This window comes from Mustela nivalis, assembly GCF_964662115.1.
Source record: "Mustela nivalis genome assembly, contig: HAP1_SCAFFOLD_1467, whole genome shotgun sequence".
NCBI classification, from domain to species: domain Eukaryota; kingdom Metazoa; phylum Chordata; class Mammalia; order Carnivora; family Mustelidae; genus Mustela; species Mustela nivalis.
The window spans coordinates 12,002-83,599 of NW_028135197.1; the positions used below are offsets into that span (position 1 = coordinate 12,002).

General features: G+C 54.7%; 1 protein-coding gene across 1 annotated transcript; it reads right to left on the minus strand.

Annotated features, from left to right (window-relative positions):
• Positions 1 to 7,876: 7,876 nt before the first annotated feature.
• LOC309857863 (uncharacterized protein) lies at positions 7,877 to 43,783 on the minus strand (the record flags this gene model as incomplete). Its single annotated transcript, XM_082750599.1, has 6 exons — positions 7,877 to 8,133; positions 8,437 to 8,534; positions 17,945 to 18,033; positions 35,118 to 35,305; positions 38,637 to 38,810; positions 43,720 to 43,783. The coding sequence occupies 6 exons, from the start codon at positions 43,781 to 43,783 to the stop codon at positions 8,024 to 8,026; spliced, it is 723 nt and encodes a 240-aa protein (XP_082606725.1). The 3' UTR covers positions 7,877 to 8,023.
• Between the last annotated feature and the right edge of the window lie 27,815 nt (positions 43,784 to 71,598).

The following is a 71,598-nucleotide window of genomic DNA, read 5'->3' on the forward strand; positions in this document are numbered from 1 at the left end:
GTGGTGTACTTCCACCTTCCAACATTGGGAAAACTTCCCAATCCCTGACCTACCATTTTTAAGGAAGGTGGGGGCCTGAAGCCTCGTCTGTGATCCCAGGGGCCATGGGCCTTCGGACAGTACACGGTAATCGGGTCCCTTGGGCCTCCAGTCCCACAGCTCCTGGGACTCCTGCCGCTGCCCACAGATTTCCCCTCCCCTCTCCCCACGTTCCTCTCAGAACCTTTAGGTAGTGTTCATTTCATTAATAAAAGCCTGTTCTAGTTTCTCTGCATAGCTCTCTTGAGTCTCCTCTGTGGGTCATGTGGGCAAAAGTTGGGGGCCGAATGGAGGCTGGCATGGGAAGCCAGACGCCACCGTTTCCAGGTTCCCGTGGCCCAGCGGAGCGGGTAGGGCTGGAAGGACAGACCCTTGAAGAGTGAGAGTAGGTTTTCCGTTTTGGGGATGGGCCTGGGAGAACACTGGCCTGGGGAGGGCAAACTGGGGAGACTCACCCTTGCCTATTGGAAGCGCTGCTCCTCTCTCACTGGGGACCCCACGGAATCTTCTTGCTTCACAGCCCTAGGGCGATGTAAAGACACTCCTGGCCTAGAGTATGGGTCTGGCATCCACGACTGTGGCTCAGGGCAAAGGAGGACAGCTTTGCCTTGAGGGTCTGACAGCTCCCTGAGCGGTGAGTGACATCCCACTTCATACAAGCACCAGGCCTCCCTCCGTGCATCTCTTCCCTCTGCCAGGCATTTGGGGGCCCCTTCCGGATGGCACTCAGGAGAAGAATGAGGAAGAAACAAGTCACCTGGGAGAGGGAGGGAGCAAGGACGACGCTGAAAGTACTGTCACCCCCAAAACTCCTCAGTCCCATATTGATTAGATACAAGATCACAGACAACGAACGAGGAGGTTATACATTAGTCTTGGGTCTTGTAGGTCAACCAGAAGGAATGGGAGTCCTACATCGACCATAGTCTTGCCGGTAAACAGAGTAGGCTGTGCCTGGCCCAGCAGCATGGAATTTTTGGCGGAGAAAAACTCACTCATATGTTTTTAGCTAAGTTTTATCAAGGCCTGAGACAAAATTAAGGAGAAATTATGCCATAAACTAGAAATTCCCAATCTATCAGGGTAGCACACCCATCAAGGACAACACAATTATTAGTAGATCAGAACATTCTGCGGGTACCGCCCATTATCTGTGTTGAATAAATGGAAGATAACAAGAGTCAGGTGGAGCTCTCTACTACTTTGTTGAATCCTTAAAAGGGACACTTGAAAACAGGTGCCAGAAGCAGTAGGAAGCCTGATACCTTCGAAATTCACCAGCGGATAAGAAAGGCAAGCATCCTAACTGCACCCCTCCTCTGTTTCAGTGCATTGCTGCAAGAAAAACTTTAGAAATTTCCTTTGCTTTTTTTGGATAGCCCAGATATCCATTACACACTCCTTGTAAAACCCCTCATCCAAGATCCACTCCACTAAGGAGCACACTCCCAAAGCAAGAGTTAGCTACACTCCCAGTCTAAAATTATTTACTCCCCTAATTGAAATATTTACTGAATCTGAACAACAGTGTAACCACTTTATAGTTGTCATATCCTTTTATGAGGTCAAGAAGAACACAGAATTGCCTAACTAGACGAGAGCCTAGAACAGTATCATCAAAACCAAGTATTCAAGGAAAACACCCACCAACTGTTCAAAAGTACAAGGTCACGAGTATAAAATAAAGGGCAGCTGTCCTAAGACCATATGCTAATGAAGCCATGTCCTGTATTTATTGTACATGGAGTTTGGGGCTTGTCAAAACAAAGCCCTCCTGCCCACCAACCCAGGTTCTTCCTTGTGGCTGATGGCATCTTGTTAGAAAACATCTTAAATTTTTAAAATGCCCATCACCTGCTGCCAAACAAGCCTGATAGTTTCAAGTGAACTGAGCTACACCACATAGTTCTGAGCATGGACGGTTTTAAGAAATAAAGTGGAATCCTCAAAAAATTCCACAGGGAGTGAGCAGTCAATCTAGATAACTTTCCATCTGCCCAAGCTCAGACATAATCTTTAAAAAAAATTAGTTTTACATGGCTTTCTGGTTTGTTGACACAAGTAACTTAATAAAATTGTTTTGCTAAAACCCTGATTTTTTTCCCCTTTGAACTCACACAGTATCTACATATTCCATTAGTTGCTTTTAATACTTCACTTGTCCTTTAAAAAAATCTTTTAAAAGGAAGAGAGGGGTGTAAAGATATGCAGGTAAATACAATAAGTGCTTTTCTCTAAATAAGCTGCCAGCATGTTCATTGCTGTATTGCTTTTATTAGTAAAATATTGGAAGCACCTTAAATAGTTTTCATGAGGGAACTAGCTAAATAGTTATTGATATATAAAGGACTGCAATACAACTATTTTTTTTTAAGTAGCTCTATCTGTACTATCATGAAAGATTTCCATTACAGCATTCAGTGAAAAAATTAAGTGACAGAACAACATGTATAAATGTGAAACCATGAATGTAAAAAACAAAAATATATTTGTGTGCTTGAAAGTTTGAAAGGATTTTACCAATATCTGAGAAAGAGATGGATAGAAGGGAATTACTTTTTGCTGTATACCTGTCTATGATATTTGTTTTTACTACAAGTAAGAATCAGATTGTAAAATAAAGAAAAATGTAAACCTAGAAAAAATCTCTAAGTGCACAAAAGATATACATAGGAAAATGGATATTTATATTTTCCAGTATGCTTTTTAAAATCTACTATCTAGAATTTTATATCATGGGACATATTATATATATGTAATTTCAATAAAGTAAATTTTCTAAAAAAAAAAAAAAAAGAGTGCATGCAGAGGGGGCAGAGGGAGAGAAGGAATCTCAAGCAGACTCCATTGAGCGTGGAGCCCAATGCAGAGCTCAATCCAACGACCCCGAGATCATGACCTGAGCCAAAATCAAGAGCTGGACACTGAACAGACTGAGACACCCAGGCACCCCCCAGAGGCAACTTTAGATCCTTATCAGTGACCCTGAGCCAGCATGTATCACCCTCAAAGTCACCCCACCCTGGACTCTGCAAACTGCTTCTCTGTTCACTAGGTGGCTGGGAGCTGAACTCTGTTGCATGAGCTATGGACACGTATACACTCATTCACATGCAGAGACGATCACACTCACAGGCAGACACACATGATCACATACGTACACACACGACCCACATGCTCACTTGGAGATACACGTGTACATGTACACACATGTCCCCATGCACTAACACACAGACACAAACACACGGGTATGTGCATGTTCACGCTCACACACACATGATCAAAGTCACACACACCGGCACCTACTCAGAGGTCTGTCCAGCTCCACAATACAGACAGGAGGGTGGGTCTTGTGGGCATCCTGAAGGCTGCGGAGGCCCCTCCCTCCAGAGCCCAGGCTTTGTTCCCCCATCTGTGCTGCCTTTAATGCTCTCAGGTTTAAACCCCCTTGGCTGGAGGACAGCTGGACAGTCAGTGCTCACTCTCAGGTGAGTCCTTCTGTCCCGGGTGACCCGTTTGGCCGGGTCAATGCCCTCCAGGAGACCCACGCCTGCTGCCTTGGGAAGTTGTTCATTTGGGCTTCACGATGGGAGGAAGCTGAACAATCATAAGAATGCGTTTCTGCAAATTTTGGATTTACCTAAAGACACAAGCATGTGCCTATTAGGCATGGGGGAAATTATCAGCGAATGTTTTAAAAGAACCAATAAAAAGGAAAATATCATTGCTCGTTGTTTTTTATGGATCCTAATGTTTCTTTCTTTTTTGTTTTCTAATGGAAACATCAACAAACTCCCCTCCTAGATGCCGGCCACTAACTGACACAGTCAGCACACGGTAATGCAGGCACGCGGGTACCCGCCTGTCATAATTCATCTTCAAAACTGAAATTGGCCCAACAAAGAGCACAAAATCACTGCAAAGAGCAGATTCAATAAAAAACCGATTTCACTCTCTTTTCCAAAGCAACAAGCCGGGGACGGGAGCTCTTAAGTACATATCAGGTCGCTTCTCCGATTGCCACTCCCACCCCAATTTGATGAATTCTCAGCTATTTACTGAGGACCTACTCCACTGGAATCATTAGTTAGGTACTGGAGGAAAGCAAAGTTTGAGGCAAATTCCCCATGGCCAGGAAGCACAGTCAGGTGGGGAAGGAGATAAGTTACACTGTTATGAAAGCCCCAGAAGAGAGGCAGTGTGGGTGACTCCTGCCAGGGAATCAGGGAGGGCTTTATGGAGGAGGTGGCATTTACACGTGATGGAGAGGCAGGAAGAGGGTGGGCAGGAGCTCAGACTAGCACGGGGGCAGATTTAGCGGAGTGCAGGGGGTAGTGCGGGAGCGTGCAGAAAGGCAGGTGGAAGGTCCCTGATTGTGGAAGAAGCAGGTGTTGAAATTTGTAGGTGAAACCTGAGCCCCCTTCCCCTCCTACGGTATGGTAGGACAGCAACCTGCCCCCTGCCAGGCCCTGGGTGGTCCAGCTCCCTTGGCTGCAGGCCTGCCCCCAGGAGCCCAGAAGGGCAATGCAAAGGACTCAGCCAATGCTGCTAATCAGAGGAGGCGGGGGCGGGGGGGGGCCTGGGGGGGCTGTCACTGGGGTCACTGCTCACATGGGGCACAGGCCCCACAGTCAACCCCACAGCAGATGGCTCCCGGCGCTTCCAAGGCAAAAGGTTTTGGAGCATTTACTGTTCAGTGATTCTCTCCACCTCTGCTGCTGACATTCCCCTCCTTGAATGTTCGAATGTGCCAGGAAGAGACACTGAAGAGAAATGTTCAGGGGCACAGGAGGGAAATGCTAATGAGAGCCACAAAGCAGAATCCCAGGGAAGGGGAAGTCTCCTGAAGGAGTGGCAACCTGGTTGCTCCCTAACAGGGAAGTCAATTTGGTGACTGGGCAAGAGACTGTCAGAAAAGCGGGGCCCGGGGAACAGAGGCCGGGTGGCAGCCAAGGGTGGTGGGAAGGAGACCCACGCTGGTGCAGGTCTGCTCGCCCGCCGGCCATCCAGACCTCCAAGGGGTATTTGCTAACAGACCGACTGACTGTGGGGAAACTAGGGGTCACAGCTTCTCTGCAGGGGAAGGCAGGTGCTGCTGGGACCTTTCCGTCTCGGAGGATCTTGGCAACATGTGGAATGTGTCCCTCAGGAACGCCCCACCTACACCTGTGGCTCTCACCTTTCTGGGGCAGAAACCCGGACTTGGGGGATCTGGGAGATATTTGCCCTTTCCCTCCCCATGCACATTCCACCTGTTGCCCACTCCGTGTGTCCCCTCTGCTTCTCCTGCGTTTCTCTGCTCCCCCTACCCCACCCAACGACCCCATGGTTTCCTCTGGGACAGACTGAATCTCCAGTTTGGAGGATTCACTGCCTCATTCTAGATCTTATTTCTCAGCCTTCCCCCAGCCCCATGCCCCTCCCAAGACCCCCAGCCCCATCCCCCCACCCCACAGCCCCTCCCCCCAGCCCTTGCCCAGGCACCACAGCCCCTCCCCCCCACCCCACAGCCCTTTTCCCAGGCACCACAGCCCCTCCCCCATCCCCAGAGCCCTTCCCAGGCACCAAAGCCCCACCCCTGGCCCCATGCCCTTCCCAGGCCCTCAGCCCCTCCCCCCACCCCACAGCCCTTCCCCCCAGCCCTTGCCCAGGCACCACAGCCCCTCCACCCCACCCTAAAGCCCTTTCCCAGGCACCACAGCCCCTCCCCCATCCCCAGAGCCCCAAGGCCAGGCCCTGCTCCCTCCCTGCCCTTGGGAGGGAGGTGCACCATGGTGGTCCACATGGGTGGACCATGTGACCTGTCTGGGCTAATGAGCTATTCTTGATGCAATGCCTCCGGAGGCTTGCCACGTCCTTGTGCCCTGGAGTTGGGCAAGCTTTCATTCCTGGGATCCCCCAAGAAGGTTATGCACCAGGCAGAGGCGTCACTTCAGATATGGCCTCTGCAGAAAGCTGAGGAAAAGACCCAAGTCTATTCAGGAGCCTAAAGAATGCCCCGCTCGCCCGCCCCAGAATGAGGGTAGCCCAGATCAGCTGTAGCGAGGTGAACCCGCAGAGCCCTGGTCATGAGAAGAAATAGCCTTTGTCTCAAGTCACGGAGGGTCGGATGCTTTGTTACATGGCGTGGCTGCTCTGTTTGCGGGCTGGTGCAACCCTGGTCATCCAAGCTCCCCCCCTTCCTCCTTAAGCCCAACTGTCATAGGGATGCTCGCTGTAGCAGGAAAGACTTCCCCATGAGAGAGATTCTGACTTTCTTCCAGAGGCTTATTCCTTAGTTCACGTGCCAACATACGGAGATCCATGCTCAGCCTTAGCAGGGGCGACAAGAGGCAAGAGCGGGGTGGTTCTGCAGGAGGCTGAGACATACGCCCTTTCTTCGAGAGTGAGAGAGCAGGGCCAGAAGCCAGCAATCACATGGCAGGGTACCGGCCAAGTTTCTGACCCAAGAGCAGACCACGGGGAGACAAAGTCATCATTCTGCAGATGCCCGTGTTTCTTCTTAAAGACAAATTATCTCTATTTTTTAAAAAATCCCCAGTAATTACGAGTATCCCTTCTTCTGCACACACCGCATGAGCCAGTGAGGAACTGGAATGCAACACAGCCTTCCCATATGTCAGTACCAGTTACGCCTTCTTTTAAAGCGTGTTCTGTGCATCCTTCTGGAAGGAGGTGAATGAAATGTTCTTGTAAATGGACAAACGATTCACGGGATCATGACTACTTCTCACCAGCTGCATCAATTCTAGGCAGCGATGGGACTTGGTGAGATATTATTTACAACTTGTTAAAAACACTCCTTGAGACACTTCGGGCCTTGTTTGGTCCTGGTGAGCTCAGCTGCACGTGGCTGGGATGGCAGTCGGCCGAAACTGGTCCTCCCGGCACACCCACGCTGCCTGGGCCCAGAGGAACTGCATGCCGGCATGGGGAGGTTTCTGGAACTCTTTCCTCTGAGAGGGAGGACGGGGAAGCCTGAGACATGCACGGGACTTTACTGGGCCATCAACGAGGCATTCGATCAGGCATCGATCCAAGTGACATTCTGTCTGGTGATGGGGTCACAGCTACACAGGGCAAAGGACAAACACACAGTCCTGCTCTCAGGTTGCCTATGGTCTCACAGAGATACGGTTCCCCGTCTATTAGGTAGTCTTCAGGAAAGAAATGACCTGGCTTGCCTGTCCCTTAATCTCCTCCTCCGTCAAATTATGAAAATGAAAATGGTCATCACATCCCAGGACGGTGGGGACAGCCATGTCAGCCAACACATGTCCACCATACCCCCTTGTTCCCTGAGAGGACCCTGAGCTTGTTGGGGCGGCCATGCTTCCTGATGATGGCTCACCTTCTCAGGCTCCCTGCGGCCACGTGGGCCACGCGCCCCGGTTCCTGTCCGTGAGCACAGATAGAAATTTTGGTGAGCGCATTCCTTTCTGAGTAAAAGGACAAAGTTTCGCGAGAGACGCTGCTCATTTGCCTTCTCTCCAGAAACACCTGAATGGAACCTCTGACCACGTGGGACCAAGGGGACAGTGACGGGCTGGAGGGGCCTTGGGCTCCGGACGTGCTCCTGGGCACCTGTCAGCCGTGTTCTACTTAGTTCCAGACAGCTCTTGCTTCAGCAGCTGTCTCACGGGTGAACGTGCTCTGGACAGTGTGAGCCCACAGACTGCAAGGTGTGCAGGAAGTACTCCTTGGGGCCGCACTGTGTGGTTACTGATGCCGTGAGCACCCAGGACGGTGGCGTGGTGAGCGGGTGCGGACGCCAGATGCTTCACGGGGTCTGCAGTCCCAGCCAGTGCCACGGGCTCTGAGCCTCAGAGGTCTTTCCAGGCGGACCCCTCTGCTCCTCCCAGCTGTCCTGCCCTCCACGGGGCTTCTACATTGGCCGTTCCAGGAGGATCCAAGCCGGAGCCCTGGCTTCCGTCCTGCACGAATCGTCCGCCTCGCTTATTTCCAATGGGGGTCTGCTCCCAGCTCACTCCCAGATGAGAACCTCCCGGAGGGACCCCTCACCATCAGTAGCCCCTTGACGTTCCCGTCCTTCGGGCCCGAGTGCCGACACTGCCACGGACATTTCAGCAAGGCCTGGGGAGACACAAAACATACCTCACTTTCAAAAATTCAATCCTAAGAAAAAAAAAAGAACCATGCAATGTTTGCTTTTTTACTGTGATATATTCTTGTTAACTTCAATATAAAAATGTTTTAACTTCCCTGCTGATGGAAAGAATTAATTGTATTCGAGGAAGATGCTGGGTGTTCAGCCGCAGTTTTGCGCGCCCCCTCAGAGGGCGTTCGGGAGCTCCCTGTCCTGTCGTCCATGGGACGTGGGTGCCCTCCTGTGACCCCTTGTTCCACACACCGTCCCGTCCTCATGGAGCGTCGTACCTCCCTGGCCACTGGCAAACTCCCGGGTGTGCTCCCGTCTGAGAGAGCCCAGCAGGCCGGCTGTGCTAACCGCTTCGGCCTCTGGTCCCACCACACACCTGTCAAGCACAGGGAACATTCTGTTCATCGTGGAAGGCTTCCAGTTACTCGTGTGTGACCAACGATCCCCACACCTAGAGACCCCTCCTCCCGAGGGGGACAGGTGCCCCAGGAGCAAGCGGGCACCAGCTGCCTGGACGCGCCTCGGTACCACAAGCGGGGAGGCGTGAGGACAAAGAGAGCGTCTGAGAACGGATGTGCCGGCCGGTGACGTCCCCACGCACCCTCGCAAGCCGTCTCTGCCCCGCACCCGAGTGTGGAGGTTGAGGCTGGGGCAGGAGGGCAGGGAGGGACCTGCTTGCTGCTGGGAGGGACCCGGCACGGAGGGACCCGTCTCCCGCTCCCCGTCCCTGGTATTTCTTATCCCCAACCCCACACGGGAAACAGAGTGCTTGGTGTTCATTCTGAGCGCAGGTCAGTGGTCTGTACAGGAAACCGGGATGGGCTCTGGTGTTGGCCACATCCCCCCAGAGCCACTTCTGTGTCTCCCACTCTCAGGGGCCCAGCAGAACAAGGGGGGCTCTAGGTGTCTCCCCCAAGCCCCTCCCCTCGGCCCTCTGGAGGGGCAGGCTGCCCTCCGGGATCTGTCCATGGCTGTGGGCTAAGTGTCCGAGGTCTAACAGCCCCTCGTCTGCCATTAAGAGCTCCGTTATGGGAGCCTTCATAGCAGGTGTCATTGAACAGACATTAAGACCCAACTGGCCATGGTTAAGAGGACCATTAGCACATGCCTGATGTTTGCCCTGACAAAGGGTGACCCAGCCAAGCACTCATGTGATAATGGGCTGGGAAACACTCCCTGGGGCGAAGAAACAGGATGGGGGGGGCGGGAAGGGCACGCCCTGCCTGGGGCCCTCAGAGCATCTGAGGACTCTAAGTCAGCCTCGCCCTGGCCTCCCTGGGTCTCTGGCGCTCGACCAAGGAGGTGGGGACCGCTGCCTGCCCCACCAGCCAGAGCATGCTCCGGGGAAGCCTGCCTTGTGACGGCAGGACAAAGGGTCACGCTGCCTCAGTTTCCCCTGAGCTGACGGGTCTTTGGGAGCCGAGACCAGCGTCAAAGCGAGCTGAGCTCATTTATGCTTCTGTGGGTCTGAAGGGGGCAGGCCCGTCAGGGCACCGACACCCCACCTCCAGCAGAACTGTGCATCCGCATAGGTGGCCGGCCCCACCAACCCACTCTCCCACCTGCAGCCTTCCATGACCAGGAGGCGGCGCAGTGTGGGGTGCAGATGGGCGCTTTGGGTTCAGGTCTCCCTGGGTTCGACGCCCAGCTCTGCCCCCTGCGAGTCAGGCTCCTCTTTTCTGTTCCCTTGGGGCGCTGCGCATACCATCCCTCTGGCCGCCCAGTTCCCTCTGCTCTGTGTTCATGCCTGCACCTGCTGGAGAGTGGAGAGCCCAGGGTCTCCTGGACCCTGCCACTCCCCAAGGGAGCAGACACCCCCTAAATCACGTTCCATCCATGAAGGTCCTTCCCCTGGGCCACGCCCGATGGCGAGCACAGCCGGAGACTATCCGCAAAGCCACCAACCTGCCCGCTGACCAGACCTTGAGCCCCCACCTGCGTACCCAGCCCCGGCCATGCGCTCAGCTCACTCCTGCCATGCTTTCTGCTCCCAGCGCCCCAGGTACCACTTCCTCCTACCTGCTCCTCCTCCTCCCCTTTCTGAGCCCTTCCCTGCCCCCACCCTGCCTCCTCCCAGGCGGTCCCTCCCCCTGAACCTATGGCTTCCCATAGCCTCTATGTCCCTCAGCCTGTAGGCCCCTTCTGCGTGGCACGTGCCTTCAGGAACCTGCCTCGGGCAGCCGGGTCCTCCTCCTCCTCTCTCTCTGCCATGTGCTGTGGTGACCAGCAGTGTATGTGAACGTGCTCTTGCCAGACTCATCCCAGCCCTAACTGAACGTCAGGTGCACTCTACCCGCCCGCTGAGCCAGTCCCAGGGCTGCGCCCTGCCGAAGGGGTGGGAAGGTCAGCACACCTCGTGCCGGGCCTGTAACCTTGCACACTTAGCCCCCAGCCACGGACAGCCTATACTCCCCCTGCCTGGAGTGCAGGGTACTCCCACGGGCCGCGGCCAGCCAAGCCCGCAGTGTTTCCCGTGGGTCATCCAGCCCCTCTCACGTGCACAAGTGCCTCCTCTAAGATTTCTCGTTCCCCGTGAGTGGTGGCGCTTTTACTCTTAGGACCGCGCTCACTGCGTCAGACATCGCGGTCCGGAAGGGGCTGAACAGTGGCTGCTAGAGAGGCACGTCTGCGTTCGCGACTCTGCAACCTGTGGCGGATACCTTTAACGGGTCTTGCCTAATGTAAATAAACGAAGGATCTCAACATGAGACGGTCCTGGATCATCCCCCAACCCAGACACAAGCGTCCTTTCCAGATACACACACACAGGACAGGACACACGGACACAGAGACAGATGGAGGGACGCAGCCATAACCACGGACCCTGGGGCCACAGCGGCTGTGCAGGGCCAGACAGACCCTGCCTCAGAGCCTGGCCTGAGTGGCTGCTGTGGCCTCGCCTCGCGCATGGACATACGGCCCCCCCGGACACTGATTCCGGATGCCCCACGGACACTTAAGGGGCAGCGGGCAGCTTGTTAGAGTCTCGTGGGTACTGAGGGGCTGAGTCCCAGCCTCCCCGTGAAATGGGGGGGGTAGTTGGTAAAAACAACCGTTTGCCCCTTGGGTTGCTCTGGACTTAAGGGTGTAGAAGAATGGACCCATGGACAGCAGGGAGGGCCCACGTGGGACACAGCATGTGCGTGGAAGGCACCTGCTGTAACAGTCCGTCTGCGGGGTCCCCAGCTCAAGCGCTCTGGTCTCCGGGGTCTCCGGGCTCACACGCTCTGGTCTGAGGGATTCCCCTTCTCATGCACTGTGGTCTGCAGGTTCACCCAGTCTCGTGCTCTTGTCTGTGAGGTCTCCCGCTCATGCACTCTGGTGTGCGGGGTATCCTGGGCTCCCGGTCTCTGGTCTGTAGGGACCCTGGCTCACCCGTACTGATCTGCAGAGTCCTCTGCTCATGAGCCCTGGTCTAGTGGGTCCACTGCTCACATGATCGAGTCTGTAAGGTCTCCGGCTCGTAAGCTCTGGTCCGCGAGGTCTCCCCGACTCTGCACTCTGGTCTGCGGAATTTCCGTGGCTCATGCGCTCTGGTCTGTGGGGTCTCCCCCTCACGCACCCTGGTCTGCAGCACCTCCCTGCCTTGGGCGCTCTGGACTGTGGGGTCCCCTGCTCACGAACCCTGGTCTGTGGGGGTCTCCTGCTAACGCACTCTCATCTGTGGGGTCTCCCCAGCTCTCGTGCTCTAGTCTGGGGGGTCTCCCCAGCTCTACACTCTGGTCTATGGGGTCTCCCCAGCTCATAAGCTCTAGTCGGCAGGGTCTCCCCAGCTCACTCACTCTGGTCTGCGGGGTCTGCCCCTCATGCACTCTGTGTCCACCCCGCCACACAGCATGTGTTTCCCAGCCACCACACTGCTGACACTCCCTGCTGAGAGGCTGTCCTGGGCTCTGTAAGATTTGAGTGGTGTCCTTCCACTGCATTCGCCCCGGCTTGGCTCCCTGTCATGCGGAACGACCCTGGCTCACTCTGGCCCAGGTTGGGAGACACCGCTGCCCTGGTGGAGAATAGCCTACTAGGTGGAGGGGCCAGGACTTCAGAACCTGGTGCTCCTGAGTGCAGTGGGCTTGAGATGCAGGCAGGGGTGCCGGGTGGAGCACTGGAGCCAGCAGATGGTTAGCAAAGGCCCTGGGGTGGGCAGGCCATGCAGGCGGTACACAGACAGGGACCCGGATCGCCCTGGACAGTGGCACCAGCTGCACGGTGACTGCAGGTGCTTCGTGAAGCTGCGATGTGACGGGAGCCATCTGCCCGTCACGGGGTTGGCTGCCCCGTGGCTGTTCCTGCTGTTCCAGCCAGCTGAGTAAACCCTTAATGGGATGCGGGACAAAACATCTCTTCACGGGGCTGCAAAGCCTCCCAATCAACTCTTCAAATAAGAGTCACACGCCCAGGATGGGGGTGGGAGTGTGCAGTGTGATTTGGAGCAGTGTCTCTGCCAGGGCTGAGATTTCTGTCGTGGTGATAGAGGTTCCTAAAGACCCGGGTCCCCCCGGCCTGGGATGACGATACTGGCTGTTTACAGACAAAGCTGAATTGGAAAAAGAGAGACCACGCTTGGGGAATGTCACTTCATTTTCCTTTCCTGTGACTGCGGTCCAATCCACGGCGGTGCCAGCCCCTCCCCGCGGAGCTCCAGGGTGGCCCTTTCCCCCTCACCTGTCCTCTGCCTAGAAACTGAGGGGAAGAAGCACGAAGTCCCTCAGACTCTGGAGGTCTGAGCCCATGCGACTCTGCCCTTTGCTGCTGTGTGACTTCAGGCCATGCGAGCCTGGCCCACCTTTCTGAACAGGACAAGGGTGGCCACGATGATACCACGCCTGCTTACTAGTGGCTTATTCCAGAGCCCACAGGAGTCACGATAGCACTCTGAGGGCGTGTTCTTACTACTCCCATCTTACAAAAGAGAGAGAGGCTTCGAGAGGTCAGACAGTTTGCCAAGGCCAAGCACCTCATCAGGGCCACCCTGTGTGGTTGTTCCGGTTGTGTACTGCAAAAAGGAGCTCCACCTAGGGCGACAGTTACACTGCCGATGAATGCTGACGTCCAAGACAGCATGAAGAGGGCACAGGGCTCCCAGCGTGGCACTGGGCATGTCCGAGAACGATTTCCTTCATGACCCACCCACACGCCCATGCCCGGATCCCCATGCAGGAGCACAGGAGCTCACGCTCCCTCTTGGCCTGACACCTGCTGTGGAGCAGACCCTGAGTCAGCTCTGGCTGCCTGGCTGGAGGATGGAGCAGGTGCATGCTGGTGTCCATGAGACTGGGAGCCCAAGGGAACAGCAGGTGGACGTGGGGCACCAAGCAGGACCCTGCCCAAGGACCAGGACCACAAACACTGCTCTCTAGCAGTCGGGAGGGTAGACATCCCAAGGCAACCTTGCTGGCTGGACCCAGGAATCACAGGGCTAGCCTCCCTGGCCTGACCTGTTTCATGCCTTTTCCAACCTGCCCTTCTGCGCCCCAGGATCTCAGGATGGCCCAAAGACAGAAGGGAGCCTCACATGAGGCCTGTCCTCCAGGGCCCGGGTGGGTCCCACCTGCTTGCTCAGTGAGGAGCATGGGAGGGGCGTCAGCTCTCACCAGGCCTCGAGATTTCTGTAGGTGGATGTGTCCCTAAATGTTCCCTGACTCCTGCCCAACATGTTCCTCTGGTGCTTCAGCAACCCCTCCGAACCGCCCTCCAGCAAGCATGTCGGGCTCCAACTGCAGCACGATGTGCGAGTTCTCCACACACCATGCTGCACCACACGGGACGGGGACTTCATGCCAGCGGCCTCTGTCAGTACTGTGCACGACACACTCTTCCCTTTGTACGACTGCCACTGATGATGAAGTCCTTGAGACTGTGCTAGGGTCACCTCCACCAGGAAGCCCTCTCTGATTACTCAGGAGTCGCCCTGAAGATTCTCACCCTCTCTATGTCACATGGCAGTCCTCAGCTCCGTGGCCTGTGCCCAGGGGCCTGCACTCCCCTCTGTCATGACGTGTACCACTCTTGGTGCTCACCTTCTCCACCAGAATTTGATCTTTTCCACGCTGTGGACTCTATCAGCAGGGACTTGACCAACTGAGAAAAGCTTTCTCAAGGTCTGGTGTGGACCAGAGCCAGGGACTCACAAGTCCTTGTGACTCTGCTAAGTCGGGAGCTCCTCACCAGGCCACCGCCAGCAATGTCCGAGGCTCCCCATCCCCCGCACCTCTGGCCCCCCTTCTGGTCCTGAGCTTATCTGGGACAGGGCAGCTCCTCACAGACGTGCTCTCAAACCCTCCAGCAGGCGCCGAATGCTACCCATTCTTCCCAGGGATACCGTGAGCGTTCCTGTGCCAGGACGGAGCATGCGAGAATCTGATGTGACACGCTCGCCATCCTCAGAGAAGGTTCTGACCAGTGAGGAATGGGCTGCAAGGCAAACCACTGGAACAAGACGTGTTTGCATTGGGTCGAGCAAAGCGCTGTGCAACGCGGTCCTGAGACGGGCTGGCCCTACATGGAGGAGAAGGGGTTGGCTCTGGCCGAGAACAGCGCACGCGAGTTTGGTCCCAAACTGCACAGCACCAGAGCGCCTGACCAGCCCTCCATGCGTCACGCAGGATGCAGGGAAGAGGGATATCCAGAAGAGCCCAGCCCTGGAAGAAAGGCATCTTCACCGCCTGGACAAGGGACCTAGAATTTGCCCTGCATGCGACAGGTGCCAGGACAGTCCCGTACTTCATAGAGACACCACCTTCTTGGGACCTGAGCCAGCGCCCCAGCAGCTGATGCCTTGCTGGCTCTGAGCTCCTCCGGCAGCAGAAAGGACAGACAACCAGGAAGGCCCAGGAGGTGGGAGACCGGGGGCAGCTGTCCTTCTGATGGGGATGTCCTCTTCTTGGCCAGAACCTTCTGCAGCCCTCAAAGCAGGAGCTCATCAAGGAACAGACAGAGTGACCGGGCCATGGACACCTCCTGGATCCTGGGAGCATGCTCAGGTCCGGGCGAGATGGCGCAGAGGTCAGAGAGAACATGGCCTCACTGGGTCGAGGATGCGGCCCTTCCTTCCAAGGAAGCCTCGGTCTCCACATCCAAACCATCTGAACAGCTTCCCAGGCTTGTGGTCGGGATGCAGCCCTCGAGCACGGAGGGAGGGACGAAGGAATCAGATGCTGCCAGGCCTCTCCCCCAGCACCATGCACGCCATCCCCAGGACCGACCGGGGAGCCCCAGGCCAGGGCAAGCTCCTGCCCTGGACATGAGGACCTGGGCCCAGCCCTGGGGAAGCAGGACGGAGAGGAAGACTACGTTCTTGGTGCTGGTCCTGCCGGCCTGCTGGTCATCCCCTCAGGACCAAGGGGCAAGAAAGAGCAAAAGACAGAGTTCTCATCCCCAGGGATTCTCAGTCCACACAGCAAGAAAGACCCAAAGGAGCACCCCAGCTCATGGCCCCAAAGCCACTGGAATGTCACAGTGTCTAGCCCCTCCTTGGTTCTCCTGCACGAGTGGGAGACACAGCTCCTCTGAGAGACCCCCCGCGTCCATGGCGATGCTCCCTTCCCGCATCCATGGCGACGCTCCCTTGCCTGTGATCCTCCACACCCGTCTGAGCTGGGCCTGCAGCCCAAACCATGCAAAGATCAGCTTTTTCTCAAAACAAGGAGTTCCCTGAGGCCGGTGGCTTTGTCAAGCCCCAGGCATGGCCTGCAGCAGGTGCACAGTCCCTAGTCCTGAACTGCAGAAACACGTGCCATTAGGCCACCATAGAAGCTCATGCGGTGGGTGCGCCACCTGCCCTAGATCCTTCCAAGCTGCTCTCTGAGATGCAGGACCTTAGCACCTGGATGAGCAAAGATCACTGACAGTCTTTGCCCAATGGAGGACCCTCCTTTCTCAGGGAAGTAGGTCCTTGGTGGCCAGTCACATCCCCTGGTCAAACCATGGGGCAACCGCTCCCTGAGCACAGCTGATGCACCCCCACCCCCACCAGGCACCCTGGAGTGTAGGACATGTACGGGCTGGGGCGAGCCTCCAGCGCTGGAGGCCAGTGGGTGACCAGCACACAAAGGCTCTGGGGGCGTCCAGGAGTGGGCAGCCCACAAGAACCATTCCCCCGGTCTCATGGAAACTGTCCACGTGGCGGAGAACCTCGTGAGGCCAGCCCGTGATGGTCCGCCAGCGAAGGAATTAGTTTAAGTCTGATGTCTGCTCTTCATTCCAGGAGACGGAAACTGGGACCGCACGGTGGAAAGCTATTTCTGAACACTCAGAGTGGATGGTGGCTTCCAGTCCACTGCCATCCACGTCACCCTGAGGTCACGGTCAGCACCGAGACGCACTGCTCACAGCCCGTCTCCCTCTTGAACTAGAGGCAGGCTCTCATGCCTCTAACGGGTTTCCCGCGGCCACCGGGAAAAGTCACCACACGCTCTCTTGTAGCTCTGGAGTCACGAGGTCTAAATTCGGGGCCGTGCTCCCCAGACAAGTGTGTTCTCTTGTCTCCGAGGAGTCCAGACACAACTGTGCCCTTGCCCCTTGGGCCCTCCTCCACCTCCAGCAGCGCCTGCAATCCTCTACCTGCTTCCCTCGCTCCCGGTCTGTCTCTTCCACACACAAGCCCACACACAGCAACATATACACGTGTGCACACACATGCCTCTGCTTCCCTTGTCTCACCTCATCTGAGGCAGACCCACCTGCCCCCACGTAGGAAGCTCCTCACACGGAGCTGGTGTGTGGCCCAACAATCCAGGATCACCCCACCCCCAGTGAGAACCTTGAACCAGTCACATCGGCGAAGCCCCTCCTGCAAGGGGATGTCACACATTCCCAGCTTGGGGGCAGCAGGACGTGGCATCTTCTGGAGGCCGGGACCCCACCTGGCCCAAGCCCCGGCCAGCTCCTCAGGTGCAGCTTCTAAAGCCCCTCGGGCCTTGGCCTGACCACCCCCCACCCCAGACAGAAGCCTATCTGTGTGGCTCTGAGCAGTGTGCCACCCCCGCCGCCCGGCCCTCAGTTTCCCGTGTGTGCAGGGCCATGGGCTTCCAGTTCTGCCATCCAGCCGCAAGACCGCTTGGCACATAGGCTGAGCAGGGAGGGCCCGGCCGTTCGCTAGCAGCACGGCAGTGAGGACACCTGTGTCCAGAGAGAGAAGCCACTCACCTAGGACCCAGTCATGGAACGTGAAGAAGTCCCTCAGCTTGCGTGTTCTAATTGAATCAGCACAGATTTAACTCGGGTGTGACGTTCAGAACATGACCCATAAAAACATCCACCAGTGCTGCTCTACGGGGCCTCCCGGAGGAAAGATGCCCTCGGGGGGTTCAGGAAAGGGCCACCTGGCTGGGGCTGTTAGCCGGAGGCTGGGAAGGGCTGGCGGGAAGCGTGTGAGGAAGGATCTACGACAGGCCAGAAGATGTCACCCTCCCACCTGGACGTCCCGAAGCAGAGGACGGGGTGTAGCGAGGGTGACCAAGCTGGCCACGGGTCTGAGGCTCAGTGTTCTTGGCTCCAAGATGCCTGTGCCCCTCAGCATGGCTCTGAGATGGGTTGAAGGCAAACCCCTCGTGCTGATCGGCCAGCAACAACCTCCAACGACAAGTGTCCACTAGACCTCCTGACCTCCGTCTGACCAGCCTTCGCCCAACCCCAGAAACACTCTTACTGGTTCCCACTCTGCTAGTGAGGAAAAAGCCCTCCTAATAAAAGCTCCTCACTAATAACAAGAATCCTCTCTTGTGGAAATTTGGCACACATTCTTCAACAACAAAAAGGAAAACAGGATGTATGCTTTGCAGCACTTACCAGCCCTGAGAAGGAGACGTGGTAGACTCTGACTCATTTTTCCAACCACGCTGGGGAACGGAGATGCTGTCAATGTGAGCGTGAAGGAGCTGTGGGGACAGAAGTTAGAGATGAAGTCCGTGAGAGTCTAACAGATGTTATTTTTGGAACTGGATGTGGGGCAGCAGATAGAACCGTCCCTGCTGGGGCTGTGAAGGTCACACCTGTGCTAGGACACCAGGGGCCCCAGTGTCAGAAGCAGAGCTTCCAAGGGCCAGGACCTCCCCATCCCTCACATGGAGGATTTCCTCTAAGAACACCTCCATCCTCACATGAGGGTCCATGTCCACACAGGACGGATGAGAAAGGCTGACACAGAGAGGAGCTTGTGGGAATGGGGACAGAGGTTCAAGCCACCGGCCAAACGTGGCACGTAGCCACCAGGTAAAGCGGCGTGTGGTGCCAGGAAGGTGCCATCAGACGTCCTGGCAGAGAGGATTGGAGAGACCACCTCCCCTGCGGACGCAGGGTGTGGGCAGGAGGCCAGGGTCACCTGTGTACTGGACTTCCAACTCCTGAGGGCTGGCTACAATCTGTCTTGTCCATGCCTCTGTGCCCCATGCAGAGAAACGGGCCCAGCAGAGAGCAGGTCCTCACAACATGGTAGCTGGCTGAAGGAACCATGAATGAGTGAGTTCCTAAGCACACGGCGCTGAACCAGCTCAGAGCTGGGCCCTCGGGACTCCAGCGCACTCTGCTGGGGGATCACCCAAGCCAGGCCGCCTCGAGGACCCCCCCAACCAGCTGCCCTCTACGCAGACTCCTCTGGCTTCTCTGGGACTCCTTTACTCAGCCCTCCCTGATGGCCGGCTGGCCACGAGGTGGGACACAACCCAATGCAGGGGCTCCCGGGGTTCCCCGGACGGCTCCCTCCCAGCCCCGCAGACTTTTGGCCACCAAGCCCTCCTCATTCCACCTTCCATCCTCCTTCTGCCTTACAGCTAGCTCCCTCCGTCTCGGCCGGGCCTGCATCCTGCCCTGCGTCCTGGCCCTCTGGCCAGGGGGCCCGACCCGCCTCTGCTGCACTAACAAGCAAGCCCCATTCCAGAGCCTGTGGTACCATCACTGTCACCCGAGGCAACCACAGTACGGCCACTCTCCCAACACAGGGCCCAGCATTCAGGGAGGGGAAGTCCCGTCTGAGATACTGCGTTTTCACGGTAGAAAGAGAAGCCAAGCCAGGAGTGGAAAAACTCAGTGCCTCCGGGATGGTGCCATAGCTGGTCCCCAAGTGTCTGATGCCCCTCCCTCCATAAGACGGAGTTAAGGGCCCCACTCTAGGTGAGTGGGACTGCGGGCCCGCTGCAGCCAGCAAATGTCTGCCCGGGTTTCCTGGGATCCCTAGGGTGTGGCTGCAGGGTCCCCAGGCAGCGTGCTGGCCTCCACCTGTGCCCACAGGGCTCTATCTCCACCGTCTGGGTGACCTGGACATCCACCACGGGAGGATGGGGTGCAGGGCATTGCCTGAACCCTACACCAGCAACGGGCGCAGAAATGTGTGCAGAGAGGCGGGACAGCAGGCCTGCGGCGAGGTTGGGAAATACGGCTCACCCCCCAGTAGACTGCCGCCTGGGAGTGGAAGACCGGGATCTAGGTGATGCCTGTGTCCCCAGCAGAGGGGGGCTCCCCAACGACCCCTTCAGTCTCCCCTCACAGCACCCCTTCCCCTGCCTCTCACCTCAGGACACACAGTCAACCTGCCAGATCAGGTACATAGACTTATCACAAACCCATGTCAAAGGCAGCACACCTTCCCTGTAAAACCTGCTGTGGCTCCCCGTTCCAGTCGCCCAATGCGGCTCCAGCATCTGGGGGCTAGGAACCAAAGGCTCAGGTCATCTCCCGTGAGTGTGGATTGACGGTGCAGGGACACATGCACAGCGGCCCTCTGCTGGCCGGCAGGGGTCGGGAGCTCTCCTACACGCTGGGCAGACATCCAGCAGGCAGAGCCTGCTGTCTGTCCTCCCCGAGGGCTTCTCTTTGCAGGTGGCCCCTCCCCCCAGCAGCATGGGGGCAGGATTGCAGGGAAGTGGGAGCATGGGATGGACCCTCAGGGGTCAGCCCTGAACAACACAGTGTCACTTCTGGCACATTCTTCACATCCAAAAAGACCGCAGGGCAGTCAAGTGCTACAGGAGGGGATGAGATCTGTCCTCGGTCGGGCAGGAGGAACAGCGTGTGCCTTTGTGGAGGGGGGACTCCCTGGGATCCATGCTGGGATGCTGCATCTCATCACAAGCTGAGAACAGGGTGCTCGGTATCCACACACTACAGAGATGCCTTGGGTCATCTCAGGAGGGTCTACATAGGGTTGACCCCAAAGTCACACACTCCGGAGGTCTGCCCAGGGAGACTTGGGATGGTGAGACGAGGTCCCATAGGCACAGACCATGAGCAGGTGCAGGGAGAACTCCATGGGGAAGGAGGACCCCCAGGTCTGGGTGGAAACTGACACCTGGCTGCACTGGCTGGTGCGGGCAGACAGACGGACCAGAAGGAGGAACAACTGGTGAGTGATGCCTGGTGCCCACAGGAGGGGAGTCTCTAGAAAGAGCCATCAAGGGCCACAAAGAGCTCAAGGGCACTGAGAACAGATGACTCCACAGTGTCCGTGGGTTGGCACTCCCACATCCTCCCAGGGCAACACCTCCCAGGAGAATTTCGGAGCCATGGGGGCTGGAAGCACACTGCGGCGGGTCAAAGAGGGAGCTAAGAGTGAGGAGAGAGACTCGGTTCTGTCCCGGGCTGGCCGAGGAGGACCGCTGTGGAGGAACCTGTCCTCACACCCCGTGACTCTTGCCGTTCTGGGACGCCAGGAGCTTCATAAGCCTGAGAGCGGCACATCCATGGGCCAAGAAATGTGTGGGCCAAACCTCACAGCCCCTAAGGCCCGCCGCCATGACCCTCGCCCAGGGCACACCTGCCCCGGGCGATGGCCCACAAGCCTCCTGCACTAATCATGCTCCCTAAGGAGGACTCCATGGTCTCAACCGGGGCTGTGACATGCTTGTCTGCACCACAATATCATGCATCCCACAAGGAAGAAGGTACAAGAAGCCAGGCAGCCTATGCTGTCCATCGCTCCCCTTGCCATGACAGCCCAGTACTAGGAACTCCACCCTGCCTCTGCAATGGACAGCTCAGGCTCTAGAAACTTCTGGGAGCCTCCAAGGGGCCACTTCAGCCGACGGGGGAAAGCCACCCCTCATGGTATGGAGCCAGCCAGGGTGCTGGCTGGCTCCATGATCTGCATCACCCTTGCATTGGGGAAGAGGCAAGAAGGCACACGGGTGCAGAGAAGGCCTTCTGGAGGTGAGCACGGGACTGGGAAGCTTACTCCTTCAAACCCTCACTCACGCGCAGGCCTAACGATGGCCCTGCTCTCCCAGGAGGTGAGCCCTCCAGGGGCTCTAGCAGGAAGACCTCCCCACAGGAGGTACACAAGGCCGGCTGTGACCTACAGGTGCTCGGGGAGGGAGAGCACAAGTGAGGCAGGCCTACCTTGGGAGAGACTCCCCTGCAGGAGACTTGCTTAAATTTCCTATCTCAGAAATGCAGAAGGACCCCAGACAAAGACGCGCAACCTCCTCCATCTGACTCCAGTGTGCAAGGCAGCCTTCTGATGGCCGCGCGTCGGTGCCTTCTGCTCTAGGAGAAGGAATGAAAGCAGCACTGATGGCAAAGATACCCGGGTTTGATGCACACAGTCCTCATCTCACAGCCAGCCACAATCCGGTAACTCGCAGAGATGCTGCTGTCAGTCTATACACCCAGGGGTGCATACAAGAACCACAGCCGCACTGGGCCTGCCTGGCCCCCGTCACAGGGTCGTGTCGCCCTCCCCAACCCCGGCTACCTCCGGAACCCGCCACGCAGAGCCAGATGCCTGTCCGGTACTTGGCAGGCCATGGGCTCCGCCGCACTTAGCAAGCTGGATCGTGATTCAGCATCAGGCGCCGGCAGCCTCCACCGGAGCAAGGCAGACGCTTAAAAATAGCAGAGCTGTGGCTGCATCCACCAGTGGGGGGCTGCTAGCCCCCAGCCAAGACCAACCTCCCCAGCCCCCCAGAGCAGTGAGCGGGGTTCCCATCAATCCCCCCAAAAATCCAGGGAACCCTGGGCAGGGAGCGGGGTTCCCGTCAAGCCCCCCAAGAATGCCAGGGTCCCCTGAGCAATGAGCTCACAGGTCATGAGCTGTGCAGCTGGGATTTGGAGATGGGCTCCAGGCTCTCCCTGAGTCCCACCTCGGCCCAGGGAGCCATTGGTGAATTCCCGGTCTTTAGTCTTCTCTCTGGGCCACAAACACTGATCACAATTACTGCTTCCCAGAAGAGGACTAGAAATCTGCCTTCACAGCACCAATGTGTCTCCCCACCTGTCCCTTTGTCCTCATTCTCATACACCTGCTGGGCTGTTCTACCTGTCAGAACACAGATGTCTTGGGACCAAATTCACCATCTTCCTAATAGGAACTCTTCTCCCCGACTTTCCATTCCACATACGGACGCTCGTCACGAGAACTCCGACTACCGCTCCTCCCTTGCTTCATGGCATCTTTTTGGCTTCCTGTCCCCTCCGCCCCAGCCACCGGTGTCCAACACAGCCAGACCATTTTCCAGAGCAGCTCTTCCCAGCCTCGGGCCCAGGGCTGAGCTGGGCTGTGCGCCTCCGCGTGGTTCCACCCGGTGCATGGGCCGGGGTCAGCGGCACCCCTAGTGTCTGCCCTCTGGACGCCAATCCCAGTCACGGCAACCGCTGTGTCTCAGACAGCGTCCAACACCTGAGGACAGATATGCTACAAAGCATGGCTCAAACATGCTGCTCCTCCCAGGGTCCCGCAAGGGCTCGCCGAGGGCTTCCCGAGGAGTTCTTGGGAAGGAAACGGTGTTCAGGGTATTATGCTTCTGGTTCGTCATTTCCTTCCTCTGGGGTTTTGGGCTTAACCTCCCTCAGGCTGGCAAGTCCCTCAAAGGCTCTGGGGCTGAGTGCCCCAGCAGGGAGGCCGTGGGGCCACGGGCCAGGATGGGACCCCAGCCCCACCACCCTAGCCCGCCTGTATCCCAATACTGCAGTTTGAGGTCTGAAAATGGAGATGAACACAGTACCTGAGTACGAATTAATATGTGGAAAGCACGTAAACCATGCATAAAGCAGCCAACCACTACACGCTGGCCTATGGCCACCATGTCACCATCGTCATGCTCACCATCCTGGCAATGCTTCGTGTCTCTTACCTACATGTCTCCAAAACACACTCGCAGTTCAGGCCAGAGTGAGGCCCCCCCAAGCAGCACCAAGCCTCACACTTTGCCCAGGGACAGTGCTGCCTTTGTCCCCTGCCCTCCACCCGTGTTTCTACTCCTGGACCCCACGGTGCTGCCTGCACTCAACACAGAACTTCCCCATCACTGCGGCAGGAGACAGAATTACCTCCCGTCAAACTGCGTCCCAACCCCCGGGGGATGGAATCCCAGCTCGAGGTCCCAGGGAAAGCCGGTGACGGTGCCTGGTGCACAGTGAGTCCTTGGTGATTCTCATGGGAATGCTCTTCCCAATACTGTGATAACTCTTCGCAGAGGGGTATCCCAAGGCAGAGCTGGACACTTGTGCTAAGGTATTCTCCTAAAAGTACAGGGTGAGGACAGGTTTCAAACTCTCAGTTCTTATGTGCAAGGTCAGAAGCATGGCAAGACCACGGCTCTGCTGGTGTAGTGTGTGCAGAGTTCATTCATTTTCTCCCAGAAATCAGCAATTGCTTCATCACAGTTCAGCCTTGGTATTGGCTTTAATGACTTATCCATGGTCAGGAGAGTGAAACCCCATGGACTGTGCTCGGGACCATGACTTTCCCAACATGACGGGTTCCCCACGACACCTGCTCCCTGGTCTCAGCGTGAACAGGTCTGGCTCGGGAACCGTGTTCACTGGGAGCTGTCATTTCTTCACTCAGGCCTCGGGACCCATCACCCCGTGTGTTGGGAAACCCTGGTAGCGCGACCAACCACATTCCCCACACCCTCAGAAAGGGACCTGCCATGCCAGCTGTGGAAAGCTGACTGCCAATGCCCCACAACCCTTCCTCCGGGGGCTGGAACCTCAGGCCCCAGGGGACAGACCTAGCACAGGGACAGATGAGGACACATGGGGCAGACAGATCCTCCACGGGGTCAAGAACAGCTGCATAGTAAAGTATGCAAGAAAGTACCAGCTTATCCGAGTACCCCCCAACCATGAATGTGTCCAAGGGAAATTTAAGAGAGGACAGAGTTGCTCGTGAATGCACAAAGTCTAAAACCCAAGATGTGAGGGAAAGCACCTGCCCAAGGCAGGCTGAAGAGGATTTGTGGAGAATGAGATGCACAGGAGGTACGGATGGCTCGCAGCCGCGGAGCTCGCATGCTGGCCCAGACACCGCTGTAAGTGCTTTTCCACATGTGACCTCATCTAAGCCAGAGAACCCCTGGGAGGTGGCCACCGTTACAGCCCCCACCTATCTGCAGGAAGGCAAGTGACATCACAGGGAAGACCTCAGGGAGAGGAAATCAGGGTCACCATCCTGGCTCCACTGCCAGCCTGCTGGGAGACCCCCAGTCCACCTGCTCAGCGATGATTAATCCGCCCTCCGAGGTCCCTGCAGCATGGGTGCGTGTCCAGGGCCCACGCTGGGTAGGCCACGGGTCTGAACGACCAAGACGTTTACTATGTTGCTAATAGCCATCATGGGAAACAAAAACAAAAACACGGTTTCTCCTATGCCACGAAGCTATCCGTTTATAACAATAGCAGATAATCACACTTAGAAAGCCCATAATACTTCAATGTGTCCTAACGACGTGCTGAATTACAGAGATAACTAAGACAGAAGCATCATTTTTGCCATTTATTGGAGTATTTCTCACTCTACGCCCATTTTCACGGGGGGAGAAATAAAGATGACTATTTCCCACATGTGACTTTCCAGACAACGCAGGCCTTGGGTCCTGCCTGTTGTTCATCTCTGACTCCCACCCTGGCTGGCCCAGAGCCTCGCACATCAGAACGACTCAGAATATTCTTGCTCAGCAAATGATCGCTGCCTCTTCGAGGCTTACTTATTGTTTTACTATTTAGAGTGAAACGGCTGGACAGCAGTCTTTCTAAATTGCGGCTTGTGCCACAGCCAGGGGAGCGAGAGGTTTAACCGCGGGGCGACTCCAAAGGCACCTGCCCATCCCGGTGAGCCCGGCCCCTCCACCCAAAGGTCCCCAGCACATTCTGGTCCCAAGCCCAGGCATTTAAGTCCAAAACTTCAAAAACAAGGAAACCCTAAGTATGAGAAACAGTTTCCCAAGCCCCTGGCCACCGTGTCCTCCCTTGCCTGAGCAAGGGCCCTGAGCAGTTGGCCCTGAGCCTGGGATGTTCTGGACTCTTTTCGGGTAACGAATGCATGTGAGGCTCCTCACACCAGTCTGCACACACCCCTGCGCCGGAGTGGGGCCACCCACATCTGGAAGCTAGAATGTGGGTGGAGACAGAGGGCTCCCAGGAGGCAGTGAGTAGACGGGTGACTGTGGGGAGCCCGACCTCAGCTGGCCTGGCCACCGCCCACCCCATCGGCCTGGAGGAGGCCCCTGAAGAGCTCAGGCCCAGCCACCACACCCGGACCCACAGGTAGGTCAGAAGCCCTGTGCGCTTCAACTGGGAATGTTGGAAGGAGGAGGGGAGGAACAAAGTAAAGGTCCGACTGGGAGAGGAGAAACCGCCCCGGGAGAGATAGATGCAAAGCGACTTAAAATGCAATCCGAGCCAACTTCATACTACTGTAGGTATTAACCCATCACTACTCCGCAGGCCCACTCCAGCAGTAATTCAATGTTTACCTGACCTAAGCCAGACGTGGCCTACTTGGTGGCCCGGGGACCCACTTGCAATTGATTGTTTTAGGGGCCAGCAGCTGTAATCAAATACTGGGAGTGTCTAGCAGTTGGCTGATGAGGGAAGAGCAAACATTACAGCCTGTAATTTGGGAAACTGCACATGTGAGCTTCCGGATCATCCCCGGGCCCCACATCAGTGTCTCCAAGTTCTGTGTAGAGCAAACCACGGGGAACGTTCAGGGAATGACTTAAGAAAACACACGAATTGGAAAACAGCAGATTGTTAACACCCCCCTTCTCTCTCACACACACACACACGCACATTTGCACACATGCCACTCTTCCTTCAGAGCTCCGCTCTGGATCACCTCCTCCTGGAAGCCTTCTCTGCTCTCCCCTGAGCTCTGAGGCCTCACAGTACCCCTTCATCAAAATTCACACTGGTCTGTCTCAGGTACCTGCCAAGGGCTGACTTCTGTCCCCCCTTACCCCCAGACTCATATGTTGAAACCCAAATCCCCCTGAGCGACTGGAGGAGGGGACTCAGATTAACAGAGGTCATGAGGGTGGAGCCCTGAGCCACTATGGCTGGTGTCCTCGTGAGAAGGGACTCCGGGGAGCTCCCTCTCCCCACTCCCTCTACCCACCACACACGGCAGGAATGGCCACTTGGGGCCCCAGCAAGAAGGCGGCCATCTGCATGGACCTCGCTGGCCCCTGACCTCTGATGTCCAGCCTCCAGAACTGCAAGAACATGAAGTGCTGTCTTTTAAGCCACAGGTCTGTGGACTGCCCACACCTGACGCCAGGTCCTCTCCCCCATGTCTCGTCTGAGCTCCTAAAGCAGGACTTACACACAGTAAGCACTTACTAAGTTTCTTTGGTTAGGAGGAACCATGCAACGGGAGGCAGGCAGAGGCTGGCAAGACCACCTCAGTTCCTCACCCACAGCAGCTCAAAGCCCTGCTTGAATCCGGCGGGCTACAGTGAGGAAAATCTCGGGCCCTTCAGGGCTGCATTGGCCGAGGGCAGGACAGGGTTGAAGACTAAACCAGTGTCCTTCTTGCCAGTGACACAGGCATCCAAAGCCAAAGGGAAGGAAGAGTCAGAAGTAAAAATTCTCGATTCAACAGTATCTCTTAATCCCATGGTCTCAGATCTTGGCTGCCAAACCACTAAGGAGCCTATTGACCCGCCGACCAGCCACGAGGCCAGAACAGACTCCGTCCCTCTGTGCTTCCAGAGCTCAGGAGAGCCAGCCCGCCTGGAGACCACCCTGGAAAAGGAACCTAACATTCCCTGCAGAGGCCCAATGCCAGGGCTGCCCTTGGTCCCAGTGCACAACACTGCTCAGGAGAAACCGTTACAATATTTCTAGAACACACAGAGTGCAGTTGGGTCAAGAGTCAGTGGGATCCTGGCATGGTAAGTGAAGATGCTAGGCGCAGCAACCACAGACTGGCACTGGACACGGACAAAGCCCTTGGTGACTCCTGGATCCAAACACAACCCCCTGCCCCCCGTGTCCCACTGGCCCAGTGCCTCCAGCAGCTGAGGTGGTGCCTGGGATAAAGGGAGACAGAGGGGGCATGTGGAGGAACCCCTCCCCTGCTGCAGACTCATTGGGGCTGTCCGGAGTTCTGTGGTGCCTTCCCTCTCCTTCCCCCAGGGAAAGAGAGGAAACCTCCCTGGTCATAAGCCCAAGGCAGCCTTCCAGACTGACATGGACTGAGCGAGCCTTGACCACGTCGGCTGCAGCACGTGCACCCCACTGACAGCACACAAGCCTCCCGGGACCACCAAAGGGTAAGCAGGAACGTCTGCTGGACAGAGGCCAGCTCTGGGATGGGTGGCGGTGGATCCCATCAGAGTCTGCAGAGTACGCAGCAAGAACCCAGGGCTGAGGGGCACCTGGGAAGGAAGGACCACCCACCCATGCCAGGGTGCTGCCAGCAGAGTCCCCGAGAATCCCCGAAGCGTCCCAAAGAGAGAGGACCAGCTTGGACGCAGCCCACCCCGAGCCCCAGCCCCCGGGGGCTGCCCTCCCTCAGCTCCCCCAGTGGTGGAGAGGGGGCGTCCTTGGCCCCTGTTGCCCACGCAGCTGTCGCACCCCACGGGATACCGGGCTGAATGGGGGCTGGAGATGCAGCTGGACACCAGTGAGAGCAGTGGAAGGTCCGGCGCACACCCACCTTGGACGGCAGTTCCTCAGAATCAGGGAGCACCGCGCAGAGCCGTCAGCATACCGGGCGCACGCATTTCCCGTCTCTCGCGGCCTCGGGGGCGTGGGCTCTGCAGACTCTGGAGCAAGTCCATCCCGCAGGCCGCAGGACCTAAGCCCAGCTCTGCCGCCTCAGCCACGCCAATGGAGGCGAAGTGCGCAGCCGCCCGTGACACCCACCAACGCGGGGCTCGAAAAAGAGTCACGGGGTGATTCAACGGGCTGAGCTGGAAGGCGTGGGGTGTCCTTAGCCGAGCTCTCTCAGCGCCTTGGCAGCCGGCCTGGGGGAGCAGGCGGCTGGGCGCAGGCCGGCCGGGCGCCTCAGGGACATCCTGCTCCGCAGCTTGCCACGCTCCCTGTGAGCGCCTGCGGACGTTGCCGGCGTATTTCCGGCACTTCCGGCGTCCTGCCCGCACTTCCGGCTGCGCCCATCCCATGCGGCCGGCTGGCCTGGATACTTAAGGCACTTCCGGGCCGGCCCTCTGATGCCCCTAGCGGGTGTGGACACCCCTGCACTTCCAGCAGCGTGGGGACGACCGGCTGCTGCTGTGGTCCCGCCTCTTTGTGTCCATAGAAATTTTGTGTTCCATAGAAACACAAAATGTCTGGGACGCCTGAGTGGCTCAGAGGGTTAAGCCTCTGCCTTCAGATCAGGTCATGATCTCAGGGTCCTGGGATCAAGTCCTGCATCAGGCTCTCTGCTCGGAAGCAGGGAGCCTGCTTTCCCCTCTGTCTCTCTGCCTGCCTCTCTGCCTACTTGTCATCCCTCTCTCTCTCTGTCAAATAAATAAGTTAAAAAATGTTAATAAAAAAAAAGAAAAAAAAGAAACACAAAATGTCTTTGTGTTCCATAGAAGTTTTAGGACTGTTTCGAGCAGCTCTGTGAAAACTGCTGATGGAATTCTGTTAGGGATTGCATTAAATTTTTTAAGAAGATTTTATTTATTTATTTAACAGAGAAAAATCACAAGTAGGCATAGAGACAGGCAAAGGGCGGGGGAGGGGGGAATCAGGCTCCCCACTGAGAGAGAGCCTGATGCAGGCCTCGAGAACCCTAAGATCCCGACCTGAGTTAAAGGCAGAGGCTTAACACTGAGCCACTCAGGCACCCTAGACATTTAATGGATCTAACTGACTTCCATATCGAGCAGGTGCTAGGTTCTCGCTTAGTCCAAAGTGCCTAATTTAATTAATTATATAACAAAACATCTTTTGAATCAATAAAGTAAATTCAAATGGTTTTCTGATTCTTGACATTCTGACACTTTGTGGTGTGTAAAGCAGTTAAGTTAAAGTCAGTTTTTCTATTTTTTCTGTCTAATAATGGAGTCACCTAACCTTTCATCCATAGAGTGAAAATTCAGGAAATCTGCCATGATCAGGGAAGGTCTTTGGCAGCCACAGTCTCCCACCTTTCCGTCTTTGCCTGGATGAGCAGCCAGCCAGAAGTTGTTTGGGTCTTTTTCATCTTCATAGGGATCTTGATGAGGATGCCCTTCAATTATCCCTGTGAAGGTTTCTAACCTTTGCCAAACTTCAGCACCTCCAACCACACCATGTAGTTATTTCTTATCCCTACAGCTAAATGAAGCCAACCATATCAATTTTATTCTCAGGGCATTTTTACAGCAATGCCAAGTGCTAGCAAACATAGTAGTCAGCTTTTGAGGCAAAAGAGGGGGAAAAGGTGAATGTCTTTCAGGGAAAAACATTTCCTTGTATAGCCTCATTGACACCAGAGACAAGGACAGAGAAACATGCTTCTGTCAACACGAGTTTAATTGGGTGATATTGATCCCGAGAAAAAGAATGCAAAGGACCCTGCAACAAATCACCCAAAAGGAGGCGGATGTTACTTTCCTGAGACATGTACTCTGTCCTCTTTACTTGCTCAAGCAGCTGCATAAACCAGGGAGAAGAGGTTGACACAAAAATCTTATTTGGAATTGACTGAATTTTGGCAGAAAACATGTCCCAAGATAACTATTTCATGATGGTCTTTGGTTGTCTTGGGGAAAATTTAGTTTCGCTGAGAGGGCCCAAGAATATGTTGATGGTGGAGTGCTTCTTCAGAACTTCAAATTGTGAGAAAGGTAGCTCTTCAAACTTCATTGATTTTATTCATGCTAATTTATTAATTAATGCTGATTTTAGTCAGTAACTTGAAATATCATTTTTCCTCACTGGCTATATGATGGTTAGTTTTATGTGTCAGCTTAGTTGGGGTCTAGGACCCACCTATTTATTCAGGCACAATCCAGGTGGTGCTGTGAAGTTGTTTGGTAGATGTGGTTAATAACAACAATAAGTTGACTTGAAATGAAAGAGATTGTTCTCAATAATGGAGATGGGCTTCATCCAATCAGCCAAAGGGACTTAAGAGCAAAAACTGAGGTTTCTCAAAGAGGAAAGAATTCTGTGGGTCATGACCACAGCATCAAACCCCACCTGAGTCTCCAGAATGATGGCCTATCCTATGGATTTTCATGTGCCAACCCCACATCCCATAAGCCAATCCCTTGACTCTTTTCATTTGGAGAATCCTGATACAGTTGCTATCCAGCATGTTTTTTTAAGAAGTTACCACTACTTACACATAAATGGAATGATAAACCATACTCACAGATTGGAAGAATTAATATTAAAATGTGGATACTACCCAAAGCCATCTAGAGATTCAGTGCAATCCCTATCAAAATACCAATAATACTTTTGACAGAACTAGATTGAAGTATCCTGAACTTTGTATGGAACCACAAAATACCCCAAATAGCTAAAGCAATATTGACAAAGAAGAACAAAGCTGAAGGCATCACAGTCCCAGAGTTCAAGATAAATTGCAAAGCCATCATAATCAGGGCAGCATGACCTTGACACAGAAACACACACTCTTTTTTTTTTTAATTTAATTTAATTCTTTCAGTGTTCCAAGATTCATTGTTTATGCACCACACCCAGTGCTCCATGCAATATATGCCCTCCTTAATACCCACCACCAGGCTCACTCAACCCCCAACCTCCTCCCCTCCAAAACCTTTAGTTTGTTTCTCAGAGTCCACAGTCTCTCATGGTTTGCCTCCCTCTCCAATTTCCCCCAAATCCATTCCATTCTCCTCCCCTTCTCCCAATGTACTCTCTGTTATTCTTATGCTCCACAAGTAAGTGAAACCATGATAACTGACTCTCTCTGCTTGACTAATTTATTCAGCATAATCTCCTCCAGTCCCATCCATGTTGATAAAAAGTTGGGTATTCATTCTTTCTGATGGAGGCATAATACTCCATAGTGTGTGTGTGTGTGTGTGTGTGTGTGTGTGTGTGTGTGTGTGTGTGTGAAAGAGACAGAAAGGGATGAAGGCAGAATGGACGTTGCACAGGGATGACAACTCCCGAGGCCGCAGTGAGCCAGGCTGGCACACGGGGACGCGTGGGGCTCTGGCCAAGTACATTTATACGCACACATCTATTTTTGAAGGATAGACCAACAACCTGGTTCAAGACCTCATGATTTCTGTTGCTTTATCCACTGCCCCCAGCTCAGCTGCAGGGAACACAGGCTCCAGAGGCGTCTACTCTCAGTACAAGCGCACAGACATCAGAAAACACAACCCGTACCTTTGAAGAAGCCGCCAGAGCTTTTCCTTTCAAAGCATAAACTCCGTCACAAAGCGAGGCATCCGTTCTGGGCTTGCTGACATGTGTGTGGGGCTGCCTGATGCCAGTGCCAGAGAGGCCTGATCTCAGAAGATGCCCCGCGGCCCATGGAGGACAGGAGGCCCCACATGGCAGAAAGAGCCGCCATAGCCAAAGAGATGGAGCGTCCGGACACGTCATGTCACCCTTGAGGTGTCCATCCGGGCCTGTGAGAGGAGACACAAGCCTGGCCAGGCTCTGCACCATGATGGGGACATGGGGTGCCAGGGGGGCAGTGAGCGGCTCTTGTCCGCCACACATCCCCTGAGGTGGAGAGCTCCACAGGGTCAGCAGCCAGTCTAGAAAGATGAACCCCTTCCTACGTGTTAGTGCTTCCAAATTGTTTGACTCTGCAAGAAAAGGTTATAAAAACATCACACTGCTTGCCCACGAGGCTGCAAAGTGATCAGAACAAGCTAGTTAGGTGACGCACCCTGACGATAACACGCGCGAGCTCTGACAGGACAGGGACCCATGTCGAGGTCCCAGTGCACCCGTTTCCCAGCTATGTCACTTGCTGAGTTTCTGGAACTTTACAAGCCCAGGCTGGCCCATCTGTGAAGTGCGTCAAAACCAGCGCCTGCCTCACAAGGCGCTAAGTGGCTTGCCACATCAACCCTCTGGCCACATGCTAAGCTCTCAGAACCAATGGCATCACTGGTGCTGCTGAGCACCTCCTCCTGACACGTGGGATTCACCTTCCACGCGAGCACCAGAACACCCTGGACGATCCCGAGTGTGCACAGAAGTGTGGGTACTGGGCTCACATGGCCACGCCCAGGTTCTCACTTATTTACTTAATGTGCCTCTGCACAGAATTCCAAGAAGAATGATAACAGTGGCCCTGGAGGGAACACCCAGCATGTGCCACAAGCCTCCCTAAATGTGTGATGTCCATGCTGGATTCTCACGGTGTCAGGAGGAGCGATGACCATCTGCCCCATGTGACAGGTGAGGGAACAGGGCTGACAGAGCTAAGTGATGCACCCCACGGCAAAGCCATCGTGTGGGAACCTACGATGTGAGCCCAACCAGTCAGACGTCAGTCCACGCTCTTGCTCAACATTGCACGCTGCCTCCCGACCCACTTGGGGACCCCATCTCCTGGCTGTTGGTGGGTGTGGAGAAGGCTTGGGGTGGGGACCACAGCCGACGCACTGGTGGGTCCCGGGGAGCCCCAAAACGGGAGGGAACCACTTTCCTGGCACAGCCAACCAGACCCAGGTGCTCAGGGGGCAGATCACCCCTACATTTAAAAGCCCCTGAAGGCTCCATGCTTCCCAGCACCATGCAGTGGATTTCCCTGGGACATCAAGAAAAATCAGACTGTGTGCTAAGAAAGATGGGAAACTGAAGGGGGAACCAGATGACAGAGGGCAAGGGGCAGAGTCCCTGGGGATGACAACGGGTGCCCCGTGACAGCATGACTCCTCCTTTCAAAGGCCGCATATGATTCCAGTAAGGCTGAGGAAACAGCAACATCGATGCATCTGGATAATCTTCCATGAATCCTTGCCTGGTACCCCGAACCATCGTTCAACCTGGCCCCGTTTCTATCAAGTCTCGAAACACAAAAATCCTTCAGTCGGCGCTGTGCCTCTTGGTTCTGAATCACAGTTTTGGCATCTTTGCCCAGTTAGCAGTTCAAGATCCCACGAGTGCTTCCACCAGATACTTTACAGGGAGAGCAGACATGCGAGGATTATTAAACACATACACATGGTGTACATACATGTGTACATGTGCATGTGTACACACACACACATGCACGCAGCCATGCATGCACACACTCGCACACCAAAACCTCAGAGGAAAGGCCACTGTGGCCTTTGTGGCAGCGGTCACTCTGGCCATAGCCCTTGCTGGCGGAGGACGAGGCTACACTCCAGTTCTATGTTCCAACCTTAGCTACCAGCTACTAACACTAGGGTCTGTTTCATTTGCTCCCTGCAGATCCTCCAGACTCCACAGAAACAGCTCTCAAAGCTTCAAAATGAAGCTTATCGGAAGGTAACCGATTGAAAAACATTTAAACAAAACTTGTCAAAATCTTGAAACAGGCATCTTGGACTGATAGAATCGTAATCATGACACCGTCCACCCAATCTAGTTCTGGCTTTCTGAGCAACGAGACACCCCCAGGCCCAGAGGAGCCCCTTTCCTTATGGCCCAGGCTCACCTCTACCTGCCTGCACTTCTGGACATGGGGGACACCGCATCCCTGCAGGTGAGGGTCCCCAGAGTTAACAGGTGAAAGTACTGGGTGCTCAGTTATATTTGAATTGAGAATTTAACAAATGAGTTAAGTCCCATGCAATATTGAGAGTACGCTCAAATTAAGAAATGATTTGTCATTTATCTGAAATTCAGCTTTTACCAGGCATACCGTGTCTTACCTGACACATGCACTGGAGGCCCAACCCCAGGGACCTGGGACGGGTGGGGGCCGGACTCACGAGAGCATGCCTGCTGCTGTCCCAGGGGCCCCCACTTGCCCTTCCCCCAGCACTGCTTTAGGACGCCCCCCTGGCCTCTTTTGGCTGTCAGCACTCCACACAACCCATGGTCCAGCGGCGTCTTCCCTGCTGCATGCACACCCTTGAAAGAACGTCATGTGGTCGTGTCTTGTTTCCAGGAAAAGCTCCAGGGGCCTCCTAACTGGAGCCTGCTTTTGTTTTCCTCTTCCCCCTCGTAGACCCGTCCTGCACGCTGTGCTCAGAGGCCCACATGCAAATCAGTGTGTGTGCGTCAGTCATAATTTCAAGACCCACATGAAACTGAGAGCTGAACCAGTATGCCCACCTTCGCTAGCAGGAAACCCCTCAGACCCCGACCTGCTGCTGTCCCTGGATGCCCTGTCCCCTCACTACTGCGAACCACTGCTCAGGGAAATGACACACATTCGAGGAGAACAGGAAGAAAGGAGCCCTCAGCTCCAGGCTTCCCAGCGTGTGCCAGCCACGGCTCAAGCCCAGCCATAAAATGCACAGGAACAGGGAGAAGCACGGACAACACAATAAAGCAAGGAGAAAATGAATGACGCCATAATACAGTCTGTTTTCATTTCGTGCAGAGAAAATTAATTTTTTAGGACATTTCACTTAACTTGGCAATATTTTACGGTTTAACCTCTGATGCCTGAAGCGCCTCTCTTTCATGCCCTTCAGCCTCAGACGGGGGAAGCCCGTTTTACGACTAGCTGTAGGTCCTGCCTCTTGGGGGATGACCAGCCTCATGGCCCAGCTCAGGGCCGTGTGCACTCAAAGGAAGGGGAGTTGCGCTGACCAGGATTCCCAGCTCATCACCTCCCGCAGGAGCACCCGCTGTAACTGTGAGTCACCCTCCTGAAGAGTGGACACATTACTTTCCAGAGCAAGGAACCGGCGTGGGCTGGTCGACCAGATGAGGCTGTGTAGGCACTCGAGGTGCTCGGCCCCCTCCAACTTGTACCCAGGGCAGCAGTGGTAGGAGATGACATCCCCACGGGGAAGGAGGTCTGCAACTCGGAGATGTTCGCGTAGCCATTGGAAGAGGCAAGAGGTCTCAGGCAGCCTGTGGCGAGGAAAAGAGGAGGGACGGTCGCACTTGGTCCCCTCTGCACCAACGAGACCCGCAAAACCCTGGCCCCCTGCCCGCCACCAAGGGCTCTTCAGCCAGACGCCCGTAACCACTTTCCTGTTCGATTCATGTCGCAGAATTTGGCGTCATGCTTGCAAACCACACAGAGAGGCCCAGGGGAAGAGGGAGGAAGTGAGGGGGGTACAGCTGGGATCAGGGAGCCCCAGACACACCTCAGAATCATCCGGGAACCTTTAAGCAACACAATCCTGGCTGCGAGCCCTAGGTCTATGCACAGCCAGGGCACCCCGAATTTTTTAAATCTCCCCAGGTGATGCTAACATGCTCCTGGGGGTGAGAAGCACTGAGGTGCTGTGCAGCAAACATACACCCCAACTGTTTCAACAATGGGGACACCTGGGGGGTCTGAGGAGGTGGCAGCAAAAACACCCTTCCCCTGCTTGGACTGTGAGGCAGGGGCCTGCGGACCCCGTGTGATGCTACGTGAAGATCAATTTGCATTTTAGGTGCACTTGACATGGTTCTCAGCCTTGAGAACTACCCAGAAAAAGGGTGTCTCAGAATACACCCCACTGGGCCCCCTCCCAAGGAGCTCCTGGTCAGGGTCTGCGCAGAGCCCAAGGACATGCACGGCAGGCATGGGGCTGGGTGTCGCAAGCCCCCACGCACACCCAGAATTCTCCATGCTGTCTGTGTTCCCACACTTCTGCTTCTGCCAAACGGAAGCTGCTTTTCCGTGTTGAAACCTGTGCCTGGGGAACATTCCCAGGGGCACAGAATCCCGTTCTGTGTGGCCCCCGCTGCGATCCTGGCATTTCCTGTCGGGGTCAGTGGTCTCACTAGAGGAAATAATGACTCTGCAGAGCTGGGGCTCTTCCCGCGGAGAACTAATTGTGTGTGAAGTAAATAACTTATAATGGAAATCCCGACTCTCCCTTCCAGTCGCCGAGCACGGATCACAGCATGCCCATGGCAGCAGGTGTCTGAGCTCTGCTCCCGAGCTGGCTTGCTTTGACATTCTGAGCCTCGAACGGCTTCATGCTCCGCCGACTGCCCTGGTCAGTGAGCTGGTACGTGGGATCGATGTTTCGGCGTGAGACCAGAGAGGCCAGGGCAGCCCTGGCATGCAGAACTTAGGGAAATGCTCCCTTTGGGGCTGACAGTGTCCCGTGCCACAGAGATCCACGGGCCTACTACCACACAGGCCACATCTGAGACACGTGGCCACATCCTTTCTCCACGGCCTGGAAGGATTTACCCGTTGAGCTGAACATGAACTGTGTTCACAGGAAAAGTGAAGTGTCGGGGAGGAGGGGGAGATTGGGACTCAGGAATAAACAGAATCCGTGACTGAGAAAAGTAAGACAAGCACGTCAACATGAACAACTGACCGTATCAGAGTCCCTAAGTGCTGTTCAAATGAGCTGGCACAAGGGACAGTGCCTGCGGCTCCTCCCAAGAAGGAGTGTCATTCCTGGCCACTCCCACAGAGAAGCTGGAGTCCCCTGAATATAAAATGGACAGACCCACAGTGAACAGCAGGTGCGTCTGGACACTGCTCTCCAAAACACAAAGTTCCCAAGGAAAACATGGCCTTGGAACATGCCCGCCTGCTTGCCTGCCCCAAAAGAAGCCAGAAGGGGTTGTAACTGCAGTAGTAAACCAGGGAAAGAGAGACATGCTCCTTGGCTGGGGACAGCCCATCCCAAGCATGGCAGCAGACACCAGGCTTTGACACAATAGCTTGGTGCAACCTCTATTTACACTTCCAGGCAATGGCGAGCCAGCTTGTCAGGCTCTCTCCCCCGGATCTGGAAGTGCAAAGAAAAGCCACAGGACGAGACGTCATGCTAAGGGCCAGTCATGCTCCCCGTGGCGCTCCGAGGTGTCAGGCCATCTAATGCCGCCAGACCCCTCACGCCCATGCCATGTTGGGCAGTCACTGCTTGGGCAGCCAGGCCCCTACCTGCCTCTGCATGGAGATGAGTTCAGGGCACAGAGCAGGGGACATGCCCTGAGGGAGGGTGGTGTGGGTGACGGTGCTATCCGGGGAAGGGCACCTTCCGAGAGCAGCCAGCCGGCTCTGGGCGACGCTCTGAGATGCAAGCGCAGGGTGGTGGACAGAGCAGAGCAGGAGGCCACACCTGAGCCCATGATGAGGATGCCACCCTCGGGCATTTCTTAAGAAATAATAGGGACCAAAAGAACTCGTAAATAGGTGCACGGAATTTGCAAGACCTAAGAGGGAGAAATCTCTAGAAAGGGCAGGAGAACAGGGGACAGTGGGGGATGCAGGATTCATGAAGGCAGAGGGGGCTGGCATCCGAGGGAGCGTTCTTGGCCCCGGGAAGGAAAGGGACCAGTCGTTGGTAATGTTCACGTGAATATTCAGCCCAACCTCAGATCACGGTGACAACTCTCCACAGCCTCCCGAGAAGTGCCCCCAAAGCACATGTATCCCTGGAAATGTCATCTGTGCAGGCTACGTGGCACAGGGAGTTTGAGCAGAGAAGCTCACAAAGGGGTGGCCTGGCCGCCCTTGGTCCTCCCGATCCAGAGCCTCTGTTTCTGCAAAGGGCCATGTAGGACTCTTAAGCCCTCACAGAAGGAAATAATTCATTTCCGACCCCGGGGCACGCAGAGTAATATCAGAGCCTGCCAGCCATGACCTAGAGCCCAGCGCTAGCATTCGTCTCAACCGGAACACGCCAAGGCTCCGGCGCAAACAAGCCTCCTCCCCGAAGAATGAATTATGCACTGGCTTTCAAGTCACATGTCAAGAAAATAAAATCAGAATTAATGTGCACGGAAGGACTTATTTTCACAAACAGGGTCCTCCGTGTTGGCCCAGGCAAATGTTAAAAAGGCAAGAGGATTCTTATTTACTGGGTAGTTTGGATAAAATCTGAATTTGATTATTTTTCTGCTCCTCATGCATTATAAAAATGGATAACGTTAAGAAAAAATAGCCTCTGTAAAGATGCGTCTTTAATCTACCCTCACCACCACTGAAATAAGTATAAACGTTCTGCTGTTTTCATTAAAAATGCCATAGTTCATCATCGTGCTCACAGCCTGGTTACAAAATGCCTATTTCTTAAAAGACTTTTGGTTCTCGGTGTGAAGGAGAAGTCAACATGCTCAAGAACAAGGGCTCTTCTGGTCTGGGCTCTCACGGTGGGCACGAGGGGCTGTTGGGGACCGCAGGGAGGGTGTGCGGATGCCAAGGCCAGAGCCGGTGGGCCCTGCTTCCCTCCACGTCCCAGTGGAGAGACACACACGTGTTCCCAGCCCGCGCCCCTACCTTGACAGAGCGGCAGGTTGTCCCACGTCCCGTCATCACGGCACAGAGAAACCATGTTGTACAGATCAGGGTAGCGGATCTTGAATCCCTCGTGACAGGTGACGATCAGCTTGTCTCCGTGTCTGTATGTCCTGTTATGAATCTCAGCATCGTCGATTTGAGGGATACGGCAATCTGCAAAGGTGTAAAATGGACACGTTATTTTTTTAAATTTCAGCCTGTTGTGCTTCCCAGCTTGGCACAAAGCTCTTCTTTTCGGACCTGGCCTCAGGCTTCCCTGTGATAAAACGCCCTCGCACACGGACTGCTAGCCCCTGGTCTGGAGGGGACTGAGGACAAGATGTCCCAATCCAGCCATGAAAGGAGCTTCACCTCCAGCCTGGAACCCTTCACACCTCACAGTGGAGCCTCAGGCGATTTTGGAACTAAGAGAGGAAGGACAGAGCTAGGGGCTCACAATGACCTGCTAAGTGGTTCCACCCAGCCTACCGCCTCTGCCTTGGGGCAGAAGAAAAAAAAAGGCCTTGCAGAACAGTGGGGACAAGCTGGGGCCACACCGGCCGGCACCTCCCTCCTACCGGATCTGCTCCACGCGGGTAATAACATGGAAGCACATGCAACCACCAACACCACACAGCCCCCCACAGGTAGGTGACCTGCTTCTTGGAAGCAGGTGGGAGCAGAATACAGACTCGGAAAGGGTCTGTAGCCCAGCATCAGGGGCGCAGGAACAGGAAGTCCACACAGAACGTGATTGAGAGATAAAATACAGTGGATAAATTATAACCCTCCACTTCGAACATGGTCTCCTCCCAATTCCGCGTGTGTCCCCACATAACCTTGTGCAGCCATCCCCGGAGGCGTACAGAGGGGTTGCGCTCCAAGCTTCGCAAGTTTTAAAAATGAAGCAAAATCCAAGCACAGCATTTCGACAATCACAGAAACTTTCTCCAAGAGTATCTCAATGCTGTAAGACTGGGTTTCTCAGCCACTCCCGAAAGCCTTCTGAATCAGCCATATGGTTGGAATGGTGGGAGACTTGACCATGAACTGCTGGCTCTGAGGCCTGAGCCCAGGAGTCCTGAGGCTGCGGAGGGAAGGGACCCAAGCAGCCCATGGCCGGGAACACAGGTGGGTTTAAAAAGCACATCCCAGGAGTTTTGATGTAGGGTTGGGGCTGGGTTTACAGGGACCAATGAAGAATCTGACAACAGACTCTAGAAAACAGGATGACCTCTTCGCGGGGTCAAAGTCAAAGCTTGGGCGTGGCATCTGCCTTCATCTCCAGATTAGCTGGAGAGCAGGGACTGCACCCCTGCATTCTCCCACATGCCCTTGGAACTCCGGGACTCCACACGTGGCTGGCAAAGAAATGTCGAGGAAGTGCGGCCATGGAGCCCCGGGACAACCCCATCAACCCTCTGTCTGCAAATTTCAGCAGGAAGCGTCCTTGATGGAAAACTGTTGTGGTTCTAGTTCGACCTCTTATTTTTGAGTTTCAAACTGTGGAAAGGGGTTTCCAACCTCTCACGTTTAACCAAAAATTTTTCTACCAGAATAGACAAATTCCCCCAAAGTCAATGCCAGAATGATCCTGACTGGAGTCACAAGGCAAGTGACAACTTGGCACCACTGCTGCCTTCTTAATGGAAACGGGAAATCACGTTTCTCAGTAGTGCTAACGCAGGCATTACTCAGAGCAAATAAAAACACCTTTATCCAGGCGCCCCTCTGTAAAACCCCAGCTGCCAACTAACCCCATGTTGCTGATTTACGCGACAAAGCCACCGTTCCCCTGACTGGCTTCCGACTTCTCCGGGAGCTGACCCAGGTCCTTAGCAGGCAGCCAGCGTCAGTGAGTAAAGCCAGTGGACAGAAGGGACACTGCGGCCCGTGAGTGTGTGGTCACTGGCTGTGCAGAAGCAGCAGTCACTCACACAGAGTGCCCTGAACTCCTGACCAGATGCCTCTGTCCACAGCCAGGAGCTGGGGGCCACCACGGGGCACATGGCCCAAGGATCCCAGGGCACTACGGCCTCCCAAGTTCTGCTCATGATGGAGTCACCATGGGGACTGGCTGCTATGGAACAGAGACTCGCACTGACCAGGGAGCTGGGAGCAGGCACCGGAGCTATGGCCAGGAGGCCAGGAGGGCTGTGGCCCAGATAAAGGACAGAACAAAACAGACCAGCAGTAGCTTCACAGAAGTCGGCCCCCCAAAGCTGAGCTATGATCCTACCCTTGGCGTCTGGCGCCTGAGCCCCCCACCAGAGGAGGGGAGATAGGAAGACGAGCCTGGCCCAGCCAGGCCATCCTTAGCCGGACGTGACTATGCACTTCATGTCTATGGAAACAGAGAAGCCAGGATCTTTAGTGCCCCAAAACAAATACATATAATCTTCATCAGTTCTGAAGTTTCAAACAGAAATAAGAGAAATTTCCTACAGTATGAGTGCATCCCGTCAGCCAGAAGAATGTTTAAAAGCCGCTCCAAAAATGCCATTACCAAGGATGACAGATAAAGCTCCATCGGTATCTGACTCTGGCAGGAGTGGGGATGTGATCAAACCCGACACAGACAGACACAAACGGGCACTTTGGGGATACAGCTGAGAGGGTGCAAAGCTTCCACTTTGAGACATCCTTTCTCCCCAGACCACTGCATCGCTGCATCTGAGTCCTGCTCGTGTAATAGGGGATTTAATAGAAACAAGTCAAAGAGGGGATATTAAGGTGATATTACACAGTTATACCTAAGAACAAATTATTCAATGACATTAGTTAGCATAGAGCAGAGTCCTAAGGAGCAGAAAAGGCAAAGTTCTAAGAATACATACCACGACCAATATTTACTGGCCTTTTTAAATGCCAGTTATATGTGAACATGAACCTGATTCCTTCAAGTGCCAACTCTGACACCCATTCTCCCTAAAAAGTGTTTCCAGGAACATAACTACGTAATCGACCCTGGAGACACAGCATTCATATCCACACAGGAAAGGTGCTGGAAGCCTCGCTGTAAAGGATGGTGTTGGGTTTTGTTTACCCCTGCATTTATAACACCCGGTATTCATCCATCCAACCATCCATCTGTCCACTGGTGACTCGCTGAGCACCCAGCTGCAAGCGCTGGGCACGGAGAGTTAGGAATCCTACCCTCGCTGCATGGAGAAGGCCGCTAACAAGTTAGTAAATCTGCGAGGTAGAGACTAACATGCAGTGATTGCTGCTCGCATGAGGAGGAACAGGTGCTGAGGTCACAGGGACCTACCAGGGGCCCCTGGAATCTGGGTGCATGGGACAGGCACCCTGAGGAGATAATGTTTATGATGCAGGGCCACATGGCAAGGTGGCCTTATCGAGCAGATCTGGGAGAAGACAGCTTTAGGCAGAGGGAGAGTAAGTGCAAAAGCCAGGAGAACACGAGTGTCCTTAAAATCACACAGGAGGAGGGGACGCCTGGGTGGCTCAGTGGGTTAAGCCGCTGCCTTCGGCTCAGGTCATGATCTCAGGGTCCTAGGATGGATTCCCGCATCGGGCTCTGCTCAGCGGGGAGCCTGCTTCCTTCTCTCTCTCTCTGCCTGCCTGCCTCTCCATCTACTTGTGATTTCTCTCTGTCAAATAAATAAATAAAAAATCTTTAAAAAAAAAAAAACACACACACAGGAGGGGGACACCTGGCTGGCTCAGTCCCAGGGTCCTGGGATCAAGTCCCGCATCGGGCTCCTGGCTCAGTACAGTGTCTAATTCTCCCTCTGCTCCTGCACGCTCTCTCTCTGACATATAAATAATAAATAAAATCTTTTAAACACACAGACACACACAGGAGGGTCCATGTGTCTGAGACACAGTGAGCAAGGGGAGATGAAGGCCTTCTAACTTGGGGCATACTTCATTAGGTAGTTAGGACAGGACTGGCAAGAGGTTGTCTTTTAGATAAGCTCTCTGTTTCCCAGGATGATAAAACAATAGAAGGCCTTTGTCTCCAGGCAATATTCGCGGAGCCTGCGTGTTCTACTATTGCTGATATGTTCCTGAGCCTGTCTGGGTTTTAAATGCTGAGTATCTTGGGCCAAAGGATTTATCAGGGAAGTTGATCTACAAAACCAAATAAACTTTTCATTACTGAAACCTTATGGAAACCACAGCCTGCATGGGCTGCGCATAGCAGAAAATATTCATTTATTTCTAAAATCCTTTTCAAAATTTGTTTTGATTTTTCAAGAGAAAGCTTGTGTAACCTGCAAGGCTGCAAAGTTAAAGAGGAAAAACCACATGCCTGTCTCAATAAATATAGAGAAGCATCTGTATCAAGGGACACAGACTCCTACCTGCAACACAGGGAGCCACCTTCCCTACACAGCATCCACCCGAGGCCCATAGCACCCGTTCTGAATGGTGACGCTGACCATTATTAATTGAAGGATACTTGACCAACCATGCCCTCTTGCTATTAGGCATAACCACGGTGATTCCATATTTCAGAACTTCCGACAGTGCCGCCAGGGGTGTCCCCGTCTGTCCCCACACACCATGGTCACAGTACCACAGACAGTACTCCCGGGCGCATGTTCCTTCCTGCGACCCACCTCACAGCTGGAGCTCTCTCAGCCCTGCTCAGCCACCACTCCCATGTTCGTTCCAACGCTTCTCTTACTTGTTCATTTGTTTTGTTGTTGAGATTCCACCTGTCACACACACACCTGTCCTTCTCTGTGTGATTTAGTTCACTTTACTTCTTTGTTTTAATTTTGACTCTTTTAGAAAAAGACCTCAAAAATAAAAGCAGAGACCACGCATGCTCTCAGCTTGGGGAAGCCTTTGCCTATGCTCAGTGACAGTCGAGTTCGGTGCTTCGAAGACTTCCATAAACACGGTCTATGCTAATTCCGAAAAACAGTGAGCTGTCAAGGTCAGGAAAGCTCCATCCACACCCACGGTCAGGGGTGGTGGGGAGAGACGGAGCCCTTGCCCGCACCGGCACTGCCTCCCTTGCGTCAGCCCAACCTGCCGCGGAGACAGTCAGCCCCCTGCCCGCCGCCAGGTAACCTCTGAGCAGTGTTCTAAACTCACACACACCCACGCAGCATGAACCACACAGAGCAGACACCGCCACGCTTGCCAGAGGTAGGCAGATACCGCGCCATGACGAGAGACCATAGGGTAACTGCTGGAAACAAATGCCCACTGTGCCGCCCTGTCTCCCTATCAAAACCCGCCTGGAACAGACGCGACAGTGACTGAGTGGATCTCCCGAGTACCACACGTTCCTGCCTCCACGGGCAAGTCTGAGCAGCACGTACTCTGCTTTCTCAGGCGCCGGGGCTGGGAGTGCGCGGCTGGCTAGGGACGCAGCAGTGAGCACCCCTGGTGTGACCTGAGCTGCTCTCCTGCCTCGACAGAAACCAGGACCTGGGTCGTCATTGAGGTTGAGGAGGGACACGGTGACTTGTGACACCGAGCCTCCTTTGCGCCCGGCCTGGCCACAATGCTCTCCCGCCAGCATGTGGGGTGGGCCCCTGGGCTGACGCGGCTGGTCCCCACAGCCCCACGAGCAGCCTCCACGGACGAGGGGGGCACTTTACCTTCTTGTGCACAGAAGGGCTTATCACTGGGGATCCAGCCGAGGGTTCCATTGAGATGTCTCACACACAGCCTCTTTGTAGGGCCCTGGAGCGTGAACCCGTCTTGGCAGTGAAACTGGGTGACAGACCTTTCAAGGAAAAGCCCTCCACCGGGTGTCCTGAAGCCATTCTCAGGGACACCGGAAGGTCATCGAACCCTACATTGACAGAGAGAAGAAAAGGAGCCTCTAAATATGTGCTTCCGAGGCTGGGAGCCTTCCTGCATCCGTGACGGACACTGTCACACACCGCCAACACCTAGCCACTCCAATCAGCCCAGAATGTCCGCATTCTGCCGTGTGCCACACTGGCTTCTTGCTTAGAACAGCGCCCGGAGCGTCCTCCATCCCCCGGCCGACCACAGCCCTTCATGGAGGCTCGGGGAGGAGCAGGGGAGAAGGAAGCCACACAGGGAACGACGCCGTGCAAGACGCTGCAGGGGGGTGAGGCGGGAGGGTCAGGGAGGAGGCATGGACTCTGAGCCACCCAGCAGGCCAGACGACATTTCAGGGACAGAACCAAGGATGTAGGACTGGCAGGGCTGGCATTCTCACAGGACAGGCCTGAGCCACCAACACTCGTCTCCTCCCCGGCCCTCAGCCTGGCCCCTCCCGCCAGGCCTCCTCCGGACTTCCCGAGGATCTGGGTACCTTCCAAACCTCCCAGCCACCCATTCTGTGCTCCAACTAGAGCTCAACCGCCACGGGTGCTGAGCTGGGAGCCCTCCAAGGACGAGTCACCTGTTCATCTTTGTGACTCTTTTGCAACTCTTCCCCTGGAAACCGTGAGAATGCTTCCCCGTTTCAAGAAGTATCCAGAGATGAATACAAAGTCAGCTGTGTCACAGCATCTAAGTAAATGCAGCAAAAGTAAATCTTAATAGCATAATTTAGACTTGATTAAAATGCATAAAGACCACAGATGTGGAAGTCGACGCTCTCTCCATCTGATGCCAAAACTGATATTTTCCCCCTCTTGATTAATTCGCTTGGATTACCCAATTATTCCAAAACCCTCTCACTCGGTTTCAGCTCCTACAAAACCGATAACAGTGCTAATGCCTAACATGCTTTCCACTCCAGTTTCAATACTGCTCCATAAATGTGCGACCAACACGACAGAATTACTCCAGACTGCATCCCAACATGGAGGAAAAGAACAGGCCTTCCTATAGAAAACCACCCATCAGAATAACCCGAGGGCCTCGTCTATCAACCAGAGATGGGGCACTCACACCTCATCACTGACATAAACCTCGGGGTTATTAGCTGACGGCATCCCACAAACACGTGGATAAATTACAAAGCTGATTAGTAAGTTGAAAATGGCGGGGGGGGGGGCGCCTGGATGGCCGTTGGTTAAATGTCTGCCTTGGGCTCAGGTCATGATCCTGGTGTCCTGGGATTGAGTCCCACGTCAGGCTCCCTGCTCCACGGGGAGCCTGGCTCTCCCTCTGCCTGCCCCTCCCTGTGCTCGTGCGTGTGCGTGCTCTCTCTCTGATAAATAAAATCTTTAAAAATATTTTGAAAACTACAAAATAATATGTATGTATGTATCAGCTGAAGCTTTTTAACTACACACAATTTACAGAATGTTCTTGCTGGAAGGAATCTTAAAATTCACCCAAAATAATTTCCCTCATTTTATAGCTGAGAAATCTGAGACCAAAAAGTTTAACGGAGTGTGCAGACTCACGCAGCTCTGAATGAGGGGGCCCAGGTCTGCATCTGATCGGGGAGGCCACGGTGCGGCACCCCCAACAATGGGCACCCTGACCAATGAATCTGTACCTCCGGCCACTGCCAAAACTGACCTCCAACACACACATAGGGGTCAAGGCGTTGAATAGAAGGCTCTCCTCTGGGTTAGGATGACAACATGAATTCGTTCCAACAAACTCGCATAGTCTGCCACTCTGTCATTCTTTTCTGACCGTAAGATGCAGGCACATGACCCTTCTGATGCTCTGTCCCTCCATCAGCCACCTCCAAGCATGAAGGGCAAGGCCGGCCTTAAACAGCTTCCTGCCACAGGTCAACAGGGCTGCAGGGTAAAACGAAAACAAGGAGGTGGCAGGGTACACACGCCCTCACTGTCCCACAGGTCCCCACACCCGCGTGTGGACCACTCCTTCCTTTTGCACCTTGCCCTATGCTGTCTACCCTTCCCCAGCTGCCTCTGTCCCAGGGACAGCCGTGGGAACAGGGGCATGTAGGGGCCAGGGAAGCAGGACTGGCATCATGATCAGCTTTGGGGGATGCAGCCTGAGCCCTCCAGGAGGAGCCAGGCCTATGACACGGGCCTGGGCAACCCCAGAAGGCAACGTGGCAGCCGCCAAGGATGGACAACCCAGGGTTCTCCCTGCCAGCACCACGGGAAGCCCAGGTGGCTGCCTGGCCCAAGGACCATGGAACGACTGTGGAAGGAGCACCCCAGCCAGGCAGTGAGTGGCTCTGAGGATGTCACATTTAATCTAGAAAAATGCAGGAATCTGCCACATCTGGGCCCTCTGTCTCCCCGCAGAGCCTCATCCCCAGTACAGACGTCTGGCGCAAGAGAGAAGGAGCCGACCCCCACGGCGGCTACTCCAAGATACACCAGACTCAGGTGAAAGGCATCCCCGAGCACAAGAGGTACCCAACCAGTAACTGGTGTTTGCGTCTGAGCCCAACAGACCTTTGACAGGCAGGCTTTTCTGATCTTATTTGTCCTTCATGAAACACAGGAAATCGGGGTTCCCCGTGTGATCTTTCTCATCACACCCCCAACGTCTGGCCGCCGAGTTCTAAACCCATCCACACAAGAGCTCCAGCACCAGGAGTGCCTGAAAGGGAGGGGAGGGCCTCCCTCGGGGCCTGGTGGTGGAGAGACGGAGGGGAACGTCCCGGGTGCATGCAGGAAAAGGCTGTGTCCCACTTCAGGGAGTCCTGGGGTCCTGCAAGGCTCCCCCATCTCTGGGGGCGGGCAGGCCCTGGGTTGGTGCCGTTCCGCAAATGGGGAGGGCAGCAATTCAGATCCGACCTCAGCGGCACCCCGCAACTGTTCCTTCAGCACGGCTGGCCAGCTGTGATGCTCCGGCCTCGCTACAGCAAGCCAGTGTGCTCCCTATCACCCTCCTCCCGGGAACCCTCACATGCCTGCCTGCCCCACAGCACTTCCCCAGGAGCCCCCACACAGCAGGCCCCCAAACCTCCAGCGTCGCTAGTGATCCATTCACACCACGCAAGGCTCTCAAGATCTTCTGATCATTAAATGTGGGTGATTATGAGACAATTCCCTGCATAGTTAATTTAAAAAACCACAAAATAGCATACACATCATGATCCTTGTTTTTAACATACAAAAAGCACACGTGTGTGTGGAGAAAGACAGATGCCCCAATAGGACCTGTGTTATTTGGGATTCAGGACTGATGAGCAACTTTTATAGTCTTCTTTATGCATTTCTGTGTTTTCCAAATTCTCTATGATGAACGCTTATAATCAAGAAGCCCACATTATGTTTTAATGAACCCTGGTGGGAAGGGAGTATCGGACTGGGGCGGGTAAGAGCCGGCCCAAGGGGATCTTGGCAAAGTCACTGTCTCAGAGATGGACAGAGTGAAATGGGCTCTCCCGAGGCAGCACATACGAGGACAGGCTCTGTATTGGCGGGTAGTAAATCTACCCAGGTGCCTGCAGACCACATACCTCCCTCGAGTGGTATCCCTAAATCATCTCCCCACTGGGGGAGTGGTGCTGACTCAGCTCCCCGGGCCCCCGCAGGTTTATAGGGAGCGTCCCCCGGCCACGGGCACTGAGATGCCATGGGCGTGATTGACAGGTCTCATTCCGGTATGGGGTCCTGCACGCTGAAAACCGATGGCCGCAGGCGGGGCAGGCACTGGGAGACCACGAGAGCAAAACAGATGGATGCCGGGGATAAAAGTGCTGTCTGGCCGACATCGAGAATAAACCGTTACATCCTATCCGAATTACTAAATTTCTGAAACTGTGTTATAAATATGCTGTCAGTGGGCTTAGCTGGGGAAGAAAGGAGACGGAGAAGAAACCGGGCTAATGGAACACCACCCCTTCCCAAAACAAACATCAATCTCTCTGATCTCAGCAACACACTACCTTGGAGGATGAAGGGAAATGCTACACATGATGCAGGCTGTTCTGCTCAGCCTGGGGTTGCTAATGAGCAGCTTTGCTTTCAAAAAAATCACACTCACTAAAGGGCATCGAAAGACACCCCGTTCATCACAGATTTCCACCCTCACCCACAGCGTGAAATGTTGCCTTACTGTATTACCGCAGGGATGGTGGGGGTTTGTGAACAGTCCGGGTGGGAACACAGTAATTTCAGATGAACGCAAAGGGGGAAAAAATGCAGCAGGTGTTTGTTGACTCAGAAAGAGCTCGGGGTTTGTTATTATTTTTCTTGCAAAATTTTATAAGCTCCCCAAACCTCTACGATACAGAAGCGAACTAGGCTTTCCTTCCTAGTGCCAAGATGCAGTCCATACTGTTGTCATAGGCCAGACCCCAGAACAAAGTGGGAGGAACTGCACTGAGGATGGGGGTGAACCTAAGGCTTGCACTGTTCCTCAGTGACCGTTGCTAAAACAGCAGCATCTGGGGTCTGGGATTCCGCATCTGGCTAATCTTCCCCCGGCTCACATCACCTGCTCCTTCCACCTCCTTGCTAGTATTCCAAAGACAAGCTGCAGGTGCTTCCCCTACCTGAACGGCATTATTAATTAGAGCTACCAGGCTGAGCAGGCATCCCGTGCTTCATGAACATGGTGACTGGTTCGGGTTGGGAATGCCAGTGCTCAGAATATTTCACTCTGGCCAACCCGAAAACACAGCAGGACTATGCTTACATTTCAGGGTTCTTGGGCGCTACAGGCCCCAAAAGCCCTAGCTGGAGCTGCCTGCAAATGAGGTCATCATGATCTCAAAGTTGGAGAGGAAGAAAATGAAGCAGCTGCTGTTTAATTTGTTTATGGAGCCTACAATTGGTCTCATTAGCTGGCAAATAGGACAGGCTGGGCAGGAAAGAAGCTCTGGCCTCAAGTCTGCATGCGGAAAACCAATCCACATGCAATCACTCATGGGGCTTAGGGTTGGTGTACCCAGTGGCAGCTACCTGTTCTAGCACCTCAGGGACACGTCTCCTTCAGCAAATTGCATCAGCTTCCAGAGCCTTGTTACTATCTGTAAAAAAGAGAGATCTGGAATTACCTTGCCTGTCTTGAACCTCTGGGGGTGGCAAGGGGAGCAAAGACCCCTAACTTCTCTGAAAACTCTGAAAGGCTATCCGAATGTAATTTGAGAAGGACCTGGACTGGTAAACTGAGGTCCCAGAGCAGTACGGCTAGATGCCTGGGCCCCCAATCACCCTGGTCTGCTCCCCATGTCCCCGGTCCCCGTGTCCCCAGGCGGCTGGAGAGAGGCGGGATGACAGTGTTTCCAGGATCACTGCAACTCAGAAGCACGGTATGTTACCCAGAGGCAGGCGGTGGTAGCCTGCTGACGAGGTCGAGGACCGCGGGGCCGGCCGGCGGGGGACGGGAGGATCTAGCTGAGATGGGGGCAGGCTGAGGTCTGGAAGGAGGAAAGCCCAGGCGACAGTGGCAGTGGGTGGGGGCAAGAAAGAATCTGCCTGTCCCGCCCCCCCACCCCACCCCCACCGCTATTCCTCCAGATCCCCTGAGTAGCACGTCTCTTTCTTACCCATGGTGGCCCTCAAACAGCGCCCACAAGCCGGATGACTCAGGTTGGAGATGGGCCACGGCAGAAACACCAGTCACGTGACCAGGGGTTGGTGCTTCAGTGAACCAAGCCGGCCCTCGGTGGAGGAGGGGGTGTTACAGCTGCAGCTCACCCATGTGGTCCGTGACGCAATCAACCGTTCGGAGGAGAAGCTCCCTGCCACCTCAGAGGCCCATGCGCACACTCGAGGGCACTTCCCTGCCGGGATGCATGCGGACACCCGGAAGATGAGGCTCCCGAGGACATGCGCTCCGCATCTGGGACTCTCCCTGCCATCACCCTGCCTGTGTGCTATCTAACTGACCTGTACTTACCATCAGCTGTAATCCCATCAGCTCCCCCGGGAGCCGCGGTCGTTACGGAACCTGAGGTGTGGGGGACTCCCAAACCCACAGCCAGCCTGTCAGGGCACGGACCTGGCGGCCCCCCATCGCGGGTGGCCCAGGTTTGGGGTAGGAGGACGGATAGGCGAACTGGACGGCAAACCCTGGGACCGAGCTGTTGCTCCATCGCTCCACCCTGTGACAATGAGGTCACTAACCTTCCTCTGCCCAAAGCTCAGTCTCCACATGGAGGACCACACGGAGCCACGAGGGAGGAGCAGAGTGTCCCCCTGGAACCTGGGTGGGTATTCAACAGACAGCCGCTCCACGCTGGGTAGAAACTGCCGGGCAGACATCTACATGTGGGGAGGTGCTACAGAACCTTACAGCAAGTCTTTCCCCAGGGGCTTATCAAGATCCCCCTCAGACGGACAGCAAGGCCCAGGCAGGGGGCTATGGGACCACCACTCATCTCATGTCTTCTGTGTTGGGGGTGACAGGTAAGACTCATTTGGAAAAAGTGTCTGATGCTGTATGTAGGTGTGTCTTAGAAAACAGATGTGTGTGCCAGCTCCCCAGCTCCTATGGACCCAAGAGTTCGGGTGGGAGGTCCAAGCCTGGAGAGGGATAGGCTGCTCACCAGAAGTCAGTTCTGGGTCTGAATGCAGGGCTGTGCAGCCTGGGGCCCCTCCCCACACAACCCCCCCCCCAGGCCTTGAACCCTGGCACAGGGCTGGGCTCAGAGGGCAATTCAGCCACTTTGTCAGGACAGGTGGTTCCCTCTTCACCCTGAAGCTGTTCATCTTTCTGGAGGAGGAGGAGGGCCTCCATTGTCTCCCTGGGGGGAGGGATGAAGACAGTGGCCTGGAGGGGGCTGTTTTTGCAGAGGTGGGAAAGCTGTGGGAGGGGTGTTGGTCTGGATTTATGCTTTCCCCAAAACCCCAACTTTGGGCCTGCTTCCTCTTTCCTGTTCTCTGCAGCACCTGGTACCCTCGAATTTAGGTTGGGCTGAAGAGTGAAGAAGGTGTGAGCAAAGCACATGCCATGGGGGATGGCTCACCCCAAGGCCCAGGCCTCTAGCACCTTGGTCTGATTGCTCCTGCAGGTGTTCCTGCCCCTCGCCTGCCGCAGCTTCTGCAAGCCCTCACGCTGCTCTTCGTGGCTCAGCCAACTCCTCAGTCCACCCTCTGCTTTTAAAAAACTTAGAGACTGTTTCTGCATGGTCACTTCTCTTGTTTTCAAGTGTTGTTGGGGATTTGTGTGTTTTCTTATTCCTTAATTCTCATTTTAGTAGAGTTTTGGGAAAGGAAAAAAAAAAAAAACTCTCCACGTGTTAAATCTGTCGGGTTTAGCAAAAAGCCCTAATTTCATTTTATCTTCTTGCAGAGTTATTTTTTTCTTGCATGGATGATAGTACAAGACATGTTCTGAGTGGTTTATGTGTGCAATCCCGCTGAATCCTCACACTCAACCTGGCAGGAGGTGCTGGTACTGTGGCCAACAGTTCTGCAGACACAAACTGCCACAACTGGTGACGAGCGGCAGGTCTGGGTCCTCCCACAGCAACTTCGCATCACGGAGCATTGCAGAATAACTCAGACCAGTGCCCAAGAAGCGAATGCTCAACTCTCGGATCCAAACTACAGCCTTAAAAACAACTCCGGACCTCTGGCTGATGGACAGATACTAAGAAACCATGTGGGTTCAATGGGCCAGGAAGGCTGATGTTCAAGAACGCAGATGCCTGGAAGTTGTTATAGGGGCCAGCAGCAGGTGACATGTGATTTTTGCAAGACCTCACCAAGGTCATTTAATCCCGGTGGCGCTTGCTGGAATCCAGGTAGTATGTGTGAATATAGATGTGTCTTTTACATACATACTGTACCATTTCCTGCAGGAACATGGGTCTGTCATCAGGAATACAACAGGCTGTGCTGAGGGAGCCCAGGATTTCACGAGCCACATCCGATGTATCTTATGGCTGCTTGTAGCGTCCCCAACAAGCCCCCGCCCCCCCCCCCACAGCTGCCTGCCTCCCATCGTACCCGGCACCTGACCAGGAGGAGCCATGCTCAGAGACAGGGGAACCTGTCCCTCCATCACCAAGACTCATTTCTCTGCAGCGACCAGGCTGGGATTTCATGAAGCAAGATGCAAGCGGGCAACAGCCAGTAGGGTACAGGAGGTGGACAGCCCCTTGGGGGCTCATGAAGTGTGCTCTGGCTGCCTCATCCGAGACTTTACCACTGTCTTCAGTACACCCTGGACGGTGTCCTTCAGTGTGTGTGGGCGGTGATCTCTCTGGGAAGATGGGGAGGGCACACGCGCTCCCAGCTGGGACAGGGCATCTCAGGATCCTTGCCGGAGCCTGTTGCGGAAGCAGATGGCATCTTCCCAGCACGGCTGGGGGAGGCGCACACAGTCCTGTGAGTGGTGGCCCCGTGCAGCTTGAGCCAGCCAGGCAAGCTGTGTTAGCTCAGCCCCGAGAACCTCATCTCTGCCTTGCGCCAACCAACAGGGCCTCGGAAGTCAGCAAGGGCTTCGGGGCAGCCAGTGTGGATGACTGCCATCCCCAGGCCACGTTGCTCTTGCTCGGCCCCAGCCATGGAGTACGCAGGTTCACCTGTGGTTTTACAGCAAAGGACAGAGCGTGGCTGGTACACAAGATTGCAAAGAATAAAGAAAAAACTGAAAACTTGTGTTTGGGGCCCAGGGGACGATTACACAGGCAGGAGCAGGTCTCCTCGTGGCACTGGGAAGCCCCCTGTAGGGTCCAGAGCTAGAGCTGAGTGCTTGCTACTGTTTCCCGTCAGGGGTGGGTAGTACAGGCTCCTCTGAGTGGCTGGGATCCAAGACAAGCATGACCACGGTGTTGGTATTGGAACAGGTGGCCTGAGGGAGGGGCTGTCTCAGGGGACCTGCTGCATGGGATGCATGCGCCTTTGTTTCTCATGGTGCCTAGTCTGGGAGGGAGTGAAAGGCAGACACTCCAACACATGGCGTCATCCGTGATGCTCCCTTTGCTGTCAGAGAACCTACCGCATTTTCTCCCTGGTTGTGCTTTTTGAATGTCTTTGTTTAAAATTAAAATTTGATGAGAACTGGCAGCACCTATGGAAAGAATGAAGACACTTGGGAGCACTTGGAAGGCACGTTAAGCAGGTGTGAGAGGGCAGGCCTGCAGAGTTTCCCGTCGGAAAACTTTCAGCTCCTAAACATGAAGGGAGAACAGTGATCTGTGGCTGGTGCTTCAGGCAGAGATCTAGCCACTCAAGTTTTGGAATGCCCGTGGCTTTCCCACTGCGGGTACACTTTTACTCTGGTGGTCCTAGAGAAACCACACAACCTCCCAGCTGGGAGTGTGCTTGAGTCGAGCAGGCACAATAACAAGGCAGGTGTGGGTAGCTTTTCCAAAGAAAGACGGAAAGAGAGTTGTAGTGGCTGCAGAGAGGAGGAGTCCCTCTTCTCTGCCTTTTGTCCATCTGTCTATCCATCTATGCCCATCTTTCCATTTTTCCATCGACAACCCATCCATAGTCCACCACCGACCATCCATCTGTCTGTCCATTTGTCTATGCCCATCTTTCCATCTATGCCCTTCTTTCCATCATTCCATCGACCATCCATCTATCCACCCGTCCATCTGCCTACCGACCATCCTTCAACCATCCGTCCATCATCTCTTCACTGACCATCCCTCTGTCTATGCCATCCATCTTTCTGCCCGTCCACCGATCATCCATGCATCTGTCCATCCACCATCCATCCATAATCCATCCACTGACCATCATCCATCTATGCCCGACCATCCATCCACCATCCATTCACCCACTGACCATCCGTCCATAATCCATGCACTGACCATCCATCTGTCCCATCAGCTGTGCATCCATCCATCCATCCATACCAGTCTGTCCACCCATCTGTCCATCCACGACATCCATCCATCCATCACTAAGTCTGCTTCTGCTGGGCCCTTTCTGGCATAAAAGGCCTGAGGAGTGAACCCAGGGGAGCCTGAGGGGCGTGGGGCAGGGGCATGCATGGAACATAAGGCTGCAGGGCACAGAAAGCAAAAAGGGGAGAGATGCTGCCCCAGGAAAAGGTGATTTCTCGCAAAGGTGTTTCTGGTTTCTTGGAATGAGACTATAAATCACCAAGTCAGAACAGATAACCCATGGTTTTTCGTATGAGACTAAGAGAGCTGGGGGTAGAGTTTGCTGATAACCCCAAATTCTGTTTCCATGTGTTCCAGCCTGCCCCCGATCAAAACAGAAAGTTGGGCCTAACCCCCTTCTGCCCCCATACCCATGGGTAAGGCTCCAAATGGAAGTGAAATTCGCCCCAGACAGGGTGGTGGGCTGAACGTACATAGGAGGCATCCACAGAGGGAGACCCGAGAGCCAGGGCATGAGCCAAAGGTCACAGCTGAACTCAGCACCCAGCTCCTGCTTTCCTGGCACAACCCAGGTACACAGGGATTTGGAGACCCCGAGCTTGGAGCGTGTACTCATGCTCATGAGACCAAAGCCAAAATCCACAGAGGACTGGAACAGCAGACCCCTCTATGGCCAGGACATGCCGCGTTCTGACCGAATGGCGGAATGGTGGTGCAGTCGCAGGAGTCAGCGGGTCGACCAGCCAGGGCAATGGGGCGGGCACCAGAGGGTTAGCTGCTGGCGCAAGCTCAGTGGCACAGAATAAGTCGGGTTCGCACCAGGAACCAGGGCACGAGGAAAGGGTGGGGACTTGGCCCACGGGTGCCGAGTGGTGGGCAGCAGCAGCACTGAGCCCTTCTCTGACTCGCGCCCTGCCTCTGACGGCGGTGGTTAGCCAAAGCGAAAACACACAGGTCCACGCCAAGCAGAGGAGTCCCTGGCGTGTCCCCCCGCGGTTGACGGACTATTTAGGAACAGAGTGGGTGAATTCTCTCAGAAGGACTCCCAGCTGCGCCCTGAGCACTGAGAGGCTAGCTCAGGAGGGCTGGTGGTGGTTGTGGTCCTGACTCTGCCACATCCCTGTGACCACACACAAGTCATGGGACATCAAGATCACCGTGCCTCATCCCTACAGCACAGGACATGCGGGCACGAAGGAAGGACGAAGTGCAATGCTGGGCCCAAGAGCCCTCATAAATCCAAAGTCCAACAACCGGGGCGCGGCGGTGGGGAGGTCTTGTAAGAGTCATTGGGCTGCCGTTGTCACATCCAGGAGCAGAAGAAAATGGCAGAGCTCCTTAAAATTTTTAGAAGAACTCTCATTACTGATGACAGATGACACTACACCTGCTGTGTCCCGACCCCATTGTGACCCCATCCCATCCTGACCCCGTCCCAACCCCATCCTGACCCCATCCCGAACCTTTCCTGACCCCATCCTGACCCATTTTTGACCCCATCCCGACCCTTCCCAACCCTGTCCCATCCCAATCCCACCCCGACTCCAATCCATCTTGGGGGGAAAGGTTGCCTCTGTGGCCAAAGAGAAGGGTGGCAGCGGCTGCGAACCAGCCGCTGTCTGGTGCTTCCTCAGAGCCAGACCACAACTCACCCCTCAAGAAGACACAGTTCCGGCAAACAGGAGCTTCCAAGTGAGTAGCAGGCGTGTTAACATAGGATCTCACGGAGTCTTTATGTGTATAGCCAGCTCCCTGGGACAGTCACACAGGGGTCCCAGCCTGGGTACCAGGCCAGGAGAAGGCACACTCCTCGTGTCCTGACGCTGGCCTGGAACCCCCATCTGCCTCTTCCCGCATGCGTGGGGGCTGCCCCCTGCCATCAAGGACCCTGTGCCCCCCACAGAGTGGGCAGAGTGCGGCCGGGTCACACAGTCAGGAAGGATGCTTGCTCTTCTTTCCTTGGTGAAATTGGGACAAGCTCAACCTGTAGTTCACAGGAAAATGCACACGTCGACAAAGCTTCATGTACATTTTGAGTTGTTTTCTCTAGAAATCTGTAGAACCTTTGTAACCTGCAAAATTCATCTCATCGTCACTGTGAACATGTTTCTATTAGAGTCAGGTCTTCTCTGAATTTTCTTTCATGGCTCCATTTGATCCATTGATAGTATTATTTAGGAATCCTCTTATTTTGGGAAGTTGTTTATTGATTTTTTTTTTTTTTTTTACTAAAATCTGGCATGCGGGAGGGTGGGGAAGATAGGAGAGAGGGAACTTAGAATAGCAGCTTTCAGCCCCATCCTGGTCGGGGACAACCAACGGAAGCAGGCACTCAGGCTCCTTCCCCCGTGATAGAATGAAGGCAGAGGACTTCACAGGCCCATCTCAACTGGGTAGAGGGAGGACTGATGCCGGGGACTGTGCTGACCTGGGGGCAGGTGCGCCGTGATGAGAACAGCGTGTGCAGTCCCACTGTGCCACAGGGCTCTGCTGCGGCCCATCGCTGCCTCTTCACTTCGTCACGTGGAGGTGGTGTTCCAACCCTGCACTCCAAGTGCTGGTGAGTCGTCTGGGGAGGGAAACCCAGATGTCCTCAGGGTGGCAGGCACAGTAAGCTGGGTTGGAGCTCCTCTTCCCAGAGGCTCTGCCCCGTGGCCACCAGGCGTCCTGCTGGCATCCAGGGCGTGAGTCTGTCACTGGTGAACGCTTGGGAGTGTGTGTGAGGTCCCCCGTCAAAGCTGCCTGCTACTGCCCTACCCGGAGTCTCAGCCTTGTGCTCCTGCCCATCCCCAGCCTGTCTCCTCTCCCTGCACACCCTGGACTCCCTGGCCCACCGCCCTCAGCTGCCTTACGTGGCCACGTTGGCTCCCTTTACGCCGCATGGCAGCCGAGAGCCCCACCATCACTGCAGCATTTCCCTTCCGTGGCCGACGTGAGCTGGCAATGCCAAGGGACCAGGGTCTCCGACAGATGCAAGGTGGTAGTGCCCTCAGCCGTGTCTCCTCAGGGCCCTTCCCCAGCAAGGAGACCTGTCCACTCCCCTGGCTGTCGTGGCAGGTGGTGCCTTCATCTCCAGACCTCCTTCCCTCTCTTGGCCTTCCTGGGGCTGCGTTCCTTGGCCCTGGGGACAGGCCAGACTGCAGGGAGCATGATTATTAGGGAATGAAAATACATCCTCTTAATACTTTCAAATTATCAGTCCCATTGCACAAACATAAATGAAACATGGTCTGTGTCCATGGAAATCCTGCTCCAGTCAAGGAGAGAGATTCACAGCCAGAGAGTCACAACATGTGAGACACACACAGCTCCATCATGGCCCTGCATTCCTCCCACACGTGTGCACATACACACGCACATGTACATCCAGGCCTCACACTCCTGACCACACACGTGCACACACAAACCACACGTGCACAGACACACCCAAGCCCCACACTCCTGACCATGTGCGCACACACGCACATACATACCCAGGGCCTGCACTCTCGACTGCACATACACAAACACACACAGACGCCCTGGACTCATGACCACACATATGCACACACACACACCCAAGCCCCACACTCCTGACCATGCATGCACACAACATGCACACACACACACCCAGGCCCTGTACTCCTGACTGCACACACATGCACACACACACCCAGGCCATGCACTCTTGACTGCACACACCCATGCACACACACCAAGGCCCCATACTCGTAACCGCACACACGGAGGCACGCACACACACACACACGCACACACACACAACAGGTCTCGCAATCCTGACCACAAACACATGCACATGCACGCATAGGCCCTACACTCCGGACAGCACACGGACACACACACACACACCTAGACCCTGCACTCCAGAACACACACACACACAGACACACACATACACTCAGGCCCCGCACTCCTGACCTCACGCACACACATGCACACACACCCAGGTCCTGCACTCCAGACCGCACATGCACACACACCCAGTCCTGGCACTCCTGACCACATGCACCCACACATACACGCACGCATCCCTGGCCATCTACCTTCCTAACTGCCTGCCTTACAGCATCTCCCAGCTTCTATCTTGCATCAGTTATTTGCCTACAGATTTTAGCTTCTAATAAGGAAGGAGCCTCACCTGTTCTGTGGCATGTCCTAGGTTTATTAATTTAAAAGAAACATGCTAAGTCCTTCCTGTGTCCCAAGCTCTGTACCTGAGACCGAAGTTATAAAGATAAATGGAACAGTGAATTCTTAGAAGCTCCCAGTCCAGATAATGTTCAATGCAGAATCCAAGAGGTCTTAGATTAGAAAGAATTATCTTTTATTTCCGCTCGTCCCCTGGTGAAGAGCAGCGTTCCCTCTCCTCGGGAAGGCAGAAGTGATGCTAGAAGTCCCTGCGACTTTGTCGGCAGCAGAAGTCATGGGTATATTCATACCATTTGTTGTTCTCAAAATATCATCTATGCACATCTTTCCTGTGAAATTAGGGCACTCATTAGACCCAGTGGTAAATCTCATTTCTTGATGTGTTAATAAAGACTCACACACGTCATGTCACAGATCAGTTCTTACAAATATTTTAATAACCCTATGTCTCTGCGTTTTATGTTATACGTAAGAATGTTCTGGGGGCACCTGGCTAGCTCATTAGGTGACTGCCTTCAGCTCGGGTCATGATCCTGCAGTCCCAGAATTGAGTCCTGCGTCAGGCTCCCTGTTCAGCAGGGAGTCTGCTTCTCCCTTTGACACTCCCCTTTCTCATGTTCTCTCTCTCTCTCTCAAATAAATAAAAGAAATCTTAAAAAAAAGAAAATTTCTATCAATGGGTCCACCACCTTCAGCAGAACGCCACAGGGAAGGACCCACAGCACAGAAGGATTTAGAATGCCTGGTCTGGTTGGATCGACAGACACACACTAAATAATTACAGCAGCTCAGCAGGCATGGCAGGGGACGTGAGCGTGGCGTTCGGAGGCACCGAGTGCAAGTCTCTGCCCTGCACAGGGAAGTCGGAGGTCTTCCCAGAAGACACAAGGGAGCTGGGACCGGACGAAGTCAGTGCGTATAGCCATAGACCCAGGCAGGGTTCTGAGTACCTCATGTATCATATCTCTGAACCCTCCTATCAGCCCTGGAAAGCAAGCACCTTATCATTCCTCTGACAGAGTAGGACACTGCAGCCCTGAGGGGCTCACTGACTGGCCCCAACGCACACAGCAAAAATGGGCTGATCTCAGGGTTGAAGACAGGTTGTACGCTCTGGTGTTTGGCTTCTCTCGGCCGTGCGTGCTCTGCCCCCAAGATGCAGGAGGCAGTCTCAGGCTGGGGCCCGAGTGGGTGCCCGTGGCTGGTAGGCAGCTGGAGGGTCCCTGCTCTTTGGTGGGGAGGGCAGCTGCTGACTCGAGTCTGGGGAGAGGTGAGGCAGAGTGAGGGTGCTCATTGGTCTGGAGGCCACACCCTGTCCCCCTCCCGCCTCTAAGAAAGGGACCAGTGGCCCCACTCTCCTCTGTGCCACGGGACCCCCACAAGGCGGGGGCAGAGAAAGGAGCTGGACTTGACTCCTGTGGAATGCCACATACAGGTTTTAAGGACAAAATCAAACTCCTAGAAAAAGTGTTAACGAGAAAACACTCTTGTCCACACGAAGGGCAGAAGGAAGCGTGTCAGGGGCTGGTGGTGCTTGGGTGCCGTGCTCGTGCCTGCACGATGGTTCCTGAGTCCTGCCGTGGCCCAGACCGCTGCACCTGCGTACACACAGCCCTTGTGGGTCTCAGCGATAATCACAGATGGTCAGGCAGTCTCCAAGCTGAGAAGCAGCATGTGAAGAACTAGGACACACCACAGGAAGAGAACTATAACCAGTCATAGCCCCAGAGAGAGGAGGAGATAGCAAATCCACACAACAAGAGAACATATCCATGCAACAAGAGCAGAACACTATTCTAGAATAAAACTGATTATATAAAAAAGAAGCGTTCCTAATAATTAAATTACGGCAGATAGAAAAAAACTCGACAAAAAAAAAAAAATGGAAAAAAGTTATGGCAATCTCTCAGAAAAGGGAACAAAAAGTCCAAGAGATGGAACGTTGGGGAGAAAAGATAAGAACATTACAGGGTCAGTCTGGGAGTTTCAGTGCCCTGCTGACGTGAAATTCAGGAAGAAGAGGGGACGAAGAGGGGAGTTGTCACAACCGCAGCACAGAAAGGGAGGGGCAGAAGTGAGGGGCACAGCCCCCACGCCTGCTGAGCAAGAGACAGGTAACCAAACAGACCCCCAGACCACGCACGGTACTGGGAAATCTCAGGAAACCAGATATAAAGGGAAAACATGAGGCTTCTGGTGGCAGGAGGGCAGGTACACAGGAAGACTGAGAACCAGAATGACCCCAGATTCCTCAGCAACAGTTCCAGGAGGCAGAACCTCCGGGGCGATTCCTCCAAAACTCTATCAGTCACATTTGAGGTGAGGAGGGAAGACATTCAACAGTCAAATCCCAAAATAGTTACCCCTCAAACCCCCTGATTCTGGGAGCTCCTAAAACATCTGTCCCCACCAAACTCAGGGCTCATCTGAGAAATGGGAAGACAGACTCAGAAAATGGGGAGCCCAACACAGCGGGGCAGAGAGATCACAGCAAACCTGGAGAACAGCCCCTCCAGGCCTGGGCAATGGTTGGTGGGCTCCAGGGGTAACGTCCCCAGGAAAACTGGGAGTGATCGCTCACCCAACTGACTACATTCAGCCACAGAGAGTGGGGCATCAAGACAGAATGAGGGCTCTTCTAGAGACTCAGGGAAGAATTATTATAGAAACACAGAAAATATTGCCAAAGAGAAAATTAAAACAAAACAAAACAAAACAAAACAAAACAAGGTGATGGTTAACTCCTGGGAAAAACACAAATTGTTGGAAAGGAAAGGAAAGGAAATGTCACCCACATACATGGACTCGGTAGTGAACCACACTTACAAAGTCTGCGAAGTGACTACGGTTTGAACAAAACACAAGAGGCAGCTTCCCGAGAGAAGGAAGAACAAGAACCAGGGAAACCATCCTGCCATCCGTGTTAAAAAAAAGGAACACCAAAAACCCCATAGGTAAGGTTTATGCATCAGGAAATGTGGGAGCCAGCAGACAACTCAGAAACACCGAACATTTGGAATGAGCAGTCCATTGGCGGTGGGGAGGGTGGGTGGGAAGGACATGCTGGATGCAGGGTACCCAGGCCCCAGACCTGGAGAGCTGGGCAGACGATGATGCCACCGACGGACATGGGGAGCTTGGGGACAGAAGCACTTTGAAAGAAGAATATACTTCAGTTCAGGTAGGTTGGGGAGGCGGCGGCACAGACCATGGGCAGGTGCAGGGAGAACTCCATGGGGACGGAGGACCCCCCAGGTCTGGGTGGAAGCTGACACCTGGCTGCACTGGCTGGTGCAGGCAGACAGACGGATCAGAAGGAGGAACAACTGGTGAGTGATGCCTGGTGCCCACAGGAGGGGAGTCTCTAGGAAGAGCCATCAAGGGCCACAAAGAGCTCAAGGGCACTGAGAACAGATGACTCCACAGTGTCCGTGGGTTGGCACTCCCACATCCTCCCACGGCAACACCTCCCAGGAGAATTTCGGAGCCGTGGGGGCTGGAAGCACACTGCGGCGGGTCAAAGAGGGAGCTGGAAGTGAGGAAAGAGACTCGGTTCTGTCCCGGGCTGGCCGAGGAGGACCGCTGTGGAGGAACCTGTCCTCACACCCCGTGACTCTTGCCGTTCTGGGACACCAGGAGCTTCAGAAGCCTGAGAGCGGCACATCCGTGGGCCAAGAAATGTGTGGGCCAAACCTCACAGCCCCTAAGGCCCGCCGCCATGACCCTCGCCCAGGGCACACCTGCCCCGGGCGATGGCCCACAAGCCTCCTGCACTAATCATGCTCCCTAAGGAGGACTCCATGGTCTCAACCGGGGCTGTGACATGCTTGTCTGCACCACAATATCATGCATCCCACAAGGAAGAAGGTACAAGAAGCCAGGCAGCCTGTGCTGTCCATCGCTCCCCTTCCCGTGACAGCCCAGCTCTAGGAACTCCACCCTGCCTCTGCAATGGACAGCTCAGGCTCTAGAAACTTCTGGGAGCCTCCAAGGGGCCACTTCAGCCGACGGGGGAAAGCCAAACCTCATGGTGTGGAGCCAGCCAGGGTGCTGGCTGGCTCCATGATCTGCATCACCCTTGCATTGGGGAAGAGGCATGAAGGCACGCGGGTGCAGAGAAGGCCTTCTGGAGGTGAGCGAGGGACTGGGAAGCTTACTCCTTCAAACCCTCACTCACCCACAGGCCTAACGATGGCTCTGCTCTCCCAGGAGGTGGGCCCTCCAGGGGCTCTAGCAGGAAGACCTCCCCACAGGAGGTACACAAGGCCGGCTGTGACCTACAGGTGCTCGGGGAGGGAGAGCACAAGTGAGGCAGGCCTACCTTGGGAGAGACTCCCCTGCAGGAGACTTGCTTAAATTTCCTGTCTCAGAAATGCAGAAGGACCCCAGACAAAGACGCGCAACCTCCTCCATCTGACTCCCGTGCGCAAGGCAGCCTTCTGATGGCTGCGCGTCGGTGCCTTCTGCTCTAGGAGAAGGAATGAAAGCAGCACTGATGGCAAAGATACCCGGGTTTGATGCACACAGTCCTCATCTCACAGCCAGCCACAATACGGTAACTCGCAGAGATGCTGCTGTCAGTCTATACACCCAGGGGTACCTACAAGAACCACAGCCGCACTGGGCCTGCCTGGCCCCCGTCACAGGGTCGTGTCGCCCTCCCCATCCCCGGCTACCTCCGGAACCCGCCACGCAGAGCCAGATGCCTGTCGGGTACTTGACAGGCCATGGCCTCCGCCGCAATTAGCAAGCTGGATCGTGATTCAGCATCAGGTGCCAACAGCCTCCACCGGAGTGGAGCAGATGCTTAAAAATAGCAGAGCTGTGGCTGTATCCACCAGTGGGGGGCTGTTAGCCCCCAGCCAAGACCAACCTCCCCAGCCCCCCAGAGCAGTGAGCGGGGTTCCCATCAATCCCCCCAAAAATCCAGGGAACCCTGGCAGTGAGCGGGGTTCCCGTCAAGCTCCCCAAGAATGCCAGAGTCTCCTGAGCAATGAGTTCACAGGACATGAGCTGTGCAGCTGGGATTTGGAGATGGGCTCCAGGCTCTCTCCCTGAGTCCCACCTCGGCCCAGGGAGCCATTGGTGAATTCCCGGTCTTTAGTCTTCTCTCTGGGCCACAAACACTGATCACAATTACTGCTTCCCAGAAGAGGACTAGAAATCCGCCTACACAGCGCCAACGTGTCCCCCCACCTGTCCCTCCGTCCTCATTCTCATATACCTGCTGGGCTGTTCTACCTGTCAGAACCCAGATGTCTTGGGACCAAATTCACCATCTTCCTAAAATGAACTCTTCTCCCCGACTTTCCATTCCACATACGGACGCTCGTCACGAGAACTCCGACTGCCGTTCCTCCCTTGCTTCATGGCATCTTTTTGGCTTCCTGTCCCCTCTGCCCCAGCCACCGGTGTCCAACACAGCCAGACCATTTTCCAGAGCAGCTCTTCCCAGCCTCGGGCCCAGGGCTGAGCTGGGCTGCGCGCCTCCGCGTGGTTCCGCCCAGTGCATGGGCCGGGGTCAGCGGCACCTTTAGTGTCTGCCCTCTGGACGCCAATCCCAGTCACGGCAACCGCTGTGTCTCAGACAGCGTCCAACACCTGAGGACAGATATGCTGTAAAGCATGGCTCAAACATGCTGCTCCTTTCAGGGCCCCGTAACGGCTCGCCGACGGCTCCCCGAGAGTTCTTGGGAAGGAAACAGTGTTCAGGGTATTATGCTTCTGGTTCGTCATTTCCTTCCTCTGGGGTTTTGGGCTTAACCGCCCTCAGGCTGGCAAGTCCCTCAAAGGCTCTGGGGCTGAGTGCCCCAGCAGGGAGGCTGTGGGGCCACGGGCCAGGGTGGGACCCCAGCCTCACCACCCTAGCCCGCCTGTCTCCCAGTACTGCAGTTTGAGGGCTTGAAAGTGGAGATGAACACAGTACCTGAGTCACAGGGTTAAACGAATTAATATGTGGACAGCACGTAAACCATGCATAAAGCAGCCAACCACTACACGCTGGCCTATGGCCACCATGTCACCATCGTCATGCTCACCATCCTGGCAATGCTTCGTGTCTCTTACCTACATGTCTCCAAAACACACTCGCAGTTCAGGCCAGAGTGAGGCCCCCCCAAGCAGCACCAAGCCTCACACTTTGTTCAGGGACAGCGCTGCCTTGGTCCCCTGCCCTCCACCTGTGTTTCTACTCCTGGACCCCACGGTGCTGCCTGCACTCAACACAGACATTCCCCACACCCTCAGAAAGGGACCTGCCATGCCAGCTGTGGGCAGCTGACTGCCAGTGCCCCATAACCCAGCCTCCGGGGGCTGGACACTCAGGCCCCAGGGGACAGACCTGGCACAGGGACAGATGAGGACACATGGGGCAGACGGATCCTCCACGGGGTCAAGAACAGCTGCATAGTAAAGTCTGCAAGAAAGTACCAGCTTATCCAAGTACCCCCCAACCATGAATGTGTCCAAGGGAAATTTAAGGGAGGACAGAGTTGCTCATGAATGCACAAAGTCTAATACCCAAGATGTGAGGGAAAGCACCTGCCCAAGGCAGGCTAAAGAGGATTTGTGGAGAATGAGAAGCACAGGAGGTACGGATGGCTCGCAGCCGCGGAGCTCGCATGCTGGCCCAGACACCGCTGTAAGTGCTTTTCCACATGTGACCTCGTCTAAGCCAGAGAACCCCTGGGAGGTGGCCACCGTTACAGCCCCCACCTATCTGCAGGAAGGCAAGTGACATCACAGGGAAGCCCTCAGGGAGAGGAAATCAGGGTCCCCATCCTGGCTCCACTGCCAGCCTGCTGGGAGACGCACAGTCCACCTGCTCAGCAGTGATTAATCTGCCCTCCGAGGTCCCTGCAGCATGGGTGCGTGTCCAGGGCCCACGCTGGGTAGGCCACGGGTCTGAACGACCAAGACATTTACTATGTTTCTAATAGCCATCATGGGAAACAAAAACAAAAACACAGTTTCTCCTATGCCATGAAGCTATCCGTTTATAATAGCAGATAATTACACTTACAAAGCCCATAATACTTCAATGTGTCGTAATGACGTGCTGAATTACAGAGATAACTAAGACAGAAGCATCATTTTTGTCATTTATTGGAGTATTTCTCACTCTACCCCCATTTTGACGGGGGGAGAAATAAAGATGACTCTTTCCCACATGTGACTTTCCAGACAACGCAGGCCTTGGGTCCTGCCTGTTGTTCATCTCTGACTCCCAACCTGGCTGGCCCAGAGCCTCGCACATCAGAACGATTCAGAATATTCTTGCTCAGCAAATGATCGCTGCCTCTTCGAGGCTTACTTATTGTTTTACTATTTAGAGTGAAACGGCTGGACAGCAGTCTTTCTAAATTGCGGCGCGTGCCACAGCCAGGGGAGCGAGGGGTTTAACCGCAGGGCGACTCCAAAGGCTCCTGCCCATCCCGGTGAGCCCGACCTCTCCACCCAAAGGTCCCCAGCACATTCTTGTCCCCAGCCCAGGCGTTTAAGTCCAAAACTTCAAAAACAAGGAAACCCTAAGTATGAGAAACAATTTCCCAAGCCCCTGGCCACCGTGTCCTCCCTTGCCTGAGCAAGGGCCCTGAGAAGTTGGCCCTGAGCCTGGGATGTTCTGGACTCTTTTCGGGTAACGAATGCATGTGAGGCTCCTCACAGCAGTCTGCACACACCCGTGCGCCGGAGTGGGGTCACCCACGTCTGGAAGCTAGAATGCGGGTGGAGACAGAGGGCTCCCAGGAGGCAGTGAGTAGACGGGGTGACTGTGGGGAGCCCGACATCAGCTGGCCTGGCCACCGCCCACCCCATCGGCCTGGAGGAGGTGCCTGAAGAGCTCAGGCCCAGCCACCACACACGGACCCACAGGTCAGTCAGAAGTCCTGTGCACTTCAACTCGGAATGTTGGAAGGAGGACGGGGAGCAACAAAGGAAACGTCCGACTGGGAGAGGAGAAACCGCCCCGGGAAAGATAAATTCAAAGCGACTTAAAATGCAATCAGAGCTAACCTCCTATTACTGTAGGTATTAACCCATCACTTCTCCGCAGGCCCCCTCCAGCAGTAATTCAATGTTTACCTGACCTAAGCCAGACATGGCCCACTTGGTGGCCTGGGGACCCACTTGCAATTGATTTTTTTAGGGGCTAGCAGCTGTAATCAAATACTGGGAGTGTCTAGCAGTTGGCTGATGAGGATAGAGCAAACATTACGGCCTGTAATTTGGGAAACTGCACATGTGAGCTTCCGGATCATCCCCGGGCCCCACATCAGTGTCTCCAAGTTCTTTGTAGAGCAAACCGCGGGGAACGTTCAGGGAATGACTTAAGAAAACACACGAGGGGCGCCTGGGTGGCTCAGTGGGTTAAGCCGCTGCCTTCGGCTCAGGTCATGATCCCAGGGTCCTGGGATCGAGTCCCGCATCGGGCTCTCTGCTCAGCAGGGAGCCTGCTTCCTCCTCTCTCTCTCTGCCTGCCTCTCTGCCTGCTTGTGATCTCTCTCTCTGTCAAATAAATAAAAATATTAAAAAAAAAAAAAGAAAACACACGAATTGGAAAACAGCAGATTGTTAACACCCCCCTTCTCTCTCTCACACACACACACGCACATTTGCACACATGCCACTCTTCCTTCAGAGCTCCGCTCTGGGATCACCTCCTCCTGGAAGCCTTCTCTGCTCTCCCCTGAGCTCTGAGGCCTCACAGTACCCCTTCATCAAAATTCACACTGGTCTGCCTCAGGTACCTGCCAAGGGCTGACTTCTGTCCCCCCTTACCCCCAGACTCATATGTTGAAGCCCAAATCCCCCTGAGCGACTGGAGGAGGTGACTGAGCTTAACAGAGGTCATGAGGGTGGAGCCCTGAGCCACTATGGCTGGTGTCCTCGTGAGAAGGGACTCCGGGGAGCTCCCTCTCCCCACTCCCTCTACCCACCACACACGGCAGGAATGGCCACTTGGGGCCCCAGCAAGAAGGCGGCCATCTGCATGGACCTCACTGGCCCCTGACCTCTGATGTCCAGCCTCCAGAACTGCAAGAACATGAAGTGCTGTCGTTTAAGCCACAGGTCTGTGGACTGCCCACACCTGACGCCAGGTCCTCTCCCCCATGTCTCGTCTGAGCTCCTAAAGCAGGACTTACACACAGTAAGCACTTACTAAGTTCCTTTGGTTAGGAGGAACCATGCAACGGGAGGCAGGCAGAGGCTGGCAAGACCACCTCAGTTCCTCGCCCACAGCAGCTCAAAGCCCTGCTTGAATCCGGCGGACTACAGTGAGGAAAATCTCGGGCCCTTCAGGGCTGCATTGGCCGAGGGCAGGACAGGGTTGAAGACCAAACCAGTGTCCTTCTTGCCAGTGACACAGGCATCCAAAGCCAAAGGGAAGGAAGAGTCAGAAGTAAAAAATTCTTGATTCAGCAATATCTCTTAATCCCATGGTCTCAGATCTTGGCTGCCAAACCACTAAGGAGCCTATTGACCCGCCGACCAGCCACGAGGCCAGAACAGACTCCGTCCCTCTGTGCTTCCAGAGCTCGAGAGAGCCAGTCCGGAGCCCAACCTCACCTCCTCCCACACTCCTCCTCCACCTCTTCCTCTTCCTCCGTGCTGGAGAGTGTGAGAGCTGTCCTTTCCCCACTGTGTCCTCCCCCCGAGTCACCCCTACCCCGGAACACAATAAAGACAATGAGTGGAGATCTCCCACCTCCCCTCCATCCCTCACCTCGATAAAAAAATCCCTTCCTAAAGCAAAGATCCAATCGCATCCCACCCCAAACACAGGCATTGTGGGCTCGAAGTGCCTCTGCAGGAGTGCCGCCTGCAGGTCCCACCTGTCTGTCCCACTTCCTTCCCGTGTCTCTTCCCCATCTACCTGCCCTGGGCAGGTTTTATTGCAGTACATTTTCAACACAGACGACTCCTCTTCCAGGGCTCAGGGCTCAACACCTTCACTCCCTGGAAAACATCCTCACTGCTCAACACACAGCTGGACGGTTGTCTGTGGGAGCCTTCTCCGCTCCTCCCCCTGCCCCCAGGGTCTCTGCCATGAAGCTTCACCGAGGACCCACCCTCCACGGTGTCTGTGTCCCTGAACTGGCCACCTGGGGCCTCAGGCCAGCACCACTGTTTTCTGTATCTGTTGGGACACAGGAGGCTCTGTAAGCCTGTGCAGCCAGCAGAGCAAGCTTCTGTGACCGTCTGTGGGCCATGGCTTGGATCCCGCCAACACTGACACTTCTAAGAACACAGGGATCCCCACAGCATCCTTGGAGGCAGAAGCACCACTGTTCCTGTTTCACAGCTCGTAATAGGGGGCCCTCCCCTAGCCAGCTGGTGGCCATGACAGGAACACGGGCTTCCTGTTCTTTCTCCAGCTCTCAGCCTCAAGACATTACCACGTACCCGTGTGACAAGCAAATGAGCCCCTCTCATCCACAGAGCAGTGGTGTCAATGCAAGGGCGACAGGAACAATCCAAGTCCCCATCACCATCCAAAGGGGAAAGCCTGGGCAAGGCTTTGATGTCCACACAGCAATTCAGAAGCTCCACAGCAAACCGCAAGCATAACCTAAACACAGAGCCATCGCGCACGTGCTATCATAGCAGCACTGAATGTACACATGCGTCTCCTGAACGAAAATGCTAAAATGCATTGTGACCTCAGGTCTGACACTAGGACTCTGCATCAGGTGACAGCTGGGGGCTCATCAAAGGACTGGGAGCCCCTCTCGGGGTTAACCCCCTGTCGATCACATTCCTGCAAGAGAAGTTTGTTTCTCACCCGGACAGAATCAGCGATCTAAGTTGGAGGGATCAGGGAAGTCCGCGGGAACCTCCACACATGAGGCTCTAAATTGGGAAACCAGCCAGATCTGTCCCAATGTCGGACATGCACAGATGTGAAAGGACCCACCGCGAGAATGGATTTTCTTTCTTTCTGAAGAGAACTTCCCCGTTCCTGACTCACTGGTGTCATCACACACATCTCTCAGAAATGCAGTTCAGACCAAAGAAAAGAAGATCTGTGTTTTGTTACTGTGAGGAAAAAGAATATGGTACTTGAGTGACCCTCCCCACTCAGCTCTGCTCCCACGCTGGTCATTCCAGGAGATAAAAGTCACCGATTTAAAACAGAAACATCAGACAACCACGTCAAACCTTCAAACCTTCTAACTCCATTTTCATCTGCATCACACAATGGGGTACACAGGTGGCCCAGCTGGGCCCACAGGACTCAGAGGAAAGTCTTGACCCACAGGCCTGGCTCCTAACCTGCATTGTCTATTCTGTACACCTTAGGAGATCCACCTTGCTGAAAATGTTTCTTCAAATTGAAGAAAAAAAAAAAAAGAGGAGGGGGGGAATCAAAATCTCATTTTAACCCGGTTGTCAAGAAAATCAGAGGCGGGGTAAGGTTTGTGTGAAAACACGTGCACACAACACAGTAATCACCCATTACCAGAAGCTTTTACTGGTGCTTGGCCTTGTCACAGGGAGAAGGGCCTCACCGAGGAGGACCAGGAGAGACAATAAGCAGAAGGTGGGATGAGGAACAGCCGCCTGCAGAGTCCCAGACTCCCTGGGCCCACCCTGTGCCCCTCAGCAAGGCTGAGCCAGACCAGTGCTGTGCCCCTTGCCCGCCTCCTCGCTCTTTGGCTGCAGAGCTGCCCGGGGCGGGGGAAGGGGGCGGGCGTTGGGTGTTCATGGCTTCTGGCTGCTTCCCTTCCTCCCTTCAGAGCTCCAGGCTCAGGCACTCCAGCCTTCACTTTGTCTTGATTGTGGGGTCCCGTGTGGTAGATCTGCTTGGATGTTTTGCCCTCTCCAGTTACAAGAACTCCTTTAATATCAGGGCGGGAAGGACCAAAGTCCCGAAATGTTCGGTAACTGTGGCTTACAAAGGGATGCTCACCTTGAAATACAATTTTTTAAAAAAATGCGTCTAGCGATAGGGATTTCCACGCCTACAGGAAAAGCTTGCAGTCAAACCAATAATTTGGGTCGCTGTGCCTCACTCACCAGCTGGGCAACACCGAGTGACTGTTGATCTTCCGTGCCTCAGTTTCCTTGTCTGTAAAATAAAGGTCAGCGGCTGCCAGCCTCAGTCAGGGGCCACGGGGATCCAGTAGGCTATGACACGCGATCACTGAACACAGCCCGTGTTCAGGAGGTCCAAGGAGGAGTCTGAGATCGAAACGACCCTCAGGGTCCCAGTGTGTCGCACACTGACTGATGATTCACTCAACTACCCAACCCTCAGGTAGTGGCCAGCCCCAAACTCTGCCCCGTCTGTTTCCAGTCGTCCCTGCGTGGCAACAGGTGAATAGCTCATCCTTGTGAGAATGCAACAGGAAATTGATAAAACGGCATATCTGAGCCAGGAGTTTATGTATTTGGTGTATCTGCCCTAAATGCTGTGGTCGGTTTTGGTGAAATGCGAATGGAAACAAATTAGAAAGGCGCTTTTTCTTCCTCTTCTTTCCCTGAAGGCAGAGAAGGATCCCAATGGTCCATTTAGATGTACCGTTGCTACGTATAGTTATTCTGGTTGTCAAACACCAAATGGACTTGCAAGATAAGACAAGGACAGAGAAAAGTAGCCTGAGAAAAATCACCTTTCTCTTCACTAACAATAAATAAAACTAAGTTTTATAGTGAACTTAAGATATATGTGGGGAAAAAAAATCATTTGACACAAGCATTTTGCATCTGAGCTTCTGAGAAGAAACCAGTCCTCACTTGCCAGGTTCCCCGGGGAGCAGGACTGCGGCCCCTCGCTGTGCATCCCCAGGGCATACAGCAGGCACTCACGAAAGACCAGGGCACAGAGGTGAGACAGAGAACCAGCTTTACGGCAAGGTCAAAACCCATCACATTCCTGCAATCACAGACTCAAACAGAGTCAGCAACGTGGCAAGGACTGAGCCAGGGAGAAGGTGCGCACCTGCCCAAAGCCACGTGGCTATAGCGGCAGAGGCTGGACTTGACGGCAACTCTGTGAAGACCCCGACGGCCCCTCGTGCCGCAGCAGATCTTCCCGGCCAAAGGACAAGTCTCCCGGCCTTTTGGAAGCTTTTGAAATTTGCCTCCAACGCCAGGGGCAGAGACCGTGGGTGCTTTTCTTTGCATATCCAATCAATATTTACAGGAGACAGATCTTCACCTGTGCTCTTCACTACCCCACAGGAATTAGAGAATCGCGGACTC